The sequence below is a fragment of the Gordionus sp. m RMFG-2023 genome, chromosome 1 (genome assembly GCF_954871325.1).
Source record: "Gordionus sp. m RMFG-2023 chromosome 1, tfGorSpeb1-WG-v2, whole genome shotgun sequence".
Classification (NCBI taxonomy): domain Eukaryota; kingdom Metazoa; phylum Nematomorpha; class Gordioida; order Chordodea; family Parachordodidae; genus Gordionus; species Gordionus sp. m RMFG-2023.
The window spans coordinates 63,087,082-63,159,170 of record NC_088775.1 but is presented as its reverse complement, the minus strand read 5'-3'; the positions used below and the strand labels follow the sequence as shown (position 1 = coordinate 63,159,170).

At 22.9% G+C, this 72,089-nt stretch overlaps 1 protein-coding gene across 2 annotated transcripts; it reads right to left on the bottom strand.

Annotated features, from left to right (window-relative positions):
* Positions 1–12,961: 12,961 nt before the first annotated feature.
* On the bottom strand, positions 12,962–33,334 carry LOC135930905 (uncharacterized). 2 transcript variants are annotated; one of them, XM_065467705.1, is made up of 2 exons: positions 33,209–33,334; positions 12,962–15,441 (listed from the first exon to the last, which is right to left on the bottom strand). In XM_065467705.1, the coding sequence occupies exon 2, from the start codon at positions 15,379–15,381 to the stop codon at positions 13,126–13,128; it is 2,256 nt and encodes a 751-aa protein (XP_065323777.1). In that variant the 5' UTR covers positions 15,382–15,441; positions 33,209–33,334; the 3' UTR covers positions 12,962–13,125. The 2 variants fall into 2 exon arrangements, with proteins under 2 accessions (XP_065323777.1, XP_065323778.1); XM_065467706.1 differs by having other exon boundaries at positions 12,962–15,436; positions 33,209–33,287.
* Between the last annotated feature and the right edge of the window lie 38,755 nt (positions 33,335–72,089).

Here is a 72,089-nt window from a genome sequence, read left to right as displayed (position 1 = left end):
CCCTAGATATAATGTATATTTAACTTTTGAAGAAAGAGAGATCGCCAGAAAACATCTTTGTAAAACTTGGAACTTGATACAAAATCTAAATAATCAGAATATTGAAATTCTAAATACTATGCCTACGTGTTCGTATTCGAAGGATAATTTAGATGATGATTTTGAAGATTTATTAAAGTCGCATGAAAGTCTTAATAAGAATAATTCTCAGGGCATCGAAAATTATAATAAATATATAGAAATGGAATATATAATTCGGTCATTTGATAATATAGAGAGATTAGAAAAAGATACTAATCTTTTGAATTATTGGGAAAATGTAAAGAATAGTATGTCAGAACTTTATAAGTTAGCTATAACTGTGCTAGCAGTTCCAGCTATGCAGGTCTCCGTAGAAAGAGCATTTTCAAGCCTTAAGTTTATACTCTCTGCGCAGAGAACTAAATTAAATCCTGAAATATTAGAAAATATTTTAGTTATCCGTACGAATTCTCTTTTTAAACCTAAATAGTATAGTATACATATTATTTTATTGATTATTGTATTTACGCATGTTTGTTTTTATCTTTTTTATTTATGAAATAAAAAAAAACTAATTTGTCTAATTTATATTTCCTAAATTTAATAAAAATATCTATTAGATTATCATGGATAAATTAAATAAGAAATTATAAACTAAAAAGATTTTTCTCTAAAATTAATATATACATGGTTAATGATTAATTTTTTTTAAAATTAAATTTATAAAAACCGGAACAAACCGAAAAGAACCGTTATAAATTATAAACCGAACCGAACCTATATGATTTTTTTTTAAAAAACCGAAATGGAACAAAACCTTTATAAAATTTTAAACTAAAAACCGGAACGAACCGAACCGTTATACTAAACGGTTCTAAACCCTGATCCGGGATCTTCACGGAATTTAAAGGGATCCCTTTAAAATTTTAATTTTTTAAAGGATAAAGAACTATAAGGCATTATCACTATTGAACCATGAAAATTTTATTTTAAAAAGCGTTTTTCTCGCGTTTCGTTTTTTAATTTTATTGTTATTCATTAATTTTCAATGTTGTTTTTTTGGCCTTATGAAATAATATATGTCTAATATAGGGCATCAATCAATAGCTAATCAAAAGATCTATTGAACTGGAGGTCAATCTTTCCCCCATAATGGGCGGGTGTAGGTTTGGGGGGGGGGGTCAGAAATTTTTATCAACACAAAATATCGATATGGGTATCAAATAAAAGCTAATTTTAATATGGCTAGACTGAAAGTCTTCATTCTTGGTTTGTGGAGGGGGGGGAGGATGTAAAAAATTATTTTTTTGATATGGATATCAAATAAAAACTAATTTTAATATGGTTTGACTGAAAGTCTTTATTCTTGGTCTGGGGGGGGGGGTGTGGAGGGGGGTGGGGATGTAAAAAATTATCTTTTTTGATATGGGTATCAAATAAAAGCTAATTGTAATATGGTTTGACTGAAAGTCTTTATTCTTGTGATGGGTATGACATGGTCTCAGGGGAGGTAGGGGTGGGGGTGTAAAAAATTTTTTTTTTGATAAGTATATCAAATAAAAGGTAATAAAAATATTTTTTTATTGTAATAATAATAATCACTCATAGAGGGCGGGTCTAAGTCTTGGGAGGTCAGGAATATTTTTATCACCACAAAATATCGATATGGGTATCAAATAAAAGCTAATTTTAATATCTTTAAATTGAAATTATTCATTTTTTGTCTTGATGGGCATGACTGTCAGGCCCTCAACATATTAACAAAATGTCTAGTTGGATAGAATTTACAGAAATAAAAGAGAATGAAGATAAAACAATTTTTAAATCTTTTTTCGGTTCCTATCCTGAACTTGAAATATACAATTTGCAGTGTTCTATATTTAGCACGTTATTCCATAGCTATTTTTTTTAGTATCGATAGCTTTAGCGTGCTATATTTTTTTAAAAAGAGAGATAGCAGCTCGTTACTAAATAAATAGCAAAAATTATTATAATAATTTTATAATTAATTCTAAAATCATAATCCTTTTATTTTATTTGTACCAAAATTATTTTCATTTTCAATATCTACTGTCGACATTTAAAAATTATTTTTAAACCCCCCTCTACCTCTACCCCCCCCCCCCCCCAGACCAAGGATGAAGACTTTCAATCAGACCATATTAAAATTAGCTTTTATTTGATACCCATATCAAAAAAATTATTTTTTACACCCCCCTCCACCCCTACCCCCCCTTCCAGACCAAGTCATACCCATCAAGACCAAGAATAAAGACTTTCAGTCAAACCATATTAAAATTAGCTTTTATTTAATACCCATATCAAAAAAAATAATTTTTTCACGCCCCCCCCCCCCCCCCCCCCCCCCCCCCCCAGACTAAGTCATACCCATTCAGACCAAGAATTAAGACTTTAAGTCAAAACCATATTAAAATTAGCTTTTATTTGATACCCATATCGATATTTTGTGTTCATAAAAATATTTCTGACCCCCTAAGACTAGACTCGCCCATTATTGGGGAGAGATTGACCTTCAGAATAGATCTTTTGATTAGCTATCGATTGATACCCTATATTAGACATATCTTATTTCATAAGGCTAAAAAAAACAACATTGAAAATTAATGAATAACAATAAAATTAAAAAACGAAACGCGCGGAAAACGCTTTTTAAAATAAGATTCTTCTATATCATGGTTCAAACGAGATAATGCCGTATAGTTCTTTATCCTTTAAAAAATTAAAATTTTAAAGGGATCTATTTAAATCCCGTGAAGATCCTGGATAGTTATGATCCCTTTAAAAATTACAACATATGTATGATGAAAAAAAAAACGTAAAGAATTGTTAAAAAAATGGACCTAAATTTATAAATTATTTATAAAAATACAAAAGAATTATCAAAAATGAGAAGAAAAATAATTGAGAAAAGATATAGTAAGAAAAATAAATTGAGAAAAGATATAAATAAAGTAAAAAAATCGCAAAAAGCTAGAAATAAAATAAGAAGGAATGACAAAAATAAATAAAAATTTAAGAAAAATTTATAATTTTTTTATAAAAATTTAAAAAAATTACGATTTTCCTTTTTTGAATGGGAATTTTCCTTTCCTTTTGGGAATTTTCCTTTTTCGATTGACACTTTTCCTTTTTTGATTAAACTTTTTCCTTTTTTGATTAAACTTTTTCCTTTTTTGTTTGACAGTTTTCCTTTTTTGATCGGAATTTTTCCTTTCTTTTTAATTTTCCTTTTTTGATTGACACTTTTCCTTTTATGATTGACCCTTTTCCTATTTTGATTGGGACTTTTCCTTTTTTGAATGGGAAACCCTGTATATAACGGATGGATATTTGTTTTAAAATATGTGCTTTGACCATCATAACCTTGTCCTTGCATAAAGTTTATATTTCTCTAAATTTAACAAAATAGTTTATGCGGCAAAAATTATTCTAATATTTGTATATGATGTATAATTTTTATATCATAAATAAACTCAAGGGAAGGAAATTTTAATAAGTTATTTTTAAAAAATAATTTTTATGTTTGGAAAAATGATATTCAAATATTTGCAAAATTTTGACTGGAGAGAGGGGGATAAAATTTTTATTAGCTTAGAATGATGTTTATGAAAACAGCCAGACCCCTTGGTTACGTGTATGCATTACGTTATGCAAAAACATAACGGTTACAGAGTTTTTCGATACATTTTCAAATTGATAGAATTACAAGAGCGTTATGTAATGTAAAGTTAATCTCGTTTTTGTCCAACCCTGCATTTATATCGTATCACGTCAATACCGCGAAACTTTTACCGCGAAATGTATTATCGCGAATGCATTATCTCGAATGTCGATTACCGCGAAAAGATATTATAGCGAATGCATTATCGCGAATGCATCATAGCGAATGTATTATAGCGAATATATTAGCGCGAATGCATTATAGCGAATGCATTACCGCGAAAACATTATAGCGAATGCATTACAGCGAATGTAATACCGCGAATGCATTATCGCGAATGCATCATAGCGAATGTATTATAGCGAATATATTAGCGCGAATGCATTATAGCTAATGCATTACCGCGAAAATATTATAGCGAATGCATTACAGCGAATGTAATACCGCGAATGCATTATCGCGAATGCATCATAGCGAATGTATTATAGCGAATATATTAGCGCGAATGCATTATAGCGAATGCATTACCGCGAAAACATTATAGCGAATGCATTACAGCGAATGTATTATCGCGAATGTATCATAGCGAATGCATTATCGCGAATGCATCATAGCGAATGCAATATCGCGAATGCATTACAACCAACATTATCACAATGCAATAGTGATTTATATTTGACAAAATTATATTTAACCCATTTTCCAAAAAACCAGAAAACCAGCTTAATTGTCTATATTTATTTAAAGTAGCGTTTTAAAATTATTTACCTCTAAAACACGTCGTTATTTATGAAATTCGTATTTTATTTAAAAATATGTGGAATTTGGTATACTCAATTTTTTTAACGATTAGATTAAGTCGTTTTTTACAAAAGACCCTATTAATAAATATTTTAATATTTTATATTTTAAGATTGATTCTAGTAAAAGTTAATTTTCGCCCCAACAAGCCCCAAACCCCAGGCTTGTAGATTATATTGGTTTATTAAGTCTCCTATAGGATAATTGTTATTATCAATAATACACCATTTGTATATAAATAATTTATAAAAAATTTCAAAATGTGATATTTTATTTTAAAAAATGTTTAAGTTTTAATGAATTTTTTAATTTTTTTCTAATTCTTTTGATTATCAACCACCAGAAATGAAAGTTAAAGGGGAAAAAAATAGAATTTGCTATAATAGTAGCCAATGAATACTTATTATATCATTATAATTAATTCGACCTAATTCTACTAGCCCCTAGTTACTGATATGATTTACCCTTTCCAGCGCTAAAAAAATATGTTAATAATTTTTAAAATTTTTTAAATAAGATTAGATGAAGGGGAACATTGGATTGAGACCTCTATCTTATTAAATCTTTTGTAATCGTCATTAATTTTATAGCTTTAAAACATAAAATCTTATCTTTTTTAAATTTAAACATTGTTAAATTTAAAAATAATAAATGCCAACTCCTGTTTCAAATATAAATCTTAAAATGATAAAAAATATATTTAATTATATATTTTGGTGGTTTCAATAGAGATGATATGTGAATTTAGTTCAAATTTAATATTTTGTAAATTATTTTCAAATCATATTATTCTGCCTAAAAGGGAATGCCCACAATAAATATTTTTAAACATAATGATTATGAGACTTTCTGAAATAGGAAAAGAAGATTTTTTAATTTCATATTCTGTCTATTTAATTATTTTTAAATCTCACTGTGTAAATTGGTTTATTATTCATGATACGGTTTAAAACAATTTCAACTTTAAGAGAGACGGAAGGCCACAAATCCATATTTTTATGCCGTTTAATATTATAGTGAAAAACATTTTAATTATGCTTTAATATTATTTACTTATCTTAAATTCCGTATAAAACAATTTATAAAATACAGAGAAAATATTCAAAATAACGAAATTTGAAAATTTAGGGCAGGGCTTTAAATAATCAGAGCTAAAAATGCAGCCAAAGAACACAGGTATATTAATTTACGACATTTATATTATTTATTTTATTACTAATTATGACATTGAAATATGTTAAATTCAATTTTGTCAGGACTGTAAAACATAGCTAAATTATAATAAAAGTATATTTTTTTTGGCATTGATAAAGTTATCCTTTCAAAAATAACCCAGCGGCTGAAATAATATTTTTCTATTAAAATCTTTAGACATTTTTGGAATTGGATAAAAATAAAGTTATTACCAAACTATAATTTACTTCTGGCACCTTACTTTAAAAAGATGAAAGGTGCAATAATTTTTTTCAATTTTTTTAAAGATTTATATAAGTTAATTGATGATACTACGAAATAAGATTTATAAATAGATTACATGACTTGTTTATTAACTCATATTTTGTTATATTTTATTACTCTAAAATAATAATTTAATTTTTTTTAAATTCTGGAACCCTAACTGAACTTGGGATCAAGACTAGTGCCTGAAATCTAACTCGTTATATTCAAATTTATTAATGTTTACAACCCTTAATATTTTTGATTAGTAATTTTTTTAAATCTCACTTTCGCGTTTCAATTTATATATAGAATTTAATTTTATTTATAAAACTCTTCATATATTATTAAAGATCAATTCACTATATTGCCACAAAAATGAATTTTTCTAACAAAAATCTAATAGAGAATACAATTAGAATCTGCTAGCTGCTTATAGAGTTTTATATTTTTACTAAAAAATATAAAATAATATAAAAATATATATTTGCTATTTTATTTTTTTATCATAATTGAATACATTATTGTTAAATTATATATTTAAATTAATATTGGATGCTAGGCCCTTCAAGTACGATAAAATATCGCGATTTCTGTAATCTGATACTATTCTTTTTAGTCTTACCACACAAAAATCATCTTATATAAAAGAAAAAATCCTATTTTATAGAATAACAATTTACCCGAACAAAATTGATAATATGAATACTTCAAAATATGATCTTAATCAAAGTGGTGCTACTGGGGCTATTTTTATGGGGTTAGGTCGAACCTTTTTTTTTTGCTATTTTTTAAAAATTTGACATGCAAAAAAAGCCAAGGAGAGACCAACTAAAAGAAAAAAAATCGAAAAATGTTATTATATGATAAATAATTGTTTGGTATACAAATAAATTATATCAAGCATAACAATCAAGACTGCTTTCAATGTCCGTTATTAGTTACTACATGGCTTTGCAATTTTATTGTTTTTTTATTTGCAAAGATTGTGAATGTTTTAAATGATTTTATATAACACTTTTATGTTTTAAATCATTAAATTTATCCTAATAAAAAAATATATAACTTTTATATATGGAAAATTAAGAAGAGTTTATAATAGCCTCGACCAAGGGCTTGTTCGTCCCCGGGTAGGGTTCACTCGGTTACCAAAAAAAATTCCAGGAAAAATGATATTTTGAAAGAATTATTAGAGATGTATTTTTGAAATTTAAACATATCATAAAACTAATAGAGCTGAACAAAAAGAGATATTTTATATTAAAAATGATAAAGTACTTATAATTTGCCTTTAGGGTTCGCCATAACCCCGTTCTCCCCTACAAGTTTTCAATAAATTAAAAAGAAAAAACTTGATGTTTAATATTTAAAATGATTAGATGAAAAAGAGAAATCTATTTTATTACTTAGAATCTTTTTTATATATTTTGAGTCAAAAAAAAGAAAAGCCTTAGCCTTAATTTCAATAAAAAAATGTTTTTAGAGCCAATCCCCATTTTAACTTAATTTTCAGATTTAACTAAGTCAGTCGAAAAGTCGATAAATATAAAATTTCATTAAACTCCATTCGCGATATGATAATGCATTCGCTATAATGCATTCGCCATAATGCATTCGCGATAATTCATTCGCTATAATGTATTCGCTATAATGCATTCGCTATAATGGATTCGCTATAATGCATTCGCTATAATGTATTCGCTATAATGCATTCGCGATAATTCATTCGCTATAAAACATTCGCGATAACATTTTCGCGGTATTACATTCGCGCTAATACATTCGCTATAATATTTTCGCTGTATTATATTCGCTATAATGCATTCGCGGTAATGCATTCGCTATATTATATTCGCGATAATGCATTCGCTGTAATGCATTCGCTATAATATCTTTTCGCGGTAATCGACATTCGCGATAATACATTTCGCGCTAAAATTTTCGCGGTATTGACATGTAACCCATTTATATATATATCAGAACCTAACACCTAAATTTTTGTTTGAGATATAAAAATTATAAATATTTTTGAAACAATTTTCAACATTGATTTCTGGATTTCATGATTATTGTTTTTCCCTGAATTGACAGATTTAATGATTCATTCATTAGGCATATACCTTTTTTTCCTTATAAAATTCACATGAATATATCGGAAATAAACAGATTAAACCTTTATTCATGTCATGTAAATATTATTTATTAGTTACTTATATATAACTAGCAGCTAACCCGTCATGTCGAAAGTTTCTCCTTGATGAATGAATCAGAAATTTGATGAGTGAAATCAGTAATGTACTTCTTTTTGATGCAATATAATTCCTTAATTTTCCATTATATTCAAAATATGGTAACAGTATAATAGTACTTTCAACATGAACAAATAATTTATACATAATGACCAACATCGAATAAGGAGAAATTCTGATTTCCCATCAGCTTGAAGGGCAAAATAACTGAAATAGAGAATAAAATAACTAATTGCGACATAATCGCATATGATTCAGAGTTTTCTGGTTCATATCTAGAAGAATATGTAATTATTTTATCTTCGAAATTTAAATAGAATTGAAATTGTGAGCTCTCGATGATATATCGTTGATATTTGGACTAAGATTAAGAGACATAAATTTCAAAGGCTGAATAAAATTTTATACATAAAATGGATAAATAGGCAAAAATTGTGTACGATTAATAGTTTTCAGATTTATATCTAGAAGAATATAGGCTGATGAAGAGGAAATGAGATACTTAAATTTGGAAAATAGATTTAATTTGATTTTAGTTAAAATATTTGACCTCTTTATAGTGATTAGTTTATTTGCCAATTATGGTATTTATCCCTTCAACTTATAGGATTTACACTCAACGTTTGAAATTTTTGTATCTAGATCCTATATGTATTTTATTCTTAAATTTATTTTTGTATAAGAATTGTATAGAGATGCAAAACTAATTAATTTATATTTTCATATTGGTTAGGTTTCAAATTAGCAGACAAAATAATAAGGAAGAAATTAAATTTAAAACTTGTTTGAAATTGTAGTTGTGAGAGGTATATAATAGAAACAATAAATTTATGCTTAGTGTGTAGAATTGTAATCACTAAATTTAACGTTTATGTAAAACAATATATATGATTAAATACTAAGAATTGTTATATATGTAGGAATTTGGAATCGAATTTAACAAAAAAAATCTTTTTTTAGAAAATAAGCAGCTTTCTTCTTTAGTGTCAAAGCATACGAGGGCAGGAATTATATGGAAATTGTTTTCATGTGTCTAAACAATAATTTTTTGTCAATAAGCAGCTTGTCTTTAGTGTATCATACCATGCGAGCGCAAGAATATACAGGCTCCTTACATCAGGTTGCAATAAGCTAGTGCCTATATTCTCCACTATGTAGGGATTTGAAGGATGATCAATTTAGACAAGAATTAAAGATATTTATTTAAGTGGTAATAAGATAATGATTATGTTTATCACAATATATATAAATTTTGGTAAAAGTTAAATGTATATAAAAATCATTTGAATATTATTTCAACAAGATTACAATCGATTGTTATATATTATTATTTAACAAAATCCTAACAATTCTTATAATAAATACCTGAATAATAAAATGTTTAATTTTTAAAATAAAATAATATTAAAATTAACATATCAAATATAAAATAAATTATTATTTTATAAAAACGGAGGTGGGACTACAAGTTCCCAAAAAACATGAAGTTATATTTTAAAATAGTTATTTGTAGATTTTGTTTTATAAAATAGTATTCACACCTCCGTTTTTATAAAATAATGTTTTATTTTATTTTATAATTTTAATATTATTTTATTTTAAAAATTTTATTATTCTGGTATATTTTATAAGAATTGTCGTTATGATGAACCTTATTTAACAAAAAGAAAGTCCATTAAGTTAACTTATAGCCGCAAACAATATACAAAAAGATAAATATATAATATTATTAGATATATAGTGAGAATTTTAAAAAAAATCATAAGTGGGGGTGATACTATTTTTTAACACAAAGGACAGACTTGTGGGTTGAAGCCCATGCATTTAGATTTTATAAAAGATAGAATAAAAAGTTAAGCATTTAATGGGCATTAATCAAACCAATAATTAGAAGAATTTTAATATGATTGTAATATATATTAAGTAAAAATGAATATTTTACTTTAAATTCTACATTTGAAGAATGAAAACCATCATGGACTGTGTGTTCAAAGTCAGATATTTATGTAAGGTTTAGCAAAATCTTTCTTTTTTATTTATTTCTAAAAAAATAAGCATAATTATTTAATTTTATTATATTCTTTACGTTTGTTCTTTTTTCTTCAATAAAATCGTTAATATAATTAGTTTTGGTGTTATTGGTTAAATTAAACTAATAGTTGGAAATATAAACAAAAAAATGGCTTACTTACATGAGTTGCCGAAATAATTTATTTTATATATAAGTTTATTGCACAAACTTATATCATTAATCAAAATTAACCAATATTTCAATATTATTATAATTTTATAATGTGCGACATCATAGGGAGAGCCTAATCTGGTCATTGCAAAATAATTATTTTATAAAATCAAATTTCAACCTAAAACCAATTTCGAATTCGAGTTGGTCGGGCCGGATAGATCCAAAATTTAACATTAGTCTCCCACAATTTTATAACATTAATAATAAGAAATTTGATAGATAAAATTAACATGAAGATATGAAAACGTTGGCTTAAGATTACGAGAAATTTATTTCAAAATATTATTTCTATAAATCTTCCATCTCACTATCAAATTCCATGAAACATGGTACAAAAATACATCACTTTTTAACCTTTGAGTGTTAAGGTAGAAATAATAGTTCTAGTCGTTGGATGGGGCATAGCTCACTAAAATTTTCACAATAAGCGTTGATATTTTAAAAACTTATTAAAATAACCTTAAATAAATTATAAATATGAAATAAATTAAAAAATGGCGACAATTTTTAAAAACAAGCAAATTTTTTTGAAAGCATGAGTAAATTCAATAAAAATATTGAAGTACTAGTATGGGCGGGGTCGCCAGATCTCCCATATTGATATATCAATTTTAATTTTCCTTTCTGTTTAGCAGTAGGAATAAGGAAAGTGATCATTTTATGGATTAAAAAACAAATCACTTCAACCTAGATATTAACACTTGGTGATTCGTATTAAAAGTACATATGAAGCTAGAAATAGTCAAGATTATTAGCTATAATATCAGTAAAAGAATTTCACTTTATTCAAATACCTTTCAATGGCGGATTTCAATATATGTACCATTTTAATGATTATAATGAATTGATTTCGATGTTAACGATTTATGAATTTTAAAAAAAATTCAGAGGTTTTTATGAAATATTTTTCTTTTATCAATAAAATTCAGATACCATTGGTTGATCAACCGAAAATCTGGCAAAAGCGAGTCGAAGGACGCAAAGGCAAGTACCCAACCCCCTCCTCATAAAAATATATAATAAAAAATTCAGAATTTTATCAGTCAACCCTGGATTTTGTAGTTTATTCAAAGATAATAAAAGTTAGTATCTCGAAAAGTGTAGAATAAAAATGTGTGAAATGTGAAATTTTGCACATATAGTTTAAGACATAGGATACGAAAATATTAATAAGTTTTTTTTATACTTGCAATTTAAAGTTGCCATGTACCAGTTTCAAAGGTTAATGCCTAAATTTTTTTAAACGCATTTATTTTTTAGCCTTCAATTTACCTATAAAAGGGTATAATTTTTATTAGAAATTATATTTAATCTCGAATGCAATATCAGAAATATATGAATTATACAAAATTTCGCCTACTTAATTTAAGATTATTAATTTTTTTAGTATTTTAGTAATCTATAATAATTTATTGTAATTACATCTGAAGGAAATGGTGGGGGGGGGGGGGGGTCGAACCTCTATCAAATATATATTATTTGAAATAACGATAAAGCATTATAGAATGATAATAAAAAAATCTTTTATTAAATTATATACAATCGCATTTAATATCAGAGCCCTGAAGGTAAATTTGTAGGCCTGGATTATAAGGTTATTTAGGGCTAGTCTATCTAGATTACTAGGTTTAATTTTAACACTATTGTCGCTGGTGAAAAAGAAAAGCTTGCTTAAATTCACTTTAGAAGTTTGGTGATTTTGATGAGTAAAGTGTTAAGAGATATTTGGTTTGAGGATGTTTTGGATATAAATAACCATCCAAATCTTACACCTCCGGAAAAATATTTTTTAAATGATCTAACTACTTTGATATTAATCTCTATAGCTCTATTATTTTTGTAGACGGTAGTCTAAATTTTTTGTGCTAAAATCCACAATATCGTTGGAAGTAAAAGCTGCCTAATAGCCGTATGAGCAATGGAAAGACCTATTTTTTGATTCAAATGGAAAGACATTATTCTCGAAAGATACCCATATTCAAATTAATATAGTAAGATCTACCATGAACCCACATATAGCAAAAATTAACATTTCCTTTATTGTTAAGGATATCGAATATATTGAAAGCCCTATAGAATGTGTTTTATTATAATAAATTTTTAATCCTTAACTTACCAAACAAAAATCATAAAACAATGATTGTTTAGTAGATTTTCTTCGTTAGAACTAATTTTCTGCCAAAGATGAACTATAAAAAAACTCTGCCTTAGGCATTATAAATTAATATGCATTTTAATTTAGTTAATAACTTAAATGGATGTTCTTTATCATCAATTATAATAATTTTTTCTGTTAGATGAGCAATAAAAAAGATTCTGTCGATAAATTTTCGTATAAATTACTTTATATTTTAAAAACTAATTATTCAAATATGAATAGTAAATTTTAAAATATTATTCATACGAATATGAAAATGCTCTATTCGATGATTAGTATACGAATAAGGTCTATCTGTTAATATAACCACGAATTATATATGTATTTTTTAGTTAACCCAATTTATTTTGTTAAAATGTTTGCCAAATCTAGATAGGGTATTAGGCACTGAAAACTCCAAAGAAGCTTGTAAAATATTCATTTAAAAAGTATAAAACATATATTAATAACACTTTTTAAAAATGTATATGAACAATATTTATTCCGTATAGCAATAAATAACAATATTAATAACGAATCTAATAAAAAAAAACTATATTTTATTTTTTCCCTTAGATAAACAAAGAATCAAGTCGCGTATTTCTTTCCTTTTACCTTTAATGACATCCGGATAAATTTTCCACCCGCCCTTATAAAATTGTCGTTTCAAAGGCTCTGTCTTTTCGGACCAATCCGGTAAATGAGAGAAAAATGTTTCGAAATATTTTAGAAGATAGAGCCCACAATCGTGATAATTATCCTGTTGCGCTATTTTAGGGTACACGCAAACAAGATTAGATTCATTGAAAATTATTTTAAAATTTTTATATCTCTGAAATTCTACGTTATTTGAATCCGGCGTGGTGAGTGTAGATGTGAATTTTTTAGAATTCCATTCCTCGTTGAGATAGGCTCGGATATATCGCGATAAGGCCCTGTGGCGCTGTTTCAAAAGCGAGTCAAATATCAGAACGTATATAGTGCGAAATGGTGGATTAGTACAGTTTTGTAATTTTTTATCGCGCGAGTAATGATAGCTATTTTCGATAGAATCCCGTAAATTGGGAGGCAAACATATAATAGCCAGGAACCAATGAGAGTCCTTGTTGATTGGAATAACGATATATTCTTTGCGGAAAATGTCAATATTTTTTGTCCATTTCTTGACAGGGCCATGAATATAAGGACCCAGAGGATCGATGGCATCTTTATCCGCCAGGTGGGAGATGGTGGTAACTTTTGTTATATTTGGTAAAACTGAACCGGGAGACACGTGAGAAAGAGTTTCACAATATTTACTCAAGAATCTATCGTAGATTATGCGCAATCGCTGGAAAGGCTCGGATTGACTTTTAGAATTTTCTTCTTTCTCGTCGCAAATTTTATTCGAATTTCCGTTATAAGAAGTAGGAGAAGGTGATTGAGCAATCTCTTTAATCTCATCTTTCGATATTATCAAGTCAGTCGTCGATTTTGAATCATCAATAAGGGTTTCAACATCTTCGTTTCGGTTCAAACGGTTACCTTTCTCTTTTCGATCCATTTCAGATTTTATGTCAGGCAACCGAGACGTGAGACGATTGTAGAAAAAGGAACTAAAAATGTGGATTTTGGCTTGCAAATTTGGGGGCTTGATACGTTCGCACCATAGATACTTAAGATAAAAGTCAATTATAGAATCGTTCAAGAATTCGTTGTCTTTTAAACACAAGATGTCAGAAGAGGTTATTTCGATCGAATCACATTTTTTGGTATCCAAGGGATTCTCGGACGCGAAGGATGGAACACCGTGATATGTCAAAATTTTGGAATGCAAACGTAACTTTCGTTCCATTTCACCATTTTTTGAGAAAACAGGAGTCGTTTCTGGAATAGGATTATGCTTTAGTGAGGGTATTGAATCACCGAATAATAATCCGTTTTTTTCATTCGTCAAACTGGAATAAAGATCCTCTATATCTTTCGGTCTGGTCGAATAAAACTGAGAAGGAGTTATTTCGAGTGAGTTAAAAGTTGTTTCGTGAGTCAAGATGTACTGAGTTTCATGAATATCATTACTATTTTGAGGCGAAGATGTTAGCCTCAAGTGATTGGCATCATTATTTCCAATATTTATCTTCTTATAAATTTTATATACGTTTGTAATCTTTTCAATTAAAAGGGATTCCTCACTTTTTCTCAATTTCAATATGATACTAAACCTTTTGATGGAATATTTTATATTAAATTCGTGATTGGCATTGAACTCTGGTCCCATTAATATTAATAAATTATAGTACGAGAAAATTTCATCACCCTTCCTGAAATGCCAATTCAGAATAATTTCATGAACTTCTTTGATATCTATTACAAATTTGACGTTATCTTGTCCGTTAAGTTCTAAATCTAAATCGTAAATGTTCGCTGGTAGTTTTACACAGAAGTGAAATGAATTTGAAGAAACAATATGGAGATATGGTGAATGAGGTATGAAAGGTATGGACGAAAGCTTGGAGTCTATCATTAATTCGATAAATACTTTATCCATCAGTAATTTAATATCTGCATCTTGATTATCGACATTCGAATTATTGAGTGAATCATTGTGAATATGGATGGGAAGATCTATTAAAGTTGTATCGTGATCCAAAGATGTCATTGATCTTATAATTTTATTATTACCAGAATAGGTCTTTCGAGTATCGAATATGGATACATTCGGTAAAAGCTTATCTTTACTAGGGGAATTTACATCGTAGTCGTATAACGATGATTTTATATCCACAAGAGGGTTAATTGAATTTTCTTTTTTCCTTTTCAAAGGAATCATTGGTTGTTGAGTAATATCATTGATAACTTCAGGATAACATTTTTATTATACATATCTAAACTTAAAAAACATAATATATTATTGTAAACTTCAATAAAATAATCTCTTTAAAGTTAAAAAAACTGAAAATTATTTTTAATTTATATGAATCTAAACGATAAATATTATTTTATGGACTTATGTGGGATGATACTTATAAAAAATTACTTTGTTAACATTTTATATAGTTTTCCTATTATATGTTAAAATTTGGTCAATACTTAGAATAGTGATGTATTCAACAATATAATTGATTATAAAATAGGTATCAATGGACTGAAATAAAACGATAAGTATAACAAATGGTCACACCTGGAGTTTTATTGTGATCCCAGCTACAAAATCCTGAGATTTTAATTTATTAATGTGATTTGTTCTGGAAAATAGAAACTTTACTTCTGTATCTAATTCACCTATTTAAAGAATGAAAGATACCCGTTTGATATGAAGGTTTCCATACAATTAAAAAGATTCGTTTGAATTATAAAACGAATATCTATCGGTATTGTTAGAGATATATTAACTATGACATGCTATATTGTCGAATAAATATAATCGACGGCGAAATAATAATTTGTTCTAGCTATTATTATTTTCAAAGATTAAAATATATGATTTAATAAATAATACCTTTTAAGAAGCATTCGATTTTTATTAATAAAATACTGTATTCTCTTTTATGTAAAACTTTATAATAAATTTTATGAATATATTTATTATTATTTACATGATTGTTGCCTAAAGAAATTACTTTTTGGGAAATTACAATTTTATCTTAAAAATTTAATTATTCTAGATGTATCTCCAAAACTAAGGTTGGCGTTTTTCATTTAAATCGAATTTTAGATTAAAATTTAAAAAAATTACGTTCCGAAGAAAAAATCTCTCGAGGCAAATTTATTCAACCATGCATTCGCTTTATTATTCCTGAAGAATTTATGAATAAACCATTGCTAAATTAGAAATATTGAATTAACCAAAAAGTATTATATGTTAGAAGCCATAAGGGCTGGGCTTACTTATTCTGCGACGCCTTTAAAATGCATTCAATACTTTTTGTACAAGCATTTAAAAAAAGTCTTGCAGGTGAAGTTATTAAATTATAACTAAAATAATAATCGTTTAAAGCTCAATGGAATTTTTCTCTTAGAATAATAATATTAGGCTAGAATAGAAAACAAAATTTTATTCATCTTAGTCACATATATAGGTTAAAAATTAATCATTGCATGAAACTGGAAATAATTGAGTGTTAAAGACCCCAGTTTTGACTTTCCTATTAAAGACTTTCAAGAAGCAAACTTTTCGCCCCAACCTTATCTAAAGAGAAAAAAGCATTTTGCACCATAAATTTTTTTTAAAAAAATTACACAACCAAAACATAAGATTAATTCCATATTCCCCAACATATAAGAAATAAACAAAATGTAAAATAATATAAAATGAAAGTATTATTTATTGATATTACTAATTAAATCAAAAAATATATCCAAACCCAACCCATTTCCTGCCGAAATAAAATATAATTTCAATTTCCCAAACCGGTTGGGTTTTGAAAATCTTTATTTCCTATCTATTAATTAAAATTTTCTATTTTAAACGCAATGAGAAAAGACGCGATCTTAGGAATATAATAATTGCTTAAATATAAAAATTTTAAAACATTCTGATTATGAAAATATCCAGTGGCGTAGCCAGGATTGATCAATAGGGGGGGGGGGGGTTAAAATTATTAGGAAGGCATCGCTCCCAAACCGCATTTTAAAAATTTGCCAATATTTTGTGCTTTATTAGTGTCTAACCACTATAGTAGCCAGCATAAATGAAAAAAATATTAGTAACAAAATTTTTGCCAAATTTATGATTAATACGCGACTGAAAGCATTGTTCTGAAATTTTATCAATGTTTATTCAATTGTAAATTAATTCAATCTATTCAGTGTAGAAAGAAGAAAAAAATCGCCCCCCCCCAAACCTCCCATTTTTTATGATCACTCAATATATCTTATTCTATGTTAAAAATAATTCTTTTAATTAAAAATTTTTCAGAGAATTTCATTATAGATTGTATTTATTATTAAAATACTTTAGTATAAATAACACCCCTTTTATTTAACTATGTATTTATTTTAATGATAATATACAATAAAATAAATTTTAAAATATAGAAATTTTATACAGATTATATTAAAAATTTATTCTAAATAACTATATTTAAAAAAAAATAAGAGTAATTCTTATACGGTATTTAAAAAAATCTAATTTAACAATTATAATTAATACAAATGAGTATATTAATAAAACAAATTCTTATAAGAGATCTGCAAAAGTAGGAAAATCAAGTTCGGGATGGGTCGAGACTAATATTTTTAAAAAAAATTAGGGCTGGGTTGGGTCTTGGAATTTTTTTTAAATAATATCTAGATATATCAATTTTATGTTAAATTTTTTATGTAAAATAAAAATATTTGATTTTATTTATAAAAACTAGACGAATATATCTTTTATTTTGAGTAATTATAAAAATGAATTTCTATATTTAAATAAATTCGGGCCAAGCCGACAAAACTCTTTAAAAAAAATTTCGGGTTCGGGCAGGCAAAAGTTTTTTAAAATAATTTCGGGCCGGGCTTGAAAAATTAGGCCCGATGCAGATCACTAATTCTTATTGCAAATGCAATATTTTTATTAAAAATATAATATATAAATATTATGACTAAGAATTCATTATAATTACGTTTGAATATAAAAATTTATGACTAAGAACATATTAATTTTATAATTTGAATTTATAAAGAGGGGTCTACTTTTCTCTGAGATTTAACTAATTCATCTAGAATCAAATTTTTATCTAGAATAATCTCCTTAAAATATTTAATATTGCGAATTCATTTAAACGGCTTTCACCGGTGCATTTCTTAAATAGGTTTCTAACCTTTTCAAAGTTGAAAAAGACCATTCATGAGTGCAGATGCTAATAGCTAAAATAAAAAGCAATGTTTTGATATTAGGCAGGAAATCTAAAGTGCAATTACACATGGAAAGGGCCTGCATAACATTTTTTGGTCTCAAAGAGTACTCTATTCTGTCAAATTTATACCAAAATTCGACATCACAAAGTAACTTATCCGATGCGGATAATTCATCAGAACAAAACTCTGAGATTTTCCTAATATCCTCTCGCGTTTCAAGTGTATTCAGACTCAACCGGCAAAAGAAAATAAAAGCTGTTTAAAATAAAATTGTGACTAATAAATTTTTCCTTTAATTGAAATAAAAATGTATCAATATGGGGAGTAAATATATTTATTTTATAAAAATCCTCAATAGTGGATGCGTCAATATTTAAGCGATTACACTATCTAGAAACTACTCTAGATTTAAAATTTTTAATCCCAAACATGTTAGCGATTACCTTTACTTTCTCATTATATTTACCAAATTAGAAATGATTTTTCTTTTATTTAAAAATTATAAAAAATTAATTAAAATTTTTAAAACAATCTGTTATATAAAATGTACTATATTAACTTTTATTTTAATTATTACTCAATTTATATTACTTTTAAATTGTTAATATGAGTTTTCAGCTATGTTTTATAACCGTAATTGATTTACATTTTATAAAAAAAGATATATTTTTTATTATATATATAGCTCATGAGAAAATTATAGTTGATAGTAACAGATTTATTTTTATACTTAATTTATAAAATAAAGAAATCTTCCTTATATTTAAAATGAGCGAAATCCCTATTATTAATTCCCATCAAAGCAATTCCTCTCAAGATCGACGTCTAATATTCTATTTTAAACAAGACTTTTCCCCGCTTGTCTTTACCATCTAATTAGTTTAACAATATAAATTTTATTATTAAATTTATAAATATCTAATTTAACTATGCCAGAAAAAATTTACAATATATTTCTATTTTTATTTAATTTTTAATATATATTTTTAAACCATGTTATTATTTAAAATTCTTATTTGTTTTTTTTAAAATATATTTCATTTTGATATCGTATATAATTTTATTTATAAATTGAAACCGTTTTTTAAATAAAATTATTCGAAATAAGAAAAAAATTTTAAAAAGATTTTCTAAAAAATTTTTGCTTCGGAGGTTATAGGGGGGGGGGTCCCCGTCTATGCCACTGAGTATATCTCACATATAATTAAATTAGTACTTTATAAGTTAGAATTAATAGTTATAAATAAATTAATTGAGGGCAGTAATTATATAGTTTTCATATCCTTAAATTTTTTTTATAAAAGATTTTCATAAGAGTTTAATATCTAAATATTTATTTTCAGGATAACACACATATGTCATTTATAATATTAAATTTTGATACTTAATTTAAATGCAAAATACTGGGTTCCATGTCAATTCAGCGAAACTTTAATCGCGTAAATTATATCATGAAAACTATTTCAAAAAATAGCAAAATCAATATCGTGATATTTGTTAATAATTTATTTTATATTGAAACACATATATTTAAGACCATATAAATTAACTAATATTTTAAAATTAGTTTGAAAAATCGATTCAATGATATTTTTTAATCTTCTTTTAACCTTAATAAAATTTATTATTAGAATATATCTTTATATGCTACCCGGTCCTATGCTTTCCTCATCATGACCTAACAAGGACTTAGAGAGATGTTAGTAGTCAATTTTTTTTATTAGCTTTCATTTCATATTATTACCGATACAGAACTCTTATGCTAAAAATAATTTACAGGCCTGTTCCCGCTAAGGTATAAATTTCCCCAGATAAAAATGTATAAGTATGTAAGGGTAAATAAATAAAAAATAAACACTTAACTCTTTTTGCCCTGTGTCCAGATATAGAAACTAGAGATCCGCAAGACCCGACTCGGCATTTATCCGCCCAGACCATTAATTATTTTCAAATTTACAAAAAAATTAGGACAGGTCCAATAAAATTACTAAAAGTCCGCTAAGACCCGAATTTTTTTGTAAAAATTTTCCTGCAAATTTTTAAAATCTGTATCTAATTATTTCCAAATGTCAATTAAGGCTCATCTCTCTAGCTAATTATTAAATATCATGTTTAATTTTTTGTTAATATTATATTATTTATTAATTTTTGAAAGCTCTTAAAAATACAAAGAAATTAACATATTGTCATTTGTTTTCAAATAAATTAAAATGTTAGCTTAAAATTTAAAACAATATATCATAATTTTAATGCCCGAGCTGGTCTATTAAAATTTTACGAAAACTCATAGATTTGAGATAATCTCCCATTTATATATATACCAATTGTCACACCCAGCTCGATTTTTTTTATCTAATTGCGGGCCTAAAAATTTTTATGAGTGACATTCAGGGCCCAGACCAGTATAATTCTATTTGCCAGGCTAGTTTTAATTTTTTTAAAAAATTTCCGGCTTGGCCGGGGAGGCGGGTTTGCAGATCTCTAATAAAAACATCTTCATTTTTTTGATCTTGAATATTTTCTATAATATTTAATTTAATTTTTGTCCCTAGTTGACTGATGTTTTTAGCAACATATTTATAAACTGGTCATATTATTTGTATATTTGTTTTCAGGAAAATTCTGATTTGTATTCATTCCATTTTATTGGAGAAAAATGAGCTAAATTGCTTTCAAATTGAACAGAAGGGTTTAGTTATGTTTTTCTTAAAAACGCTGTTAATTAAATTGAACTGGCATTAAAAAAAGAAATCATCCAAAAAAAAAATTATTAGTAATTGGAAATCAAGTGATTTATTTTCTTAATTTTCCTAATTCTAACTTTCTTCAGATACAATTACATAACACGTTTTAGCAATTTTATAGAGAAATAAGATATTTAAAAAAAATGAGAATCCTTTTTATTATTATTTACATAAAAAGAAAAAATTTACTTAGAAATCATCTATGATTTTTAAAATAATTTGAAAGAATCTAAAAAATTTTAACTATCAGTATTTTGTTGATTAATTGTTGATAACATTCTAAGCATTTGAAAATATTTGCTAAAATTAACTTTTAATCGCATTTTTTAAATGGATGCTTTTTGAGGAGTGGAGGGGGGGGGATGGTTTATTGGGGTAAAAACTGAACCCAAATGCCCCCTCCGTACTTAAAACCTTGAGTAAGAGAAATCCAAAAGATACCTAATTTATAATCACATGATAAAAGTCACATGCTTATTTAATAGTCAATAAGTAACAAAAAATTTAAAACACTTTGCGTTTATGATTTAAAGAATTTATGTGGAAAATTATTATGTGGTTTTCTAGTGATGTTAAGCTAGTTAGCTACCTGTAACTAGTTACAATTTTTGAAATGTAACTGCCAAAAGTAACTAGTTACTTTTAAAGATATATGCAAATAATTAATTTTATTTTTAATATGTTGTGATAAATTAATTTTAAATTTTGTGAAAATGTCTGATTGTTATAATTTCCCGTTCAAATTGATTTTCTTTTCTTAAATTGTTACATTGCTGCTGGGCTTCATAATTTTGTAAGCAAATTCAAGTAATTTAATAAATTTTAATATTATATTTATTTACAAATGTAGCACAATATATTTTTTTCCGTCAAGTAACAAGCATTGGAACTTCATATCATACGTAATAAAAAAAATTTTAAATTTAGTATAAGGAAAAACAAAGACAGATTATTTTAGAATTTAATATTAAATTATTAATCATTACTTACAAGAACCAAGTCTAACAAAAGCATAAGCACATTACTCAAATTTTAAAAAATGATTAAATTTATTTTTTGGTCTAGCCTGAATTTTTATTTATAATCAAATTATATATAAATTAGACACATTTTAGAACTGTATGTTTCACTCATTAATTGATTATTCTATTCCTAATTTAGATAGTGTTATTTATATTTATCTCCTAAATAGAAACAGAATACAATATGAATTCTGAGTCAGATGATGAAGAAATTATACCTTCTCCTTCTACAATAATTGAAAAAAAAAAGGACCTTCCTTGGCCAGGTTTTGAAAAATATTTTGAATTCCACAAAGAGAAGGCTGGTAATACTAATATTATTGTCAAATGTCTCTTATGCCTACGATATAAAAAGTATATTGCAGCATCTAAGTCATCCACAGCTAATTTATGGAAACATATCTCTGTAAGTTTACATAAATTGTATTATTATTATATAGAATAATTAAATGAATTAACTTTATAAGAATAATTAAATGAATTAACTTTATAAGAATAATTAATATTAATTAAATATTTATATATTATAGAGAAAGCATCCTAACCAATCCGTAAATATAAAACGAACCATAGATAATAAGAAAATTAATTCAGCCACATCAAGTAAGTTAAAACAAACTAAACTTGACTTTGGTGGAAAATCAAATTTTAAAGGTAATTCACAAATTATTAAATATATAATAAATGGAAATCACCCATATACAACCAGTGATGATGAAGATTTTGTTGAGCTGATAAACACCCTGCAACCTAATATGAAGATTATATGCAGACAAACCTTAACCTTAAGAATATCAAAATATTTTGTTCAAATGAAGGATATTCTAATAGAAAAATTGTTAGAGCCTAATTTTTTTTGTACAACAGTTGACTGCTGGACAGCATTTAATCGGTAAATATTTTTTTTACTAAAATACACAATACATTTGGTTATCTTTTGTTTTATTAATAATAGCTCCTATATTGGTATAACAGTACATTGGATTGATGTGGAGAAATTGGAAAGGCCTTCAGCTATTCTAGCCTGCCAAAGACTACAAGGTAGGCATACATATGATGTGATCAGCAAAGCCTTAACTGCTGTTTTTAAGGAGTTCCATATCCAAAATAAAAATATCTGTACAATAACGGATAATGCAAGCAACTTTTCAAAGGCGTTTAGGTATGCCTAACTAATTTACTTTATAAATTATTTCTCTTAGAGTATTTAGCTGCCCATATATTATAATGGAGGAAGATTCTGTTTCTGATATTACATATATCTCAATAGAAGATATAATGTCTTCTTCTGGGCTCTCCAGTTATGATATTAATGACTTCGACTACCTTCCCAGGCATCGAAGATGTTCTTGCCATACATTAAACTTAGTGGCAACACAAGATGCCAACAAGTTACTTTTAAACAATGAAGGGTATAGGAAAGTTTATAACTTAGCTATATCTATATGCCAACGTTTGTGGAACCTCCAAAATAAATCTGGGCCATCCGCTGAACTTATTAAAAAAAATTGCATTCTCAACTCCCATATCCCGTTATAACAAGATGGGGTTCCTTTTATAAATCCCTGGCCAAAATATTATCGTTTTTAAATCAAGTGCCTGTGGAATTTGATTCATTATGTGATGAATTAAAATTGTGTAGATTCACATCAGATGATCGTGATTTTATAAAAGAATATTGTAGTGTAAATTTAAATTAATGTCTTATAAAAATTTACAATTTAAAAATTAGATTATGCATGTCAAAGCTATTGATATACTTGAAGGGAAAAAATACATGTATCTGGGTTATTATACCCCAACAATAACACAAATACCTATATGTATGGCAGATGTGCAGGGATTAAAATATTGTCAACCTCTAAAGGATACTATATTAGCTAGTATTGAAAAAAGGTAACTTAAATCAAATAATTATTTATAAATTAATAATATCATGTTATAGGTTTAATAATTTTTATGATAATGACAACATCATTGCTGCAATTCTTCACCCTTTATTTAAAACTGACTGGCCTTGGATTAGGCAAGAAAGGAATGAAGCAAAAAAGGAGGAAATTTTAAATTTAATAAGTACCTTAATATCTCAAAATGAATCCCAGACGAATGAATCATGCTCAAAACCAACATCACTTGATGTAGTTGGATTTTTTGACCTAAAGCGCCAAAATATTCTGGATAATGAACTTATAGAAAACTTTATCAAATCTAATAACAATATTCTTTATATAACGATTTTCCAAAGTTAAAATTACTCTTTATTAAATATAATGTTGTTCTAACATCAAGTGCTCCCGTAGAGCACTTGTTCAGTCTAGATAAGCTCATTTTTGGAGATAAACGAGCATGTCTCCTAGATAATAACTTTGAAATTAATTTGTTGTTAAAAGCAAATAAACATTTATTAGATTCTAATATTTATGAAAAATAAATGTTTTTTTTTCAATGCAAATATATATTTTTATATTCGATGTAAATATTCAATTTGGCGATATTTTTTTATATAAATAAATTGTATATTATTTTAAATAACTGATTATACTTTGTTTATCCTAATTTTTTTTATATTAAATAAATACATTCAATAAATAAATATATTATCTTTATAGCTTTATTCTATTTCAAAATATATACTGAAGACTTTTATTCCTACAGATTTTTTTCAAATTTTTTATTTTTTGTAGAAATGTAAACCGGCATAAAATATTATAATATTTTTTTAAAAAACAAGCTTTTAAAAAATTATATTTCATAGAAAATTGGTATATATTAGGAGGGCTAACAAAATTTGTGATTTTTTTTAAATCATTTTTTTTACCTTAGTATAATATTTCTTTGTAAGTAAAAATGTTAATGTTTAGGAGATCCGGTCAAGAAATTATTTAAAAAATATATATTGATAAGTCATGAGCTAATTTGATAATTTGTCAAATGAAAAGCCGACTGTCAATCAAGAATTCAATGATATGAGCAAACCGTCTAAAAAAATTTAACTAGTCGATATCAATGAGTCAGTAAAAACATTCATTTTCTAAAACGAATACTGTTTTTTTCAATTGGGTACCCTGATGCATTAGCCAAATTAAAATCGCTAATACCCTTTAATTATATCGTGATTATAAGTTTTGTGGCATGTTTAGTATGTCCCAAAAATCAACATTTTTTAAAACTCTCCCTCTCCTCCCTTTTTCAAAAGGCGGCTAGTTTTTAAATTATATTGTGATAAATTTTAATTAACTCTTTTTCTGATATTTATAACAAAATATTACACCGATCAAATATGCAATCTAATTATTTTTAAAATATTTGGTTATTTGAAAAAATTTAAAAAAAAAGATTTATTATCTAAATTAGATTAGTTTATTATTATTATATGGTTGTTTTGTAACCCATACCTCATATAGAAGTGGCCCTTAAGTTATTTAAGAAAGTTTCATTTGTGTATAGTGATAAGGGTAAAATGTTGTAATTGACCCAATGGGTTACATGAGGAACCATCGGGAAGACCCGTGCAAACAGAATAAATACGGATTAAGGCTCAAAAAGGGTATTTAGAAGATTCCTATAAAGATGAGTTAGTCGGATTATCTCTCGAACTTATATAAGGCTATCAGGACTATGTCAGAGCTATACACTAATGAAACTGATATACAGTAGTTTATTATTATTATATGGTTGTTTTTATAACCCACCACTAAATTCCAAACTACATCTAACCCTTTTAATAAAATTATGTTTTCAGATGAAATAATAAAAATATGAAATATGGTTAGCCAAACTTAGAAATCCTTTAGGAAAGTTTTCTTTTAAACAATTAAATGCAAATACCAATATTGAGTAGGGGAGACTGGGGTTAGGTAAACCCCGGGGCTTGGCAAACCACTTAATCTCATTTTAATTTTTTTTTTATCCTAATATAATTTTATTAGTTTACAACTTTAGACAAAAAATCTTTTGAAATAATTAATTATTAAAAAATTTTATTTAAGATAAAATTTTGATAAAATTTTTGAAAGTTTCATGACAGAATTTTAATTTTTATTAAAATATATATTCATTTACATGTAAATTAAATTTTATAGCAAAGTTTAAACACTCTTCTTTAATTTGGGAAAGTTTTATGAGTATTTATTATGTTTAGATATTATTTCAATCATTTGTCATTTTAGAGCCAGCAGGGCTTGCTAAACCATGCACGTCAATTATGGCAGATAATGGAAAAAATTTTAAAATCTTGAAAAAGCAATTTAATGGCTGTTTATGATTGGTATTTAGGATTTATGCTAAGAAATCACAATCTCTCCTTAAGATCCTTATTTTTTTTATGTCCAAAAAGTTTATTAAATTAACCAAAATTACGTTAAAATTTTATATTATTAGCTTTAATTTATAAGTATTATGATATTTTGAACAATAAAATTATTATATACGTATCATTATTAATAAATAAAAATTTTCAAATTATTATGGCCCTAAAAACACCAATGTTTAGGAAGCCCCTTGAAATGGTTTGCCTCACCCCGCTATTGAAGCTTGTTGGACAAAATTTTCACTTTTACAAAAAATAAAATTTTTTAAAAATGGTTGAACTCTTAAAAATCTTTATAAGGCACCTTTATAGAGTATAGTTTTAGGTATCTAATCATATATTATTTTTTATATTATCTAAAAAAACCAGGAGCTATAGCCAATTTTGTAAAAATCGGTTCGACTAACCTCAGTCTACATGAAAAATAGCAACGCACTGTCAAATAGGCATATAAAATCGATCCTTTAATTTAAAATCTAGATTTTGGTATCGTGATAATTCTCTTATAAAATTTTAAAAAACAAATAGAATATTATTTTATTGTAGTAAATGCTAAATATAGTAAAATAAATTTAAAAAAATTGATGTTTCTGTTATTTTTACTTAATTTTATAAGTCTTCATTTTTCAAAACTGCAAACCCTGAACCCGAACATAATTCAGAGATATTCCACTGAACCAAGAATCCTTTTTTAGAAGGAGGGTTTACAGTCCTGAATTTAACAAGCTATTTTTTAAGAATATTAAATAATTTCTCACTATATCGAGATTAGAATTATACAAAACAATTAATAATGTTAAAAATTGAAAAAAATAAATACAAAATAAATCAAGTATTTTTTTTATCTAATAAATAATAGTATTTTTCATATAAAAATTATTTAATTCTAAAATAATAAGTCTTTGTCTTTCTTCATATTAAGTATTTTGATCAAATGCTGTAAATAGAATTTTATTAATATTGAATCACTGATTTTTTTTTAAAAAAACGGGATTAGTTAAATCGCGATTTAACTCAAGTTCATTTTTATTGGACAACCTTATATCGATATTGAATATGGGGTGCAGTGCATCTCTGGATATAACAGACAATTTAATTAAATAAAAATGATTATTTTAATTATGTTAATTGGGTAGTGTTGCTAAATAGCAACATTTGGTCAATTTTAAAAAAAGGCTAAATCAAGATTTTAGCAAAATAAATAAGCTTGAGTACTTTAATTTTATCCAAAATAGTAAGTTAACCGCTTTCAAAAATTGGCTAAATTGAGCCGTTTAACAAAACTAGCAATGTGACTCGTTAGAAATTTTGAAATCCTTTCCTTATTGCAAATAATTAACAAAAAATAAACCACAAATAAATTACATTTTAATTACTCTCATTAATTCATTATAATGAAATTATTTATAGAATAAAATATCATAAAATAATCAAAAACAATAAAAAAATATCAGCCCGATTTGATATTTTTTAAAACTATAAATATTGATGCCGATCCTATATTTAATATCGGCATAGCCTTAATATAAATATCTAATTAAATTCATTGTGATAACACCACTCAATACTTAATTGAATAAATGCACTAATAGGTTTGATATTGTTCTAATTAAAAATAAATAATGTTGACATCCATGCAATATAAAATTGACAACTCTTTAATAACGATAATATAAGATCATCATATTATCTTGTTACCGACTCAATATATTCTTATTGAATGATTTTGTATTGATTGGCAGATCTTTTGTGTTATTGATGTCAATAACATTTGATTCACTAATATAGATGCAAAAAACCAAACAATTCATCAAAAGGTGACAGTTTCATCTATTATCTGTATGTAAAATGTAAATTTATTTATATGGTTAATATTGATCCACCTCTTGGTAGCTCAGTATAATTTGAATTCAGGTTAAATAGCTCATCTATGTTTCACAACTGGGAATGTATATATAAACAAATGGATATAGGTATCCAAATCTTTATTCTCATTATAACTACGCAAGTTGTTATTACCCAATTTTCTTAAAATTGTTTTTGTGATATTTTCACTATTGTATATTACATGCAAAGTTAGTCATGTAATTTCTTTATGTACAACCATTGGAATTAAAATGTATTTTACTTCTGAAACATTTTTAGAGTTTTGTTATGGATACTGCTGAGGGAAATATATGTCGATGACTGATGTAAAATTTCCAGTTAAAGCCACCTTAAAAGTACTCAGGATCTATTGATATTTTAGAATTAAATAGAAAGTATCTTGAATACATAAGATTTTATAATATTAAAATTGTAGTGATTGTTTTCCAATACTATATTATCAAGATATTTATAATAGAATAAATGAATAATCTACTTAATGGAGGGCAACCAACCCATATATTTAAAATCTTGTAAGTGCAGATGTTACATAGATTTTGTAATGGATAAATCCTCATATTTTGAGATATGTACATTTCAGCATCTTTTTGATTTAGTAAAGATGTGAGATTAAAATTGGTATATAAATTAATATAAGTTGAGGGTGAAAAAAAAAATCATTTTTGCAAAACAATTTTATGATAAATGAGTGCTTAATCAGCCCATTATTTAATATGGTTTTAGTTTCTTCATCTAAATAATATTTAAACAATTCTACATCAGATGCATCTATTATCATTGTGGTATAAAATCTAATATCAAATTCTTCATTTCTGTCAGTGGCATAGCCAAGATTGATCCATGGAGAGGGGGGGGGGTTAAATTTTTTTCGAGGCTTCACAAACTGCATTTTAAAAATTTGCCAATATTTTGTGCTTAATTAGTGTCTATTTACTATAGTAACTAGCATAAATGAAAAAAATATTAGTAACAAAATTTTGGCCAAATTTATGATTAATACACAACTGAAAGCATTATTCTAAACAATTTTATCAATGTGTAGTCAATTGTAAATTAATTCTATGCATTCGGTGTAGAAAGAAGAAAAAGATCGCCCCCCCCCCAACCTCCCATTTTTTATGATCACTCAATATATCTTATTCTATGTTAAAAATAAATATTTTAATTAAATTTTTGCATTGCAGAGAATTTCATTATAGATTGTATTTATTATTAAAATACTTTAGTATAAATAACACCCCTTTATTTAACTATGTATTTATTTTAATGATAATATACGATAAAATAAATTTCAAAATGTATAAATTTTATACAGATTATATTAAAAATTTATTCTAAATAATTATATTTAAAAAAAAAAGATTACAATAAAATATGAGTAATTCTTATACGGTATTTAAAAAAGTCTAATTTATAATTATAATTAATACAAATGAGTATATTACTAAAACATAAATAATTCTTATTAGAGATCTGCAAAAGTAGAAAAATCGGGTTCGGGCTGGGTAGAGCCTAATATTTTTAAAAAAATTCGGGCCAGGTTGGGTCGGGACTAAGAATTTTTTTTAAATATATCAATTTTATGTTAAATTTTTTATGTAAAATAAATATTTGATTTTATTTGTAAAAACTAGACGCCTTATAACATAATATTTTGAGTAATTATAAAAATGAATTTCTATATTTTAATAAATTAGGGCCAGGCCGACAAAACTTTCTAAAAAAAATTTCGGGTTAGGGCATGCAAAACTTTTTTAAAATAATTTCGGGCCGGGCTTGAAAAATTAGGCTCAATGCAGATCACTAATTCTTATTGCAAATGCAATATTTTTATTAAAAATAGTATAATATATAAATATTATGACTAAGAATTCATCATAATTACGTTTTGAATATAAAAATTTTATGACTAAGAACATATTAAAATAATATAGCAATTTTATGATTTGAATTTATAAAGAGAGGTCTACTTTTCTCTGAGATTTTACTAATTCATCTAGAATCAAATTTTTATCTAGAATAATCTCCTTATAAATATTTAATATTGCGAATCTATTAAAGCGGCTTTCACAGGTGCTATTTCTTAAATAGGTTTCTAACCTTTTCAAAGTTGAAAAAGACCTTCCATGAGTGCAGGTGCTAATCGGTAAGGTAGCTAAAATAAAAAGCAATGTTTTGATATTAGGCATGGAATCTAAAGTGCAATGACACATGGAAAGGGAGCATTTTTTGATCTCAAAGAGTACTCTATTCTGTCAAAATTTTTATACCAAAATTCGACATCACAAAGTAACTTATCATACGATCCTGATAATTCATTAGAATAAAACTCTGAGATTTTCTTAATATCTTCTCACTTTCAAGTGTATTGACTCACCCGGCAAAAGAAAATAAAAGCTGTTTATAATAAAATTGTGACTAATAAATCTTTACTTTAATTGAAATAAGAATGTATAAATTAGGGGAGTAAAATATTTATTTTATAAAAATCCTAAATCGTAGATGCATCAATATTTAAGCGATTGGACTATCTAGAAACTACTCTAGGTTTAAAATTTTTAATCCCAAACATATTAGCGATCACCTTTACTTTCTCATTACATTTACCAAATTAAATGATTATTCTTTTATTTAAAAATTAATTAAAATTTTAAAAGCTATCTAATTAGTTTAACAATATAAATTTTATTATGAAATTTATAAATATCGAATTTTTCTATGCCAGAAAAAATTTACAATATATTTTTATTGTTATTTAATATATATTTTTAAACCATGTTATAATTAATTATAAATTCTTATTTGTTTTTTAAATATATTTCATTTTCATATCGTATATAATTTTGTTTATAAAATGAAACCGTTTTTTAAATAAAATTATTCGCAATAAGAATGAAATTTTTTTTTTATTAAAAAAATTTTTTTTCGGTGGTTATGGCCCCTTATATACGCCACTGATTTCTGTCTAAAAACAATATTTGTTTAAATTATATTTTTCTCAAGAGTAGTTATATTGAAATATAACAATTTCAATCAAAAAATTTTCTTGGTCAAACTCAACAAGTTCCTCAAAATAAAATTTTTATTACTTAATTATAAAGATGCCAAATAACAAGCCTTCATTCAATGAAAGAAAAAGTTGTATTTTTATTTTTTTTTTATCCAATTCATAAAATATCATAGTAATCATTTCTCTGGTAAATTTAGAATAATGGTTAATAAACCTAATGCATTATAGTTCCCAGTTACAATATGTAAAATATATTCATTTGGCAAATATATAATTTATTTATATCATTCTAAATTAATTTTTTCTAATGCGATTCCTTGAATAGAATAATATATTCTATTTATCAGTAATTAATGCCCATATTACTTTGAATGGAATTATTTTGAAGGTATATTTTAATAAATTTTAATTATAAAATCATATAAGTTTGTAGAAAGTGAATATTAAAATTTTAAGGAATTTGTAGAATTTAATTGAGGAATTAACAAAACTTTAATTCCTTTATAAATAATTGCATTAAATTTGCTAAAATATAATTTGATAAATGATTTTTCATAATTCATAGATACGTAAAAATGGTCATCATATGTTATCTTTTTACAGGGATCTGAACTGTAACATATATTTCAGTTCAGGTTTAGACAAAGCTAATGATTCACCAGTCAGGTCCAGTTTTTAAGAAAAAATAATATCAGACAGGTTTGAACCTTTAAAAGGTTCAAATGTTTATACAAAACCTTATTAAAATTGTATATATTGAACCAGCCCCAAAAAATATTACAATTAAAATATTTTCTTCTGTCAAATTATATTTTTAAGGAGAAGGAATAAATTTTATGGCTGTGAACCAGAATCCCTCAATATTTTATTGAACCCAAATCTGAACCCTTTTTTTAAATTTAAGGCTCAGGGTTCAATAACTTTTTATTAAATATTAAATTTTTATTTATTTTAAAAAATATATTAAAAATAACATAAATAAAATTATATAGATAACATGCAAATTATTTAATATAATATAGTTTTTTTTAATTTTTAATATAAAAACATTTTTGGTAAAAATTATTTTATAAAGACTGATGCTTCCCTTATTTTTACTAAATAAGTCTTTATTTTTTCCAGATCATAGCCCCTCTGAACCCAAACCGGGTTCAGAGATATATCATTGAACTAGAACCCAAACCCCTTTTTAGGAGGCATCCCTGCTGAGAACACTTCCATATGCTAACCAGGGTGGTTGGCAGGGTTAAATAATAGTATAAAAAAATATCAGGAAAAACTTACTGATACTATCAATCAAAAATTATATATACTATAAAAGAGTTGGTAAAACCAATTAACAAATATTTTTAGAGGTTCAGTTTAACAGTTCAGGTTCTGTAAATAATAAGTTAATTCCAGTTTAGGATTCGGCTTGGATCCCTGGATTTTTTAAGCTATAATATACTAGTTTCTTGAGCAATAAAAGGCCACAAAAGGTTTTTTTACAGCCATAAAACAAATAGTTAGTTGTAGAATTTATAGGGAAACCAATGAATAACATAAATTCAACATATCCATTTTGAATTAGAAATAGTTCAATCAAAAACAATATCGTTATTATTAATTATAACTGCATCATAAATAACTGGATTTATTGAGTTCAAGAATTCATGACTAGTATATAAAGGTTTAGGTAATTTATTGAAATTATTATCAGAAAAATATAGATGTTTATTAAATAAATAATTCAAATTGCATATAATATTTCAAATTTGGAATTGAAATGTTTAGAAAGATATATTAGTAATAAAATCATTATAATAATAAATTGTTGGTTTTTCATCAATAAAAAAAATTGTTACTTCCAAATATTCAGGTTGCTTTTCGCATTCTCGATTTACTATTCAAAACGGGGACTTTTATTTTCGGTTAGTGTAGGACATCTTTTTTGGTAAACCTGACAAATTTCGAAAATCAGTCTGTTTCCGTCAATCATCGTTAAAAACAAAATAAAAATAGTATTTTGATTTTTTTTCTAAGATGTGCTTAATTATATTCTAAGATCTTTCGTTTAAATTATCTATAATTTGTTTTATTCTAAGATCATTTATAATGATCATCAAATGAGGATTTCTAAATTTTTCTTTATGGTTCCTTTTAGAGAATTTGTAAAAATAATATTTTTATTTTAGTATAACTGACTTTTTCAAAACATATTATACAAAAATTAGAATATATATATAAAAAATCAAAGACAAATGAAATTAAAAGAACTAGTTAAATAAATGTTTTTTTACAATGGTTAACTTACCAAATAATCAAAGCAAAATGAAATAAAAGAACTAGTTAAATAAGTGTTTTTTACAATAGTTAACTTACCAAATAATCAAGGCAAAATCTAATAAAAAGTACTAGTTAAATAAGTATTTTTTTACAAATAAAAGAATAATCATTATTCATTAGAATTTAATTATAAAAATACTAATATTAAAACAGCATATAAAAATATATAAAATTAAAAAAAATATATTTTAAATATCGAAGGTTCTAAAAAGAGTTTTAACTTAATAATGAATATGTTAACAGGTATATTTTGCTTAAAAATTTATTGTTGGAGTTTTTGTTTTTAATTCTAGGCTGAGTGTTGTTAAATTAAATTGCAAGCTTGTCCAACGAGATCGAGTCTCCGTCACAGTAACAGCTATTTTGGAGTTAGAAGAGCTGATTATTAATGCTATTACTGAAATATCACAATGGCTTGAAATAAATATTTCCTCAGAAGCAAGAAAATTATTGGATTCAATACTTATTCCAAATTTTTTTTCTCATTAGAATGAATTATTTAATTATACAACTATTTTATGTAATACTTTTAAAAACATAACATTGACTTGATTAAGAAGATGAGAATAGCGGAGAGCATTTTATTAGAACTCAAGGAAATAGAGCTAGTGTTGTTGAAGATTTTCATATTTTATATGTTATTGTTGAGTCAAAAGCAGAGCTATACGTGTTAAATATTTGTCCCCCTCGACTTGAAGCAAGCAAGCTCATCATCAAAAAATTAATATAGGATCAGTAGAAGAGTATTATAAAACAAATGTCCCCTCTCCCAACCTTTTTCATATGGTGATAGAAAAAAAATATAAATATTTGTTATATTTTTATCATGGAGATGTTAAAATATCTTATGATGCCTTATTAGCTGAATAACTATAATTACAAGATTAACTATGGTTGATACAGTCCCAAAAAATGCTATGGATGCTTTTTATTTCAAACACATTTTAGATTATACTCCCAATTATTAAAATGGTTATATATATATTAGCAGCTCTTTAGTAAACTAATGAGAGAACATTCACTTTTTTAAGAAGAATAACAGAGCCTTGCAGAGGTACCATTTGCAGGACCAGGCCCAGATTTTATTTTAAAATTTTTTCCGGCCCGGGTTTTTTTTAAAAAAATTTTCAGGCCCGGCCCGGCTGGCTTAGCCCGAATTTTTTAAAATAAATTATATTTATTTTTGATATTTATAGCTAATAATGGCGATTTCAAATATTTGGCTTTAAAATATACAACTCGGCTCGGATATTTTTTCTTAAAAAATGTTCAGGCCCAGCCCGGGTGTTTTTAAAAAAAAATTACGAGCCCGGCCCGGGTATATTTAAAAAAATTAAAATACGGTCCGGCTCAGGGGCCGGGCCTGCAAGTCTGTGAAAAACATACCTATGAAATACAACATCTGAAAGTAGATTGAATGATTTGGATCTTTTGAATATTCATAGACATTTAACGCCAAGCAAGGATTGATAATTGAAAAATTAGCTCAAAACATACAAAATACAATTATTCCTAAGAAACTTTTTATGTATTAATTTATATTTACAACATTTAAATTTTTTATACTTTATATATTTTAGAAGCTCAAAAAATTCAAATTTCAATTTTGGGTCTTTTAGGTGATTCATATCGTGGGTTATATTCACTTTATATTTTATGATTCACATTTAAATGCCGGTTTATATATATAATTTTTTTAATTCACATTAGTTTAAAATTGTGTATTAGAAAAGTTATTAATCCTAATAAATTTATGCTTAGTATTTTTAATTAAAAATATTATTTCTTAAAAAAATTTATTATCCCCCCCCTTCCCCCAAACCAAATTCCTGCGTACGCGCCTGTCTGCATGCCATTTTGTCGTAATTGAAATTTTTTATATTTAGCTTCAATTTACAAGTAAGATATTTTGAACATTTAAATTATTATATACGTATCTTTATTATTAAATAAATATGCTATCCAATTTATTTTGGCCTAAACCAGTGATTTAGGAAACCTCTTGAAGTATATCGTTTCACCCCGCTATTTGGGGCATGTAGGACAAAGTTTTCACTTTTATAAAAAATATAATTTTGATATTATTTAAAAGATTTTTACATGATAGATTTTAAAATTTTATTAAAATATATAATCATTATTATGTAAATTAAATTTTATAGCAAAGTTTAAAAACTCTTATAATTTTGCAAAGTTTTATGAGTATAATAATATCAAATTTATTAAAAATTAGGTTCATTAAATAATTTTAAATACCGGATTTGATCTTTTATAGTGGCTAACAATTAAAATTTATTTATAAAAATATTACAATGATTCCGTTCCTAAAACTTGTTCTTATTTTTATTTCCTTTTTACCTGAGCCCAATTAATATAGAACTAAATTTCCTTTAAAATTATTAAGATATATTACTGAAATTATAATTTAATCCTGTGCTGTAAAGAAGATACATATAATTTTTACCGGTTTACATTTTATTGCATCGGTAGACCGATAACCTATATAAAATTTTTAAAAAATATATTTTTTTTTAAGACATGGCACCTATTAAAAAAAATATCAACTCGGAATTACTTATTCAATTGTAAATCTAATTTAAAAGCGATTATTCTTGTACGTCCGGAGTTGGAACAGAGAGTTATAGTGAAATGCGTTTATAAAGGCCAATTTAGAGAAGGTCATGAGCTGAATAAAAAAGGGAGGTTAGCCGGCGAGACACGGGAAAATTTTGTAAATGAAATTATTAAAACCAACTCACCTTGCAGTGTCTTTCTTACTGAATTAGCAAGTAAATTTATGAAATTCGGTGAGAGAGAGCCCGCTCATCTACCCTCAACCGAGGTTATTAGAAAAGCCAAATCTATGGCCGTTATGGCAAATCGCTACGACGAAGATCCAATTTTCGCATTAGCATTGGCAAAAAACACGATACCATATATTAACTCTATTCGAATATAGGTTTAGACAGATTTTATGTCCATTATTGGAGTAGGGAGCAAATGCAAGTTTATAAAGCTTATTGTGTAAAAACATATTCAAAAATATCTATAGATGCCACTGGTGGTGTGGTACGCAATATTGATAGACCGTTTGGAAAAAAATCCGTTCCTATATTCTTATATGATATTGCTGTGAGAAATCCTCAAACAACATTACTCGGTGTGTAACATGCTTTCCGAAAGGCATGATATAGATAGTATAGCCATTTGGCTAAAATTTTGGATACGAGATGGAGCCACAGTGCCCAATGAAATAATAACCCACATGTCACTTGCCTTGTTATCGGCTGTTTACATTGCCTTTACAGAATATTCATCCTAAAATAATTATATAATGGCCTACCATTACTTTATTTTTAATCCCTCATCAATAAAAAATCCACGTTGTTATATCCGATGTGATGTGGCTCACACAATAAAATTAGTAACAACGTGGAAATGTCTTAAAGGAAAATCACGTCGTATAAGGGAATTTTATATAAGGGCCGTAGGCCAAATGATAATAGCAGAGGATATTGAAAATCTTCGAAAAACTTTATATTCAATATTTGTTATAGCATTAAGTGAGCCAGAAGGAAATAATATTCACAATCCTAAAGAAATTACTCAATGTGAAATCGCAAAAAGTTGGCTTAAAGAAAAATTTGCCTTTGGAAATCTTAATATAGACTTTTCAGAAAATCAACCAGAAAAGGAGAATGATAAAATTGAGGAGCTCTTATATGATATCGATTATTTCATTGATTCCCAATCAGCTAATAATAAATTCGCGCAATAGGATTCTGATCTTCTAAAAGAGGCTAAAAATACGTTAGAAGATCAAGGAGATCATGACAATCTTTAATATCTACCTGATATAATTACCCCAATTTTACACCTTCTAAAACTATTACCCTTGTGAACTGCGATTATGGTCAGATATTATAAAAATGCAAACATCACAGCGTCAAGTGCTTCATCGGAGAGGAACTTTAATAATATTAAAAATAGAATACTTGCTAATAAAAGTCTTCCAATAAGAATAGATGATTTTGTATTACATCCTATAACCTCCCTCAATGCTACGATGAAATTAGCAGCAGCTGGAGCGAAAGATATCTTAAACCTACCTCAATTAACAATAGATGGAAATTCATCTCTTGACGTTGTAAGTATCTTTTTTTATAAAAAAACATTTTTCAAATTTTGAATATCGGGGGGGGGGGCTAACTTCACGCTATAATATAAGGTTTAAAATTTGATTTCCGAAATAAATAATGAAGATAAAGCTTAATTTGAGGCATCATTAGAAAGAGAAAAAAATTCTCTATCGTTGTACGTTAAGAAATTTAAAACAAAAATTTTGAGTGTTTTTTATTTTTGGCGCCATATTTTAAACGGTCAATAGCTGGAAAACGGTAATAGTGCAAATCGAGTTAGAAACGGTACAAATCAATCCCATTGAAAAAATTTGAAAAATCTCAAATTTTGAATATCGGGGGGGGGGGGCTAACTTCACGCTATAATATAAGGTTTAAAATTTGATTTCCGAAATAAATAATGAAGATAAAGCTTAATTTGAGGCATCATTAGGAAGAGAAAAAAATTCTCATCGTTGAACGTTAAAAATTTTAAAAAAAATTTTTTGAGTGTTTTTTATTTTTGGCGCCATATTCTTAACGGTCAATAGCTAGAAAACGGTGATGGTACAAATCGAACTTAAAACGGTACAAATCCGTACAAATCATTCTCTATCGACCTATGCACTTTTTATTTTTAAGTTCAAAAGTTGGAGGGGGGGGGTGTCGTGAAGTTGGCCCCCCATTTTGTTCTTTGAATATCTCAAAAATGGTGATGGTACAAATCGAACTGAAAACGGTACAAATCAGTTCAACTGATAATTCATTGAAAATCAAAAAGTGTGGGGCCAACTTCACGGACCTGATAAATAAATATAATAATATATTAACTTGTAAACAACATTTTTACAATGGTGAATAAATTATTATGTAAGATATTTCGAGTACCGTTTTATGTAATATACATTACATATTTACTAATTTTATAAAAATAAATATCTTTTTAAAACTTTGAAATTTGTACTTGAAGTCCTACTTCCGTTTAATTTATCAACTAAATTTATTTAATAACCACAGGTGTGCAACATAATTATGTAATTCGTTTAATCTAAACTAAATTAATTATTAAATTTGACCGGAACCAGATTCATACAAAAACATTTGAATGTATGAAGAAAAAATGAATTGTTCGACACTTTGTATCCTAATTTACCCAAGATACAAAATAATAAAACAATGAGTGAATAAGAAAAAAATTCGTTAGCCTTAGTCTTTTATTAAAACGATTGTTAGACTTATTTATGACATAAATACCCAACGGTCTTTTTTCCTAAATTTTAACTGAAGTAAACTAGTTTTCCGATTCAATAATAACTATAAATTATTGATTTATTTATGAGTCAAAAAAATAAAATATTTTTAAAATATCATAAATCTAAATATTTTTTGACTAAACTGAGAATTGACATCATAACTCATAAAATAATGTCGGAAACTTAAATTTTTTTTCATTTTATGTTTATATGAGTAAGTTTACGCAAAATGAGTAAAAAAAATAAAATATTTTTAAAATCCCATAAATCTAAATATTTTTTGACTAAACTGAGAATTGACATCATAACTCATAAAATAATGATGGAAACTTAAATTTTTTTTCATTTTATGTTTATATGAGTAAGTTTACACAAAATGAGTAAAAAAAATAAAATATTTTTAAAATCCCATAAATCTAAATATTTTTGACTAAACTGAGAATTGTCTTCATAACTCAAAAAATAATGACGGTAACTTAAATTTTTTTTTCATTTTATGTTTATATGAGTAAGTTTACGCAAAATGAGTAAAAAAAATAAAATATTTTTAAAATCCCATAAATCTAAATATTTTTGACTAAAGTGAGAATTGTCTTCATAACTCATAAAATAATGACGGAAACTTAAATTTTTTTTCATTTTATGTTTATATGAGTAAGTTTACACAAAATGAGTAAAAAAAATATAAAATTTTTAAAATCCCATAAATCTAAATATTTTTGACTAAAGTGAGAATTGTCTTCATAACTCATAAAATAATGACGGAAACTTAAATTTTTTTTCATTTTATGTTTATATGAGTAAGTTTACACAAAATGAGTAAAAAAAATATAAAATTTTTAAAATCCCATAAATCTAAATATTTTTGACTAAACTGAGAATTGACATCATAACTCATGAAATAATGACGGAAACTTAATTTTTTTTTCATTTTATGTTTATATGGGTAAGTTTACACAAAATGAGTAAAAAAAATAAAATATTTTTAAAATCCCATAAATCTAAATATTTTTGACTAAACTGAGAATTGTCTTCATAACTCAAAAAATAATGACGGTAACTTAAATTTTTTTTTCATTTTATGTTTATATGAGTAAGTTTACGCAAAATGAGTAAAAAAAATAAAATATTTTTAAAATCCCATAAATCTAAATATTTTTGACTAAAGTGAGAATTGTCTTCATAACTCATAAAATAATGACGGAAACTTAAATTTTTTTTCATTTTATGTTTATATGAGTAAGTTTACACAAAATGAGTAAAAAAAATATAAAATTTTTAAAATCCCATAAATCTAAATATTTTTGACTAAACTGAGAATTGTCATCATAACTCAAAAAATAATGACGGAAATTTAAATTTTTTTTCATTTTATGTTTATATGAGTAAGTTTACACAAAATGAGTAAAAAAAATAAAATATTTTTAAAATCCCATAAATCTAAATATTTTTGACTAAACTGAGAATTGTCTTCATAACTCATAAAATAATGACGGAAACTTAAATTTTTTTTCATTTTATGTTTATATGAGTAAGTTTACACAAAATGAGTAAAAAAATATAATATTTTTAAAATCCCATAAATCTAAATATTTTTGACTAAACTGAGAATTGTCTTCATAACTCAAAAAATAATGACGGAAACTTAAATTTTTTTTTCATTTTATGTTTATATGAGTAAGTTTACACAAAATGAGTAAAAAAAATAAAATATTTTTAAAATCCCATAAATCTAAATATTTTTGACTAAACTAACAATTGTCTTCATAACTCAAAAAATAATGACGGAAACGTAAATTTTTTTTCATTTTATGTTTATATGAGTAAGTTTACACAAAATGAGTAAAAAAAATAAAATATTTTTAAAATCCCATAAATCTAAATATTTTTGACTAAACTAACAATTGTCTTCATAACTCAAAAAATAATGACGGAAACGTAAATTTTTTTTTCATTTTATGTTTATATGAGTAAGTTTACACAAAATGAGTAAAAAAAATAAAATATTTTTAAAATCCCATAAATCTAAATATTTTTGACTAAACTGAGAATTGTCTTCATAACTCATAAAATAATGACGGAAACTTAAATTTTTTTTCATTTTATGTTTATATGAGTAAGTTTACGCAAAATGAGTAAAAAAAATAAAATATTTTTAAAATCCGATAAATCTAAATATTTTTGACTAAACTGAGAATTGTCTTCATAACTCAAAAAATAATGACGGAAACTTAAATTTTTTTTCATTTTATGTTTATATGAGTAAGTTTACGCAAAATGAGTAAAAAAAATAAAATATTTTTAAAATCCGATAAATCTAAATATTTTTGACTAAACTGAGAATTGTCATCATAACTCAAAAAATAATGATGGAAACTTAAATTTTTTTTTCATTTTATGTTTATATGAGTAAGTTTACACAAAATGAGTAAAAAAAATAAAATATTTTTAAAATCCCATAAATCTAAATATTTTTTGACTAAACTGAGAATTGTCTTCATAACTCAAAAAATAATGACGGAAACTTAAATTTTTTTATCATTTTATGTTTATATGAGTAAGTTTACACAAAATGAGTAAAAAAAATAAAATATTTTTAAAATCCCATAAATTTAAATATTTTTGACTAAACTAACAATTGTCTTCATAACTCAAAAAATAATGACGGAAACGTAAATTTTTTTTTCATTTTATGTTTATATGAGTAAGTTTACACAAAATGAGTAAAAAAAATAAAATATTTTTAAAATCCCATAAATCTAAATGTTTTTTGACTAAACTGAGAATTGACATCATAACTCATGAAATAATGACGGAAACTTAATTTTTTTTTCATTTTATGTTTATATGGGTAAGTTTACACAAAATGAATAAAAAAAATAAAATATTTTTAAAATCCCATAAATCTAAATATTTTTGACTAAACTGAGAATTGTCTTCATACAAAAAATAATGATGGAAACTTAAATTTTTTTTTCATTTTATGTTTATATGAGTAAGTTTACACAAAATGAGTAAAAAAAATAAAATATTTTTAAAATCCCATAAATCTAAATATTTTTTGACTAAACTGAGAATTGACATCATAACTCATGAAATAATGACGGAAACTTAATTTTTTTTTCATTTTATGTTTATATGGGTAAGTTTACACAAAATGAATAAAAAAAATAAAATATTTTTAAAATCCCATAAATCTAAATATTTTTGACTAAACTGAGAATTGTCTTCATAACTCAAAAAATAATGACGGAAACTTAAATTTTTTTTTCATTTTATGTTTATATGAGTAAGTTTACACAAAATGAGTCAAAAAAATTAAACATTTATATAATCCCAAAAATCTAAATATTTTTGACTAAACTGAGAATTGAGATCATAACTCAAAAAATAATGATGGAAACTTAAATTTTTTTTCATTTTATGTTTATATGAGTAAGTTTACACAAAATGAGTAAAAAAAATAAAATATTTTTAAAATCCCATAAATCTAAATATTTTTTGACTAAACTGAGAATTGACATCATAACTCATAAAATAATGACGGAAACTTAAATTTTTTTTCATTTTATGTTTATATGAGTAAGTTTACACAAAATGAGTAAAAAAAATAATATATTTTTAAAATCCCATAAATCTAAATATTTTTGACTAAACTGAGAATTGTCTTCATAACTCAAAAAATAATGACGGAAACTTAAATTTTTTTTTCATTTTATGTTTATATGAGTAAGTTTACACAAAATGAGTAAAAAAAATAAAATATTTTTAAAATCCCATAAATCTAAATATTTTTGACTAAACTAACAATTGTCTTCATAACTCAAAAAATAATGACGGAAACTTAAATTTTTTTTTCATTTTATGTTTATATGAGTAAGTTTACACAAAATGAGTAAAAAAAATAAAATATTTTTAAAATCCCATAAATCTAAATATTTTTGACTAAACTAACAATTGTCTTCATAACTCAAAAAATAATGACGGAAACTTAAATTTTTTTATCATTTTATGTTTATATGAGTAAGTTTACACAAAATGAGTAAAAAAAATAAAATATTTTTAAAATCCCATAAATCTAAATATTTTTTGACTAAACTGAGAATTGTCTTCATAACTCAAAAAATAATGACGGAAACTTAAATTTTTTTATCATTTTATGTTTATATGAGTAAGTTTACACAAAATGAGTAAAAAAAATAAAATATTTTTAAAATCCCATAAATCTAAATATTTTTGACTAAACTAACAATTGTCTTCATAACTCAAAAAATAATGACGGAAATGTAAATTTTTTTTTCATTTTATGTTTATATGAGTAAGTTTACACAAAATGAGTAAAAAAAATAAAATATTTTTAAAATCCCATAAATCTAAATATTTTTTGACTAAACTGAGAATTGACATCATAACTCATAAAATAATGACGGAAACCTAAATTTTTTTTCATTTTATGTTTATATGAGTAAGTTTACACAAAATGAGTAAAAAAAATAATATATTTTTAAAATCCCATAAATCTAAATATTTTTGACTAAACTGAGAATTGTCTTCATAACTCAAAAAATAATGACGGAAACTTAAATTTTTTTTTCATTTTATGTTTATATGAGTAAGTTTACACAAAATGAGTAAAAAAAATAAAATATTTTTAAAATCCCATAAATCTAAATATTTTTGACTAAACTAACAATTGTCTTCATAACTCAAAAAATAATGACGGAAACTTAAATTTTTTTTCATTTTATGTTTATATGAGTAAGTTTACACAAAATGAGTAAAAAAAATAAAATATTTTTAAAATCCCATAAATCTAAATATTTTTGACTAAACTAACAATTGTCTTCATAACTCAAAAAATAATGACGGAAACTTTAATTTTTTTTCATTTTATGTTTATATGGGTAAGTTTACACAAAATGAATAAAAAAAATAAAATATTTTTAAAATCCCATAAATCTAAATATTTTTGACTAAACTGAGAATTGTCTTCATAACTCAAAAAATAATGACGGAAACTTAAATTTTTTTTTCATTTTATGTTTATATGAGTAAGTTTACACAAAATGAGTAAAAAAAATAAAATATTTTTAAAATCCCATAAATCTAAATATTTTTGCTAAACTGAGAATTGTCTTCATAACTCAAAAAATAATGACGGAAACTTAAATTTTTTTTTCATTTCATATTTAAATGAGTAAGTTGTAAAAAAAATAAAATATTTTTAAACTCCCATAAATCTAAATATTTTTGACTAAACTGAGAATTGTCTTCATAACTCAAAAAATAATGACGGAAACTAAAATTTTTTTTTCATTTTATTTTTATATGAGTAAGTTTACACAAAATGAGTAAAAAAAATAAAATATTTTTAAAATCCCACAAATCTAAATATTTTTGACTAAACTGAGAATTGTCTTCATAACTCAAAAAATAATGACGGAATAAATTTTTTTTTCATTTTATGTTTATATGAGTAAGTTTACACAAAATGAGTAAAAAAAATAAAATATTTTTAAAATCCCATAAATCTAAATATTTTTGACTAAACTGAGAATTGTCTTCATAACTCAAAAAATAATGACGGAAACTTAAATTTTTTTTTCATTTTATGTTTATATGAGTAAGTTTACACAAAATGAGTAAAAAAAATAAAATATTTTTAAAATCCTATAAATCTAAATATTTTTGACTAAACTAACAATTGTCTTCATAACTCAAAAAATAATGATGGAAACTTAAATTTTTTTTTCATTTTATGTTTATATGAGTAAGTTTACACAAAATGAGTAAAAAAAATAAAATATTTTTAAAATCCCATCAATCTAAATATTTTTGACCTAACTGAGAATTGTCTTCATAACTCAAAAAATAATGATGGAAACTTAAATTTTTTTTTCATTTTATGTTTATATGAGTAAGTTTACACAAAATGAGTAAAAAAAATAAAATATTTTTTAAAATCCCATAAATCTAAATCTTTTTGACTAAACTGAGAATTGTCTTCATAACTCATAAAATAATGACGGAAACTTAAATTTTTTTTCATTTTATGTTTATATGAGTAAGTTTACACAAAATGAGTAAAAAAAATAAAATATTTTTAAAATCCCATAAATCTAAATATTTTTGACTAAACTGAGAATTGTCTTCATAACTCAAAAAATAATGACGGAAACTTAAATTTTTTTTCATTTTATGTTTATATGAGTAAGTTTAAATGAGTAAAAAAAATAAAATATTTTTAAAATCCCATAAATCTAAATATTTTTGACTAAACTAACAATTGTCTTCATAACTCAAAAAATAATGACGGAAACGTAAATTTTTTTTTCATTTTATGTTTATATGAGTAAGTTTACACAAAATGAATAAAAAAAATAAAATATTTTTAAAATCCCAATAATCTAAATATTTTTGACTAAACTGAGAATTGTCTTCATACAAAAAATAATGATGGAAACTTAAATTTTTTTTTCATTTTATGTTTATATGAGTAAGTTTACACAAAATGAGTAAAAAAAATAAAATATTTTTAAAATCCCATAAATCTAAATATTTTTTGACTAAACTGAGAATTGACATCATAACTCATGAAATAATGACGGAAACTTAATTTTTTTTTCATTTTATGTTTATATGGGTAAGTTTACACAAAATGAATAAAAAAAATAAAATATTTTTAAAATCCCATAAATCTAAATATTTTTGACTAAACTGAGAATTGTCTTCATAACTCAAAAAATAATGACGGAAACTTAAATTTTTTTTTCATTTTATGTTTATATGAGTAAGTTTACACAAAATGAGTCAAAAAAATTAAACATTTATATAATCCCAAAAATCTAAATATTTTTGACTAAACTAACAATTGTCTTCATAACTCAAAAAATAATGACGGAAACGTAAATTTTTTTTTCATTTTATGTTTATATGAGTAAGTTTACACAAAATGAGTAAAAAAAATAAAATATTTTTAAAATCCCATAAATCTAAATATTTTTGACTAAACTGAGAATTGTCTTCATAACTCAAAAAATAATGACGGAAACTTAAATTTTTTTTCATTTTATGTTTATATGAGTAAGTTTACGCAAAATGAGTAAAAAAAATAAAATATTTTTAAAATCCGATAAATCTAAATATTTTTGACTAAACTGAGAATTGTCATCATAACTCAAAAAATAATGATGGAAACTTAAATTTTTTTTTCATTTTATGTTTATATGAGTAAGTTTACACAAAATGAGTAAAAAAAATAAAATATTTTTAAAATCCCATAAATCTAAATATTTTTTGACTAAACTGAGAATTGTCTTCATAACTCAAAAAATAATGACGGAAACTTAAATTTTTTTATCATTTTATGTTTATATGAGTAAGTTTACACAAAATGAGTAAAAAAAATAAAATATTTTTAAAATCCCATAAATCTAAATATTTTTGACTAAACTAACAATTGTCTTCATAACTCAAAAAATAATGACGGAAACGTAAATTTTTTTTTCATTTTACGTTTATATGAGTAAGTTTACACAAAATGAGTAAAAAAAATAAAATATTTTTAAAATCCCATAAATCTAAATGTTTTTTGACTAAACTGAGAATTGACATCATAACTCATGAAATAATGACGGAAACTTAATTTTTTTTTCATTTTATGTTTATATGGGTAAGTTTACACAAAATGAATAAAAAAAATAAAATATTTTTAAAATCCCATAAATCTAAATATTTTTGACTAAACTGAGAATTGTCTTCATACAAAAAATAATGATGGAAACTTAAATTTTTTTTTCATTTTATGTTTATATGAGTAAGTTTACACAAAATGAGTAAAAAAAATAAAATATTTTTAAAATCCCATAAATCTAAATATTTTTTGACTAAACTGAGAATTGACATCATAACTCATGAAATAATGACGGAAACTTAATTTTTTTTTCATTTTATGTTTATATGGGTAAGTTTACACAAAATGAATAAAAAAAATAAAATATTTTTAAAATCCCATAAATCTAAATATTTTTGACTAAACTGAGAATTGTCTTCATAACTCAAAAAATAATGACGGAAACTTAAATTTTTTTTTCATTTTATGTTTATATGAGTAAGTTTACACAAAATGAGTCAAAAAAATTAAACATTTATATAATCCCAAAAATCTAAATATTTTTGACTAAACTGAGAATTGAGATCATAACTCAAAAAATAATGATGGAAACTTAAATTTTTTTTCATTTTATGTTTATATGAGTAAGTTTACACAAAATGAGTAAAAAAAATAAAATATTTTTAAAATCCCATAAATCTAAATATTTTTTGACTAAACTGAGAATTGACATCATAACTCATAAAATAATGACGGAAACTTAAATTTTTTTTCATTTTATGTTTATATGAGTAAGTTTACACAAAATGAGTAAAAAAAATAATATATTTTTAAAATCCCATAAATCTAAATATTTTTGACTAAACTGAGAATTGTCTTCATAACTCAAAAAATAATGACGGAAACTTAAATTTTTTTTTCATTTTATGTTTATATGAGTAAGTTTACACAAAATGAGTAAAAAAAATAAAATATTTTTAAAATCCCATAAATCTAAATATTTTTGACTAAACTAACAATTGTCTTCATAACTCAAAAAATAATGACGGAAACTTAAATTTTTTTTTCATTTTATGTTTATATGAGTAAGTTTACACAAAATGAGTAAAAAAAATAAAATATTTTTAAAATCCCATAAATCTAAATATTTTTTGACTAAACTGAGAATTGACATCATAACTCAAAAAATAATGACGGAAACTTAAATTTTTTTTTCATTTTATGTTTATATGAGTAAGTTTACACAAAATGAGTCAAAAAAATTAAACATTTATATAATCCCAAAAATCTAAATATTTTTGACTAAACTAACAATTGTCTTCATAACTCAAAAAATAATGACGGAAACGTAAATTTTTTTTTCATTTTATGTTTATATGAGTAAGTTTACACAAAATGAGTAAAAAAAATAAAATATTTTTAAAATCCCATAAATCTAAATATTTTTGACTAAACTGAGAATTGTCTTCATAACTCAAAAAATAATGACGGAAACGTAAATTTTTTTTTCATTTTATGTTTATATGAGTAAGTTTACACAAAATGAGTAAAAAAAATAAAATATTTTTAAAATCCCATAAATCTAAATATTTTTGACTAAACTGAGAATTGTCTTCATAACTCAAAAAATAATGACGGAAACTTAAATTTTTTTTTCATTTTATGTTTATATGAGTAAGTTTACACAAAATGAGTAAAAAAAATAAAATATTTTTAAAATCCCATAAATCTAAATATTTTTGACTAAACTAACAATTGTCTTCATAACTCAAAAAATAATGACGGAAACTTAAATTTTTTTTTCATTTTATGTTTATATGAGTAAGTTTACACAAAATGAGTAAAAAAAATAAAATATTTTTAAAATCCCATAAATCTAAATATTTTTGACTAAACTAACAATTGTCTTCATAACTCAAAAAATAATGACGGAAACTTAAATTTTTTTATCATTTTATGTTTATATGAGTAAGTTTACACAAAATGAGTAAAAAAAATAAAATATTTTTAAAATCCCATAAATCTAAATATTTTTTGACTAAACTGAGAATTGTCTTCATAACTCAAAAAATAATGACGGAAACTTAAATTTTTTTATCATTTTATGTTTATATGAGTAAGTTTACACAAAATGAGTAAAAAAAATAAAATATTTTTAAAATCCCATAAATCTAAATATTTTTGACTAAACTAACAATTGTCTTCATAACTCAAAAAATAATGACGGAAATGTAAATTTTTTTTTCATTTTATGTTTATATGAGTAAGTTTACACAAAATGAGTAAAAAAAATAAAATATTTTTAAAATCCCATAAATCTAAATATTTTTTGACTAAACTGAGAATTGACATCATAACTCATAAAATAATGACGGAAACTTAAATTTTTTTTCATTTTATGTTTATATGAGTAAGTTTACACAAAATGAGTAAAAAAAATAATATATTTTTAAAATCCCATAAATCTAAATATTTTTGACTAAACTGAGAATTGTCTTCATAACTCAAAAAATAATGACGGAAACTTAAATTTTTTTTTCATTTTATGTTTATATGAGTAAGTTTACACAAAATGAGTAAAAAAAATAAAATATTTTTAAAATCCCATAAATCTAAATATTTTTGACTAAACTAACAATTGTCTTCATAACTCAAAAAATAATGACGGAAACTTAAATTTTTTTTCATTTTATGTTTATATGAGTAAGTTTACACAAAATGAGTAAAAAAAATAAAATATTTTTAAAATCCCATAAATCTAAATATTTTTGACTAAACTAACAATTGTCTTCATAACTCAAAAAATAATGACGGAAACGTAAATTTTTTTTTCATTTTATGTTTAAATGAGTAAGTTTACACAAAATGAGTAAAAAAAATAAAATATTTTTAAAATCCCATAAATCTAAATATTTTTGACTAAACTAACAATTGTCTTCATAACTCAAAAAATAATGACGGAAACTTTAATTTTTTTTCATTTTATGTTTATATGGGTAAGTTTACACAAAATGAATAAAAAAAATAAAATATTTTTAAAATCCCATAAATCTAAATATTTTTGACTAAACTGAGAATTGTCTTCATAACTCAAAAAATAATGACGGAAACTTAAATTTTTTTTTCATTTCATATTTAAATGAGTAAGTTGTAAAAAAAATAAAATATTTTTAAACTCCCATAAATCTAAATATTTTTGACTAAACTGAGAATTGTCTTCATAACTCAAAAAATAATGACGGAAACTAAAATTTTTTTTTCATTTTATTTTTATATGAGTAAGTTTACACAAAATGAGTAAAAAAAATAAAATATTTTTAAAATCCCACAAATCTAAATATTTTTGACTAAACTGAGAATTGTCTTCATAACTCAAAAAATAATGACGGAATAAATTTTTTTTTCATTTTATGTTTATATGAGTAAGTTTACACAAAATGAGTAAAAAAAATAAAATATTTTTAAAATCCCATAAATCTAAATATTTTTGACTAAACTGAGAATTGTCTTCATAACTCAAAAAATAATGACGGAAACTTAAATTTTTTTTTCATTTTATGTTTATATGAGTAAGTTTACACAAAATGAGTAAAAAAAATAAAATATTTTTAAAATCCTATAAATCTAAATATTTTTGACTAAACTAACAATTGTCTTCATAACTCAAAAAATAATGATGGAAACTTAAATTTTTTTTTCATTTTATGTTTATATGAGTAAGTTTACACAAAATGAGTAAAAAAAATAAAATATTTTTAAAATCCCATCAATCTAAATATTTTTGACCTAACTGAGAATTGTCTTCATAACTCAAAAAATAATGATGGAAACTTAAATTTTTTTTTCATTTTATGTTTATATGAGTAAGTTTACACAAAATGAGTAAAAAAAATAAAATATTTTTTAAAATCCCATAAATCTAAATCTTTTTGACTAAACTGAGAATTGTCTTCATAACTCATAAAATAATGACGGAAACTTAAATTTTTTTTCATTTTATATTTATATGAGTAAGTTTACACAAAATGAGTAAAAAAAATAAAATATTTTTAAAATCCCATAAATCTAAATATTTTTGACTAAACTGAGAATTGTCTTCATAACTCAAAAAATAATGACGGAAACTTAAATTTTTTTTCATTTTATGTTTATATGAGTAAGTTTAAATGAGTAAAAAAAATAAAATATTTTTAAAATCCCATAAATCTAAATATTTTTGACTAAACTAACAATTGTCTTCATAACTCAAAAAATAATGACGGAAACGTAAATTTTTTTTTCATTTTATGTTTATATGAGTAAGTTTACACAAAATGAATAAAAAAAATAAAATATTTTTAAAATCCCAATAATCTAAATATTTTTGACTAAACTGAGAATTGTCTTCATACAAAAAATAATGATGGAAACTTAAATTTTTTTTTCATTTTATGTTTATATGAGTAAGTTTACACAAAATGAGTAAAAAAAATAAAATATTTTTAAAATCCCATAAATCTAAATATTTTTTGACTAAACTGAGAATTGACATCATAACTCATGAAATAATGACGGAAACTTAATTTTTTTTTCATTTTATGTTTATATGGGTAAGTTTACACAAAATGAATAAAAAAAATAAAATATTTTTAAAATCCCATAAATCTAAATATTTTTGACTAAACTGAGAATTGTCTTCATAACTCAAAAAATAATGACGGAAACTTAAATTTTTTTTTCATTTTATGTTTATATGAGTAAGTTTACACAAAATGAGTCAAAAAAATTAAACATTTATATAATCCCAAAAATCTAAATATTTTTGACTAAACTAACAATTGTCTTCATAACTCAAAAAATAATGACGGAAACGTAAATTTTTTTTTCATTTTATGTTTATATGAGTAAGTTTACACAAAATGAGTAAAAAAAATAAAATATTTTTAAAATCCCATAAATCTAAATATTTTTGACTAAACTGAGAATTGTCTTCATAACTCAAAAAATAATGACGGAAACTTAAATTTTTTTTCATTTATGTTTATATGAGTAAGTTTACGCAAAATGAGTAAAAAAAATAAAATATTTTTAAAATCCGATAAATCTAAATATTTTTGACTAAACTGAGAATTGTCATCATAACTCAAAAAATAATGATGGAAACTTAAATTTTTTTTTCATTTTATGTTTATATGAGTAAGTTTACACAAAATGAGTAAAAAAAATAAAATATTTTTAAAATCCCATAAATCTAAATATTTTTTGACTAAACTGAGAATTGTCTTCATAACTCAAAAAATAATGACGGAAACTTAAATTTTTTTATCATTTTATGTTTATATGAGTAAGTTTACACAAAATGAGTAAAAAAAATAAAATATTTTTAAAATCCCATAAATCTAAATATTTTTGACTAAACTAACAATTGTCTTCATAACTCAAAAAATAATGACGGAAACGTAAATTTTTTTTTCATTTTACGTTTATATGAGTAAGTTTACACAAAATGAGTAAAAAAAATAAAATATTTTTAAAATCCCATAAATCTAAATGTTTTTTGACTAAACTGAGAATTGACATCATAACTCATGAAATAATGACGGAAACTTAATTTTTTTTTCATTTTATGTTTATATGGGTAAGTTTACACAAAATGAATAAAAAAAATAAAATATTTTTAAAATCCCATAAATCTAAATATTTTTGACTAAACTGAGAATTGTCTTCATACAAAAAATAATGATGGAAACTTAAATTTTTTTTTCATTTTATGTTTATATGAGTAAGTTTACACAAAATGAGTAAAAAAAATAAAATATTTTTAAAATCCCATAAATCTAAATATTTTTTGACTAAACTGAGAATTGTCTTCATAACTCAAAAAATAATGACGGAAACTTAAATTTTTTTATCATTTTATGTTTATATGAGTAAGTTTACACAAAATGAGTAAAAAAAATAAAATATTTTTAAAATCCCATAAATCTAAATATTTTTGACTAAACTAACAATTGTCTTCATAACTCAAAAAATAATGACGGAAACGTAAATTTTTTTTTCATTTTACGTTTATATGAGTAAGTTTACACAAAATGAGTAAAAAAAATAAAATATTTTTAAAATCCCATAAATCTAAATGTTTTTTGACTAAACTGAGAATTGACATCATAACTCATGAAATAATGACGGAAACTTAATTTTTTTTTCATTTTATGTTTATATGGGTAAGTTTACACAAAATGAATAAAAAAAATAAAATATTTTTAAAATCCCATAAATCTAAATATTTTTGACTAAACTGAGAATTGTCTTCATACAAAAAATAATGATGGAAACTTAAATTTTTTTTTCATTTTATGTTTATATGAGTAAGTTTACACAAAATGAGTAAAAAAAATAAAATATTTTTAAAATCCCATAAATCTAAATATTTTTTGACTAAACTGAGAATTGACATCATAACTCATGAAATAATGACGGAAACTTAATTTTTTTTTCATTTTATGTTTATATGGGTAAGTTTACACAAAATGAATAAAAAAAATAAAATATTTTTAAAATCCCATAAATCTAAATATTTTTGACTAAACTGAGAATTGTCTTCATAACTCAAAAAATAATGACGGAAACTTAAATTTTTTTTTCATTTTATGTTTATATGAGTAAGTTTACACAAAATGAGTCAAAAAAATTAAACATTTATATAATCCCAAAAATCTAAATATTTTTGACTAAACTGAGAATTGAGATCATAACTCAAAAAATAATGATGGAAACTTAAATTTTTTTTCATTTTATGTTTATATGAGTAAGTTTACACAAAATGAGTAAAAAAAATAAAATATTTTTTAAAATCCCATAAATCTAAATCTTTTTGACTAAACTGAGAATTGTCTTCATAACTCATAAAATAATGACGGAAACTTAAATTTTTTTTCATTTTATATTTATATGAGTAAGTTTACACAAAATGAGTAAAAAAAATAAAATATTTTTAAAATCCCATAAATCTAAATATTTTTGACTAAACTGAGAATTGTCTTCATAACTCAAAAAATAATGACGGAAACTTAAATTTTTTTTCATTTTATGTTTATATGAGTAAGTTTAAATGAGTAAAAAAAATAAAATATTTTTAAAATCCCATAAATCTAAATATTTTTGACTAAACTAACAATTGTCTTCATAACTCAAAAAATAATGACGGAAACGTAAATTTTTTTTTCATTTTATGTTTATATGAGTAAGTTTACACAAAATGAATAAAAAAAATAAAATATTTTTAAAATCCCAATAATCTAAATATTTTTGACTAAACTGAGAATTGTCTTCATACAAAAAATAATGATGGAAACTTAAATTTTTTTTTCATTTTATGTTTATATGAGTAAGTTTACACAAAATGAGTCAAAAAAATTAAACATTTATATAATCCCAAAAATCTAAATATTTTTGACTAAACTAACAATTGTCTTCATAACTCAAAAAATAATGACGGAAACGTAAATTTTTTTTTCATTTTATGTTTATATGAGTAAGTTTACACAAAATGAGTAAAAAAAATAAAATATTTTTAAAATCCCATAAATCTAAATATTTTTGACTAAACTGAGAATTGTCTTCATAACTCAAAAAATAATGACGGAAACTTAAATTTTTTTTCATTTATGTTTATATGAGTAAGTTTACGCAAAATGAGTAAAAAAAATAAAATATTTTTAAAATCCGATAAATCTAAATATTTTTGACTAAACTGAGAATTGTCATCATAACTCAAAAAATAATGATGGAAACTTAAATTTTTTTTTCATTTTATGTTTATATGAGTAAGTTTACACAAAATGAGTAAAAAAAATAAAATATTTTTAAAATCCCATAAATCTAAATATTTTTTGACTAAACTGAGAATTGTCTTCATAACTCAAAAAATAATGACGGAAACTTAAATTTTTTTATCATTTTATGTTTATATGAGTAAGTTTACACAAAATGAGTAAAAAAAATAAAATATTTTTAAAATCCCATAAATCTAAATATTTTTGACTAAACTGAGAATTGTCTTCATAACTCAAAAAATAATGACGGAAACTTAAATTTTTTTTTCATTTCATATTTAAATGAGTAAGTTGTAAAAAAAATAAAATATTTTTAAACTCCCATAAATCTAAATATTTTTGACTAAACTGAGAATTGTCTTCATAACTCAAAAAATAATGACGGAAACTAAAATTTTTTTTTCATTTTATTTTTATATGAGTAAGTTTACACAAAATGAGTAAAAAAAATAAAATATTTTTAAAATCCCACAAATCTAAATATTTTTGACTAAACTGAGAATTGTCTTCATAACTCAAAAAATAATGACGGAATAAATTTTTTTTTCATTTTATGTTTATATGAGTAAGTTTACACAAAATGAGTAAAAAAAATAAAATATTTTTAAAATCCCATAAATCTAAATATTTTTGACTAAACTGAGAATTGTCTTCATAACTCAAAAAATAATGACGGAAACTTAAATTTTTTTTTCATTTTATGTTTATATGAGTAAGTTTACACAAAATGAGTAAAAAAAATAAAATATTTTTAAAATCCTATAAATCTAAATATTTTTGACTAAACTAACAATTGTCTTCATAACTCAAAAAATAATGATGGAAACTTAAATTTTTTTTTCATTTTATGTTTATATGAGTAAGTTTACACAAAATGAGTAAAAAAAATAAAATATTTTTAAAATCCCATCAATCTAAATATTTTTGACCTAACTGAGAATTGTCTTCATAACTCAAAAAATAATGATGGAAACTTAAATTTTTTTTTCATTTTATGTTTATATGAGTAAGTTTACACAAAATGAGTAAAAAAAATAAAATATTTTTTAAAATCCCATAAATCTAAATCTTTTTGACTAAACTGAGAATTGTCTTCATAACTCATAAAATAATGACGGAAACTTAAATTTTTTTTCATTTTATGTTTATATGAGTAAGTTTACACAAAATGAGTAAAAAAAATAAAATATTTTTAAAATCCCATAAATCTAAATATTTTTGACTAAACTGAGAATTGTCTTCATAACTCAAAAAATAATGACGGAAACTTAAATTTTTTTTCATTTTATGTTTATATGAGTAAGTTTAAATGAGTAAAAAAAATAAAATATTTTTAAAATCCCATAAATCTAAATATTTTTGACTAAACTAACAATTGTCTTCATAACTCAAAAAATAATGACGGAAACGTAAATTTTTTTTTCATTTTATGTTTATATGAGTAAGTTTACACAAAATGAATAAAAAAAATAAAATATTTTTAAAATCCCAATAATCTAAATATTTTTGACTAAACTGAGAATTGTCTTCATACAAAAAATAATGATGGAAACTTAAATTTTTTTTTCATTTTATGTTTATATGAGTAAGTTTACACAAAATGAGTAAAAAAAATAAAATATTTTTAAAATCCCATAAATCTAAATATTTTTTGACTAAACTGAGAATTGACATCATAACTCATGAAATAATGACGGAAACTTAATTTTTTTTTCATTTTATGTTTATATGGGTAAGTTTACACAAAATGAATAAAAAAAATAAAATATTTTTAAAATCCCATAAATCTAAATATTTTTGACTAAACTGAGAATTGTCTTCATAACTCAAAAAATAATGACGGAAACTTAAATTTTTTTTTCATTTTATGTTTATATGAGTAAGTTTACACAAAATGAGTCAAAAAAATTAAACATTTATATAATCCCAAAAATCTAAATATTTTTGACTAAACTAACAATTGTCTTCATAACTCAAAAAATAATGACGGAAACGTAAATTTTTTTTTCATTTTATGTTTATATGAGTAAGTTTACACAAAATGAGTAAAAAAAATAAAATATTTTTAAAATCCCATAAATCTAAATATTTTTGACTAAACTGAGAATTGTCTTCATAACTCAAAAAATAATGACGGAAACTTAAATTTTTTTTCATTTATGTTTATATGAGTAAGTTTACGCAAAATGAGTAAAAAAAATAAAATATTTTTAAAATCCGATAAATCTAAATATTTTTGACTAAACTGAGAATTGTCATCATAACTCAAAAAATAATGATGGAAACTTAAATTTTTTTTTCATTTTATGTTTATATGAGTAAGTTTACACAAAATGAGTAAAAAAAATAAAATATTTTTAAAATCCCATAAATCTAAATATTTTTTGACTAAACTGAGAATTGTCTTCATAACTCAAAAAATAATGACGGAAACTTAAATTTTTTTATCATTTTATGTTTATATGAGTAAGTTTACACAAAATGAGTAAAAAAAATAAAATATTTTTAAAATCCCATAAATCTAAATATTTTTGACTAAACTAACAATTGTCTTCATAACTCAAAAAATAATGACGGAAACGTAAATTTTTTTTTCATTTTACGTTTATATGAGTAAGTTTACACAAAATGAGTAAAAAAAATAAAATATTTTTAAAATCCCATAAATCTAAATGTTTTTTGACTAAACTGAGAATTGACATCATAACTCATGAAATAATGACGGAAACTTAATTTTTTTTTCATTTTATGTTTATATGGGTAAGTTTACACAAAATGAATAAAAAAAATAAAATATTTTTAAAATCCCATAAATCTAAATATTTTTGACTAAACTGAGAATTGTCTTCATACAAAAAATAATGATGGAAACTTAAATTTTTTTTTCATTTTATGTTTATATGAGTAAGTTTACACAAAATGAGTAAAAAAAATAAAATATTTTTAAAATCCCATAAATCTAAATATTTTTTGACTAAACTGAGAATTGACATCATAACTCATGAAATAATGACGGAAACTTAATTTTTTTTTCATTTTATGTTTATATGGGTAAGTTTACACAAAATGAATAAAAAAAATAAAATATTTTTAAAATCCCATAAATCTAAATATTTTTGACTAAACTGAGAATTGTCTTCATAACTCAAAAAATAATGACGGAAACTTAAATTTTTTTTTCATTTTATGTTTATATGAGTAAGTTTACACAAAATGAGTCAAAAAAATTAAACATTTATATAATCCCAAAAATCTAAATATTTTTGACTAAACTGAGAATTGAGATCATAACTCAAAAAATAATGATGGAAACTTAAATTTTTTTTCATTTTATGTTTATATGAGTAAGTTTACACAAAATGAGTAAAAAAAATAAAATATTTTTAAAATCCCATAAATCTAAATATTTTTTGACTAAACTGAGAATTGACATCATAACTCATAAAATAATGACGGAAACTTAAATTTTTTTTCATTTTATGTTTATATGAGTAAGTTTACACAAAATGAGTAAAAAAAATAATATATTTTTAAAATCCCATAAATCTAAATATTTTTGACTAAACTGAGAATTGTCTTCATAACTCAAAAAATAATGACGGAAACTTAAATTTTTTTTTCATTTTATGTTTATATGAGTAAGTTTACACAAAATGAGTAAAAAAAATAAAATATTTTTAAAATCCCATAAATCTAAATATTTTTGACTAAACTAACAATTGTCTTCATAACTCAAAAAATAATGACGGAAACTTAAATTTTTTTTTCATTTTATGTTTATATGAGTAAGTTTACACAAAATGAGTAAAAAAAATAAAATATTTTTAAAATCCCATAAATCTAAATATTTTTTGACTAAACTGAGAATTGACATCATAACTCAAAAAATAATGACGGAAACTTAAATTTTTTTTTCATTTTATGTTTATATGAGTAAGTTTACACAAAATGAGTCAAAAAAATTAAACATTTATATAATCCCAAAAATCTAAATATTTTTGACTAAACTAACAATTGTCTTCATAACTCAAAAAATAATGACGGAAACGTAAATTTTTTTTTCATTTTATGTTTATATGAGTAAGTTTACACAAAATGAGTAAAAAAAATAAAATATTTTTAAAATCCCATAAATCTAAATATTTTTGACTAAACTGAGAATTGTCTTCATAACTCAAAAAATAATGACGGAAACGTAAATTTTTTTTTCATTTTATGTTTATATGAGTAAGTTTACACAAAATGAGTAAAAAAAATAAAATATTTTTAAAATCCCATAAATCTAAATATTTTTGACTAAACTGAGAATTGTCTTCATAACTCAAAAAATAATGACGGAAACTTAAATTTTTTTTTCATTTTATGTTTATATGAGTAAGTTTATACAAAATGAGTAAAAAAAATAAAATATTTTTAAAATCCCATAAATCTAAATATTTTTGACTAAACTAACAATTGTCTTCATAACTCAAAAAATAATGACGGAAACTTAAATTTTTTTTTCATTTTATGTTTATATGAGTAAGTTTACACAAAATGAGTAAAAAAAATAAAATATTTTTAAAATCCCATAAATCTAAATATTTTTGACTAAACTAACAATTGTCTTCATAACTCAAAAAATAATGACGGAAACTTAAATTTTTTTATCATTTTATGTTTATATGAGTAAGTTTACACAAAATGAGTAAAAAAAATAAAATATTTTTAAAATCCCATAAATCTAAATATTTTTTGACTAAACTGAGAATTGTCTTCATAACTCAAAAAATAATGACGGAAACTTAAATTTTTTTATCATTTTATGTTTATATGAGTAAGTTTACACAAAATGAGTAAAAAAAATAAAATATTTTTAAAATCCCATAAATCTAAATATTTTTGACTAAACTAACAATTGTCTTCATAACTCAAAAAATAATGACGGAAATGTAAATTTTTTTTTCATTTTATGTTTATATGAGTAAGTTTACACAAAATGAGTAAAAAAAATAAAATATTTTTAAAATCCCATAAATCTAAATATTTTTTGACTAAACTGAGAATTGACATCATAACTCATAAAATAATGACGGAAACTTAAATTTTTTTTCATTTTATGTTTATATGAGTAAGTTTACACAAAATGAGTAAAAAAAATAATATATTTTTAAAATCCCATAAATCTAAATATTTTTGACTAAACTGAGAATTGTCTTCATAACTCAAAAAATAATGACGGAAACTTAAATTTTTTTTTCATTTTATGTTTATATGAGTAAGTTTACACAAAATGAGTAAAAAAAATAAAATATTTTTAAAATCCCATAAATCTAAATATTTTTGACTAAACTAACAATTGTCTTCATAACTCAAAAAATAATGACGGAAACTTAAATTTTTTTTCATTTTATGTTTATATGAGTAAGTTTACACAAAATGAGTAAAAAAAATAAAATATTTTTAAAATCCCATAAATCTAAATATTTTTGACTAAACTAACAATTGTCTTCATAACTCAAAAAATAATGACGGAAACGTAAATTTTTTTTTCATTTTATGTTTAAATGAGTAAGTTTACACAAAATGAGTAAAAAAAATAAAATATTTTTAAAATCCCATAAATCTAAATATTTTTGACTAAACTAACAATTGTCTTCATAACTCAAAAAATAATGACGGAAACTTTAATTTTTTTTCATTTTATGTTTATATGGGTAAGTTTACACAAAATGAATAAAAAAAATAAAATATTTTTAAAATCCCATAAATCTAAATATTTTTGACTAAACTGAGAATTGTCTTCATAACTCAAAAAATAATGACGGAAACTTAAATTTTTTTTTCATTTCATATTTAAATGAGTAAGTTGTAAAAAAAATAAAATATTTTTAAACTCCCATAAATCTAAATATTTTTGACTAAACTGAGAATTGTCTTCATAACTCAAAAAATAATGACGGAAACTAAAATTTTTTTTTCATTTTATTTTTATATGAGTAAGTTTACACAAAATGAGTAAAAAAAATAAAATATTTTTAAAATCCCACAAATCTAAATATTTTTGACTAAACTGAGAATTGTCTTCATAACTCAAAAAATAATGACGGAATAAATTTTTTTTTCATTTTATGTTTATATGAGTAAGTTTACACAAAATGAGTAAAAAAAATAAAATATTTTTAAAATCCCATAAATCTAAATATTTTTGACTAAACTGAGAATTGTCTTCATAACTCAAAAAATAATGACGGAAACTTAAATTTTTTTTTCATTTTATGTTTATATGAGTAAGTTTACACAAAATGAGTAAAAAAAATAAAATATTTTTAAAATCCTATAAATCTAAATATTTTTGACTAAACTAACAATTGTCTTCATAACTCAAAAAATAATGATGGAAACTTAAATTTTTTTTTCATTTTATGTTTATATGAGTAAGTTTACACAAAATGAGTAAAAAAAATAAAATATTTTTAAAATCCCATCAATCTAAATATTTTTGACCTAACTGAGAATTGTCTTCATAACTCAAAAAATAATGATGGAAACTTAAATTTTTTTTTCATTTTATGTTTATATGAGTAAGTTTACACAAAATGAGTAAAAAAAATAAAATATTTTTTAAAATCCCATAAATCTAAATCTTTTTGACTAAACTGAGAATTGTCTTCATAACTCATAAAATAATGACGGAAACTTAAATTTTTTTTCATTTTATGTTTATATGAGTAAGTTTACACAAAATGAGTAAAAAAAATAAAATATTTTTAAAATCCCATAAATCTAAATATTTTTGACTAAACTGAGAATTGTCTTCATAACTCAAAAAATAATGACGGAAACTTAAATTTTTTTTCATTTTATGTTTATATGAGTAAGTTTAAATGAGTAAAAAAAATAAAATATTTTTAAAATCCCATAAATCTAAATATTTTTGACTAAACTAACAATTGTCTTCATAACTCAAAAAATAATGACGGAAACGTAAATTTTTTTTTCATTTTATGTTTATATGAGTAAGTTTACACAAAATGAATAAAAAAAATAAAATATTTTTAAAATCCCAATAATCTAAATATTTTTGACTAAACTGAGAATTGTCTTCATACAAAAAATAATGATGGAAACTTAAATTTTTTTTTCATTTTATGTTTATATGAGTAAGTTTACACAAAATGAGTAAAAAAAATAAAATATTTTTAAAATCCCATAAATCTAAATATTTTTTGACTAAACTGAGAATTGACATCATAACTCATGAAATAATGACGGAAACTTAATTTTTTTTTCATTTTATGTTTATATGGGTAAGTTTACACAAAATGAATAAAAAAAATAAAATATTTTTAAAATCCCATAAATCTAAATATTTTTGACTAAACTGAGAATTGTCTTCATAACTCAAAAAATAATGACGGAAACTTAAATTTTTTTTTCATTTTATGTTTATATGAGTAAGTTTACACAAAATGAGTCAAAAAAATTAAACATTTATATAATCCCAAAAATCTAAATATTTTTGACTAAACTAACAATTGTCTTCATAACTCAAAAAATAATGACGGAAACGTAAATTTTTTTTTCATTTTATGTTTATATGAGTAAGTTTACACAAAATGAGTAAAAAAAATAAAATATTTTTAAAATCCCATAAATCTAAATATTTTTGACTAAACTGAGAATTGTCTTCATAACTCAAAAAATAATGACGGAAACTTAAATTTTTTTTCATTTATGTTTATATGAGTAAGTTTACGCAAAATGAGTAAAAAAAATAAAATATTTTTAAAATCCGATAAATCTAAATATTTTTGACTAAACTGAGAATTGTCATCATAACTCAAAAAATAATGATGGAAACTTAAATTTTTTTTTCATTTTATGTTTATATGAGTAAGTTTACACAAAATGAGTAAAAAAAATAAAATATTTTTAAAATCCCATAAATCTAAATATTTTTTGACTAAACTGAGAATTGTCTTCATAACTCAAAAAATAATGACGGAAACTTAAATTTTTTTATCATTTTATGTTTATATGAGTAAGTTTACACAAAATGAGTAAAAAAAATAAAATATTTTTAAAATCCCATAAATCTAAATATTTTTGACTAAACTAACAATTGTCTTCATAACTCAAAAAATAATGACGGAAACGTAAATTTTTTTTTCATTTTACGTTTATATGAGTAAGTTTACACAAAATGAGTAAAAAAAATAAAATATTTTTAAAATCCCATAAATCTAAATGTTTTTTGACTAAACTGAGAATTGACATCATAACTCATGAAATAATGACGGAAACTTAATTTTTTTTTCATTTTATGTTTATATGGGTAAGTTTACACAAAATGAATAAAAAAAATAAAATATTTTTAAAATCCCATAAATCTAAATATTTTTGACTAAACTGAGAATTGTCTTCATACAAAAAATAATGATGGAAACTTAAATTTTTTTTTCATTTTATGTTTATATGAGTAAGTTTACACAAAATGAGTAAAAAAAATAAAATATTTTTAAAATCCCATAAATCTAAATATTTTTTGACTAAACTGAGAATTGACATCATAACTCATGAAATAATGACGGAAACTTAATTTTTTTTTCATTTTATGTTTATATGGGTAAGTTTACACAAAATGAATAAAAAAAATAAAATATTTTTAAAATCCCATAAATCTAAATATTTTTGACTAAACTGAGAATTGTCTTCATAACTCAAAAAATAATGACGGAAACTTAAATTTTTTTTTCATTTTATGTTTATATGAGTAAGTTTACACAAAATGAGTCAAAAAAATTAAACATTTATATAATCCCAAAAATCTAAATATTTTTGACTAAACTGAGAATTGAGATCATAACTCAAAAAATAATGATGGAAACTTAAATTTTTTTTCATTTTATGTTTATATGAGTAAGTTTACACAAAATGAGTAAAAAAAATAAAATATTTTTAAAATCCCATAAATCTAAATATTTTTTGACTAAACTGAGAATTGACATCATAACTCATAAAATAATGACGGAAACTTAAATTTTTTTTCATTTTATGTTTATATGAGTAAGTTTACACAAAATGAGTAAAAAAAATAATATATTTTTAAAATCCCATAAATCTAAATATTTTTGACTAAACTGAGAATTGTCTTCATAACTCAAAAAATAATGACGGAAACTTAAATTTTTTTTTCATTTTATGTTTATATGAGTAAGTTTACACAAAATGAGTAAAAAAAATAAAATATTTTTAAAATCCCATAAATCTAAATATTTTTGACTAAACTAACAATTGTCTTCATAACTCAAAAAATAATGACGGAAACTTAAATTTTTTTTTCATTTTATGTTTATATGAGTAAGTTTACACAAAATGAGTAAAAAAAATAAAATATTTTTAAAATCCCATAAATCTAAATATTTTTTGACTAAACTGAGAATTGACATCATAACTCAAAAAATAATGACGGAAACTTAAATTTTTTTTTCATTTTATGTTTATATGAGTAAGTTTACACAAAATGAGTCAAAAAAATTAAACATTTATATAATCCCAAAAATCTAAATATTTTTGACTAAACTAACAATTGTCTTCATAACTCAAAAAATAATGACGGAAACGTAAATTTTTTTTTCATTTTATGTTTATATGAGTAAGTTTACACAAAATGAGTAAAAAAAATAAAATATTTTTAAAATCCCATAAATCTAAATATTTTTGACTAAACTGAGAATTGTCTTCATAACTCAAAAAATAATGACGGAAACGTAAATTTTTTTTTCATTTTATGTTTATATGAGTAAGTTTACACAAAATGAGTAAAAAAAATAAAATATTTTTAAAATCCCATAAATCTAAATATTTTTGACTAAACTGAGAATTGTCTTCATAACTCAAAAAATAATGACGGAAACTTAAATTTTTTTTTCATTTTATGTTTATATGAGTAAGTTTACACAAAATGAGTAAAAAAAATAAAATATTTTTAAAATCCCATAAATCTAAATATTTTTGACTAAACTAACAATTGTCTTCATAACTCAAAAAATAATGACGGAAACTTAAATTTTTTTTTCATTTTATGTTTATATGAGTAAGTTTACACAAAATGAGTAAAAAAAATAAAATATTTTTAAAATCCCATAAATCTAAATATTTTTGACTAAACTAACAATTGTCTTCATAACTCAAAAAATAATGACGGAAACTTAAATTTTTTTATCATTTTATGTTTATATGAGTAAGTTTACACAAAATGAGTAAAAAAAATAAAATATTTTTAAAATCCCATAAATCTAAATATTTTTTGACTAAACTGAGAATTGTCTTCATAACTCAAAAAATAATGACGGAAACTTAAATTTTTTTATCATTTTATGTTTATATGAGTAAGTTTACACAAAATGAGTAAAAAAAATAAAATATTTTTAAAATCCCATAAATCTAAATATTTTTGACTAAACTAACAATTGTCTTCATAACTCAAAAAATAATGACGGAAATGTAAATTTTTTTTTCATTTTATGTTTATATGAGTAAGTTTACACAAAATGAGTAAAAAAAATAAAATATTTTTAAAATCCCATAAATCTAAATATTTTTTGACTAAACTGAGAATTGACATCATAACTCATAAAATAATGACGGAAACTTAAATTTTTTTTCATTTTATGTTTATATGAGTAAGTTTACACAAAATGAGTAAAAAAAATAATATATTTTTAAAATCCCATAAATCTAAATATTTTTGACTAAACTGAGAATTGTCTTCATAACTCAAAAAATAATGACGGAAACTTAAATTTTTTTTTCATTTTATGTTTATATGAGTAAGTTTACACAAAATGAGTAAAAAAAATAAAATATTTTTAAAATCCCATAAATCTAAATATTTTTGACTAAACTAACAATTGTCTTCATAACTCAAAAAATAATGACGGAAACTTAAATTTTTTTTCATTTTATGTTTATATGAGTAAGTTTACACAAAATGAGTAAAAAAAATAAAATATTTTTAAAATCCCATAAATCTAAATATTTTTGACTAAACTAACAATTGTCTTCATAACTCAAAAAATAATGACGGAAACGTAAATTTTTTTTTCATTTTATGTTTAAATGAGTAAGTTTACACAAAATGAGTAAAAAAAATAAAATATTTTTAAAATCCCATAAATCTAAATATTTTTGACTAAACTAACAATTGTCTTCATAACTCAAAAAATAATGACGGAAACTTTAATTTTTTTTCATTTTATGTTTATATGGGTAAGTTTACACAAAATGAATAAAAAAAATAAAATATTTTTAAAATCCCATAAATCTAAATATTTTTGACTAAACTGAGAATTGTCTTCATAACTCAAAAAATAATGACGGAAACTTAAATTTTTTTTTCATTTTATGTTTATATGAGTAAGTTTACACAAAATGAGTAAAAAAAATAAAATATTTTTAAAATCCTATAAATCTAAATATTTTTGACTAAACTAACAATTGTCTTCATAACTCAAAAAATAATGATGGAAACTTAAATTTTTTTTTCATTTTATGTTTATATGAGTAAGTTTACACAAAATGAGTAAAAAAAATAAAATATTTTTAAAATCCCATCAATCTAAATATTTTTGACCTAACTGAGAATTGTCTTCATAACTCAAAAAATAATGATGGAAACTTAAATTTTTTTTTCATTTTATGTTTATATGAGTAAGTTTACACAAAATGAGTAAAAAAAATAAAATATTTTTTAAAATCCCATAAATCTAAATCTTTTTGACTAAACTGAGAATTGTCTTCATAACTCATAAAATAATGACGGAAACTTAAATTTTTTTTCATTTTATGTTTATATGAGTAAGTTTACACAAAATGAGTAAAAAAAATAAAATATTTTTAAAATCCCATAAATCTAAATATTTTTGACTAAACTGAGAATTGTCTTCATAACTCAAAAAATAATGACGGAAACTTAAATTTTTTTTCATTTTATGTTTATATGAGTAAGTTTAAATGAGTAAAAAAAATAAAATATTTTTAAAATCCCATAAATCTAAATATTTTTGACTAAACTAACAATTGTCTTCATAACTCAAAAAATAATGACGGAAACGTAAATTTTTTTTTCATTTTATGTTTATATGAGTAAGTTTACACAAAATGAATAAAAAAAATAAAATATTTTTAAAATCCCAATAATCTAAATATTTTTGACTAAACTGAGAATTGTCTTCATACAAAAAATAATGATGGAAACTTAAATTTTTTTTTCATTTTATGTTTATATGAGTAAGTTTACACAAAATGAGTAAAAAAAATAAAATATTTTTAAAATCCCATAAATCTAAATATTTTTTGACTAAACTGAGAATTGACATCATAACTCATGAAATAATGACGGAAACTTAATTTTTTTTTCATTTTATGTTTATATGGGTAAGTTTACACAAAATGAATAAAAAAAATAAAATATTTTTAAAATCCCATAAATCTAAATATTTTTGACTAAACTGAGAATTGTCTTCATAACTCAAAAAATAATGACGGAAACTTAAATTTTTTTTTCATTTTATGTTTATATGAGTAAGTTTACACAAAATGAGTCAAAAAAATTAAACATTTATATAATCCCAAAAATCTAAATATTTTTGACTAAACTAACAATTGTCTTCATAACTCAAAAAATAATGACGGAAACGTAAATTTTTTTTTCATTTTATGTTTATATGAGTAAGTTTACACAAAATGAGTAAAAAAAATAAAATATTTTTAAAATCCCATAAATCTAAATATTTTTGACTAAACTGAGAATTGTCTTCATAACTCAAAAAATAATGACGGAAACTTAAATTTTTTTTCATTTATGTTTATATGAGTAAGTTTACGCAAAATGAGTAAAAAAAATAAAATATTTTTAAAATCCGATAAATCTAAATATTTTTGACTAAACTGAGAATTGTCATCATAACTCAAAAAATAATGATGGAAACTTAAATTTTTTTTTCATTTTATGTTTATATGAGTAAGTTTACACAAAATGAGTAAAAAAAATAAAATATTTTTAAAATCCCATAAATCTAAATATTTTTTGACTAAACTGAGAATTGTCTTCATAACTCAAAAAATAATGACGGAAACTTAAATTTTTTTATCATTTTATGTTTATATGAGTAAGTTTACACAAAATGAGTAAAAAAAATAAAATATTTTTAAAATCCCATAAATCTAAATATTTTTGACTAAACTAACAATTGTCTTCATAACTCAAAAAATAATGACGGAAACGTAAATTTTTTTTTCATTTTACGTTTATATGAGTAAGTTTACACAAAATGAGTAAAAAAAATAAAATATTTTTAAAATCCCATAAATCTAAATGTTTTTTGACTAAACTGAGAATTGACATCATAACTCATGAAATAATGACGGAAACTTAATTTTTTTTTCATTTTATGTTTATATGGGTAAGTTTACACAAAATGAATAAAAAAAATAAAATATTTTTAAAATCCCATAAATCTAAATATTTTTGACTAAACTGAGAATTGTCTTCATACAAAAAATAATGATGGAAACTTAAATTTTTTTTTCATTTTATGTTTATATGAGTAAGTTTACACAAAATGAGTAAAAAAAATAAAATATTTTTAAAATCCCATAAATCTAAATATTTTTTGACTAAACTGAGAATTGACATCATAACTCATGAAATAATGACGGAAACTTAATTTTTTTTTCATTTTATGTTTATATGGGTAAGTTTACACAAAATGAATAAAAAAAATAAAATATTTTTAAAATCCCATAAATCTAAATATTTTTGACTAAACTGAGAATTGTCTTCATAACTCAAAAAATAATGACGGAAACTTAAATTTTTTTTTCATTTTATGTTTATATGAGTAAGTTTACACAAAATGAGTCAAAAAAATTAAACATTTATATAATCCCAAAAATCTAAATATTTTTGACTAAACTGAGAATTGAGATCATAACTCAAAAAATAATGATGGAAACTTAAATTTTTTTTCATTTTATGTTTATATGAGTAAGTTTACACAAAATGAGTAAAAAAAATAAAATATTTTTAAAATCCCATAAATCTAAATATTTTTTGACTAAACTGAGAATTGACATCATAACTCATAAAATAATGACGGAAACTTAAATTTTTTTTCATTTTATGTTTATATGAGTAAGTTTACACAAAATGAGTAAAAAAAATAATATATTTTTAAAATCCCATAAATCTAAATATTTTTGACTAAACTGAGAATTGTCTTCATAACTCAAAAAATAATGACGGAAACTTAAATTTTTTTTTCATTTTATGTTTATATGAGTAAGTTTACACAAAATGAGTAAAAAAAATAAAATATTTTTAAAATCCCATAAATCTAAATATTTTTGACTAAACTAACAATTGTCTTCATAACTCAAAAAATAATGACGGAAACTTAAATTTTTTTTTCATTTTATGTTTATATGAGTAAGTTTACACAAAATGAGTAAAAAAAATAAAATATTTTTAAAATCCCATAAATCTAAATATTTTTTGACTAAACTGAGAATTGACATCATAACTCAAAAAATAATGACGGAAACTTAAATTTTTTTTTCATTTTATGTTTATATGAGTAAGTTTACACAAAATGAGTCAAAAAAATTAAACATTTATATAATCCCAAAAATCTAAATATTTTTGACTAAACTAACAATTGTCTTCATAACTCAAAAAATAATGACGGAAACGTAAATTTTTTTTTCATTTTATGTTTATATGAGTAAGTTTACACAAAATGAGTAAAAAAAATAAAATATTTTTAAAATCCCATAAATCTAAATATTTTTGACTAAACTGAGAATTGTCTTCATAACTCAAAAAATAATGACGGAAACGTAAATTTTTTTTTCATTTTATGTTTATATGAGTAAGTTTACACAAAATGAGTAAAAAAAATAAAATATTTTTAAAATCCCATAAATCTAAATATTTTTGACTAAACTGAGAATTGTCTTCATAACTCAAAAAATAATGACGGAAACTTAAATTTTTTTTTCATTTTATGTTTATATGAGTAAGTTTACACAAAATGAGTAAAAAAAATAAAATATTTTTAAAATCCCATAAATCTAAATATTTTTGACTAAACTAACAATTGTCTTCATAACTCAAAAAATAATGACGGAAACTTAAATTTTTTTTTCATTTTATGTTTATATGAGTAAGTTTACACAAAATGAGTAAAAAAAATAAAATATTTTTAAAATCCCATAAATCTAAATATTTTTGACTAAACTAACAATTGTCTTCATAACTCAAAAAATAATGACGGAAACTTAAATTTTTTTATCATTTTATGTTTATATGAGTAAGTTTACACAAAATGAGTAAAAAAAATAAAATATTTTTAAAATCCCATAAATCTAAATATTTTTTGACTAAACTGAGAATTGTCTTCATAACTCAAAAAATAATGACGGAAACTTAAATTTTTTTATCATTTTATGTTTATATGAGTAAGTTTACACAAAATGAGTAAAAAAAATAAAATATTTTTAAAATCCCATAAATCTAAATATTTTTGACTAAACTAACAATTGTCTTCATAACTCAAAAAATAATGACGGAAATGTAAATTTTTTTTTCATTTTATGTTTATATGAGTAAGTTTACACAAAATGAGTAAAAAAAATAAAATATTTTTAAAATCCCATAAATCTAAATATTTTTTGACTAAACTGAGAATTGACATCATAACTCATAAAATAATGACGGAAACTTAAATTTTTTTTCATTTTATGTTTATATGAGTAAGTTTACACAAAATGAGTAAAAAAAATAATATATTTTTAAAATCCCATAAATCTAAATATTTTTGACTAAACTGAGAATTGTCTTCATAACTCAAAAAATAATGACGGAAACTTAAATTTTTTTTTCATTTTATGTTTATATGAGTAAGTTTACACAAAATGAGTAAAAAAAATAAAATATTTTTAAAATCCCATAAATCTAAATATTTTTGACTAAACTAACAATTGTCTTCATAACTCAAAAAATAATGACGGAAACTTAAATTTTTTTTCATTTTATGTTTATATGAGTAAGTTTACACAAAATGAGTAAAAAAAATAAAATATTTTTAAAATCCCATAAATCTAAATATTTTTGACTAAACTAACAATTGTCTTCATAACTCAAAAAATAATGACGGAAACGTAAATTTTTTTTTCATTTTATGTTTAAATGAGTAAGTTTACACAAAATGAGTAAAAAAAATAAAATATTTTTAAAATCCCATAAATCTAAATATTTTTGACTAAACTAACAATTGTCTTCATAACTCAAAAAATAATGACGGAAACTTTAATTTTTTTTCATTTTATGTTTATATGGGTAAGTTTACACAAAATGAATAAAAAAAATAAAATATTTTTAAAATCCCATAAATCTAAATATTTTTGACTAAACTGAGAATTGTCTTCATAACTCAAAAAATAATGACGGAAACTTAAATTTTTTTTTCATTTCATATTTAAATGAGTAAGTTGTAAAAAAAATAAAATATTTTTAAACTCCCATAAATCTAAATATTTTTGACTAAACTGAGAATTGTCTTCATAACTCAAAAAATAATGACGGAAACTAAAATTTTTTTTTCATTTTATTTTTATATGAGTAAGTTTACACAAAATGAGTAAAAAAAATAAAATATTTTTAAAATCCCACAAATCTAAATATTTTTGACTAAACTGAGAATTGTCTTCATAACTCAAAAAATAATGACGGAATAAATTTTTTTTTCATTTTATGTTTATATGAGTAAGTTTACACAAAATGAGTAAAAAAAATAAAATATTTTTAAAATCCCATAAATCTAAATATTTTTGACTAAACTGAGAATTGTCTTCATAACTCAAAAAATAATGACGGAAACTTAAATTTTTTTTTCATTTTATGTTTATATGAGTAAGTTTACACAAAATGAGTAAAAAAAATAAAATATTTTTAAAATCCTATAAATCTAAATATTTTTGACTAAACTAACAATTGTCTTCATAACTCAAAAAATAATGATGGAAACTTAAATTTTTTTTTCATTTTATGTTTATATGAGTAAGTTTACACAAAATGAGTAAAAAAAATAAAATATTTTTAAAATCCCATCAATCTAAATATTTTTGACCTAACTGAGAATTGTCTTCATAACTCAAAAAATAATGATGGAAACTTAAATTTTTTTTTCATTTTATGTTTATATGAGTAAGTTTACACAAAATGAGTAAAAAAAATAAAATATTTTTTAAAATCCCATAAATCTAAATCTTTTTGACTAAACTGAGAATTGTCTTCATAACTCATAAAATAATGACGGAAACTTAAATTTTTTTTCATTTTATGTTTATATGAGTAAGTTTACACAAAATGAGTAAAAAAAATAAAATATTTTTAAAATCCCATAAATCTAAATATTTTTGACTAAACTGAGAATTGTCTTCATAACTCAAAAAATAATGACGGAAACTTAAATTTTTTTTCATTTTATGTTTATATGAGTAAGTTTAAATGAGTAAAAAAAATAAAATATTTTTAAAATCCCATAAATCTAAATATT

Excerpts from the sequence above, each read along its gene's own strand:
- LOC135930905 (XM_065467705.1), bottom strand. The coding sequence starts at position 15,381 with ATGATTCCTTTGAAAAGGAAAAAAGAAAATTCAATTAACCCTCTTGTG.